This window comes from Oratosquilla oratoria, chromosome 12, assembly GCF_046742065.1.
Source record: "Oratosquilla oratoria isolate Oo_2021 chromosome 12, ASM4674206v1, whole genome shotgun sequence".
In the NCBI taxonomy this organism is placed as follows: Eukaryota; Metazoa; Arthropoda; class Malacostraca; order Stomatopoda; family Squillidae; genus Oratosquilla; species Oratosquilla oratoria.
Window position 1 is genome coordinate 56,340,254 of NC_134788.1, and position 72,089 is coordinate 56,412,342.

At 39.0% G+C, this 72,089-nt stretch overlaps 3 protein-coding genes across 6 annotated transcripts in view; all 3 read left to right on the top strand.

Annotated features, from left to right (window-relative positions):
• The first annotated feature begins 2,661 nt into the window (after positions 1 to 2,661).
• On the top strand, positions 2,662 to 3,608 carry LOC143032069 (uncharacterized). Its single transcript, XM_076196535.1, has one exon. It carries the CDS (start codon positions 2,662 to 2,664, stop codon positions 3,589 to 3,591), a length of 930 nt encoding a protein of 309 aa, XP_076052650.1. The 3' UTR covers positions 3,592 to 3,608.
• Positions 3,609 to 16,813: 13,205 nt separating this feature from the next.
• On the top strand, positions 16,814 to 44,283 carry LOC143031825 (uncharacterized). Of its 4 annotated transcripts, XR_012967040.1 has the most exons (4): positions 16,814 to 17,010; positions 33,724 to 33,789; positions 36,204 to 40,655; positions 41,180 to 44,283. XR_012967040.1 is itself a non-coding variant. In XM_076196151.1 (3 exons), exon 3 carries the CDS (start codon positions 36,518 to 36,520, stop codon positions 37,298 to 37,300), a length of 783 nt encoding a protein of 260 aa, XP_076052266.1. In that variant the 5' UTR covers positions 16,814 to 17,010; positions 33,724 to 33,789; positions 36,204 to 36,517; the 3' UTR covers positions 37,301 to 44,283. The 4 variants fall into 4 exon arrangements, 3 of the variants coding, with proteins under 3 accessions (XP_076052266.1, XP_076052269.1, XP_076052267.1); XM_076196151.1 differs by having other exon boundaries at positions 36,204 to 44,283; XM_076196154.1 differs by lacking the exon at positions 16,814 to 17,010 and adding an exon at positions 17,038 to 17,124 and having other exon boundaries at positions 36,204 to 44,283.
• A 7,328-nt stretch (positions 44,284 to 51,611) lies between these two features.
• LOC143030789 (uncharacterized) overlaps positions 51,612 to 72,089 on the top strand; it is a 64,351-nt gene continuing 43,873 nt past the window's right edge. The window contains exons 1-3 of the mRNA XM_076194006.1: positions 51,612 to 51,783; positions 62,472 to 62,528; positions 72,084 to 72,089. The exon at positions 72,084 to 72,089 is cut by the window's right edge and continues 190 nt beyond it. Coding sequence (XP_076050121.1) covers positions 62,477 to 62,528; positions 72,084 to 72,089 — 58 coding nt within the window. The 5' untranslated portion in view covers positions 51,612 to 51,783; positions 62,472 to 62,476. The remainder of the gene's footprint in view (positions 51,784 to 62,471; positions 62,529 to 72,083) is intronic.

Genomic DNA, 72,089 nt, shown 5'->3' on the forward strand with positions numbered 1-72,089 from the left:
TGATTCACTCTTTAGGTCCATGATTTCTTTCTTTAGCTCTGTAATCTTCCATGAAATATTCCTATAACTCATCTTCCTTTCTATGTCTATAATTTTACCTAGTCTTCTATCACCTCTGGTAAAGCCAGAAAAAGCAGAAGAAAATTCTTCTGCTGGTGCCTCTTCAGGAGACCTATCTTTACTGAGTACAGCTTATTTACATCATGATAGGCAGTAGTTGTTCCATAGACAGTTTCTCTGAGCCATCCCATCTCCCTGAGGAACACTATGTCTGGAACAGGGTTTTCCCACAAATCTTTTATAGAGAGTATTTTGTGTTGTTGGTGTTCATGATTGTGTACAGTGTAATCTTCCATAATGTGTTGTCTAGTATGGGTTGAAGTGTTACACCCCAAACAGTTGTCAGCAATGCTGGCATCCAGCCTCTTGTGGTAAATTATAAGGAGTGGATGGTTGCAGCACTGCAGTCTGGCATGGTGGACTCTGTCCTCTAGTGGGGAGAGAGGATTTGGAGGGATGGATATCAGAGGGTCTAGCAAAAAATTCAGGTAACACATTGCTGCATACCAGATTTTGTTGCTGAAAATATGTGTATTGATTTACTATCTTTAGTATGGGTTATTGATTGGGAATCTGTGTGAGCATGGACTTTTGCAATATGGGCTTCTGTTTTGAGAGTCTGTGATGTTGCTGAGGATACTGTGGAGGGTTTTGCTGGTGATGTAGAAAAGGGTTTTGTTGAAGATGCAATGGAACGCTTTGCTCAAGATGAGGTGGAGGGATTTGGTGATGATACAGTGTGATTTTACAAAATAGAGAACTTATTCTGGACTGTAACACCAGGAGCAGGATTCATATAGGAGTGAGGGATGGGGGAGGGGGACAATTGGTGGTTGAGAAAGGCAGGAAGGTGCCCTAACTGTATTTGATGGAGCGGAGGGAGGAGTCATATGTTTTTGCCGCACCATCCATTTGTCTAAAATGAAGAACTTCCTTGGCACTACCAAGTCTAGCCAGCTGAAGAATGTGTTGTTGAAGACAGTACTCCTTGCATTGTTGAGAATGTATTAAGTGAGCTTCTCTGCTATGGAAACAATGGAGTTCTGATTCACAATCAGGAGTAGGGTGTGAGTCACAGACAGAGCAATGACCACATCGTAGACAATTTGTACAGTTCTTCCTTCCATGGCAAAACTCAACACTGGTAACACTAAAAGACAGTTGATGAAAGCTTTTATTGGGAGAGAAAAAGGACCAATATTTATTCACTCAGGGAGATATGAACCATAAAATGTGAACATGAGCATGCTACTATTTTCTCTTTCTTTTTGTCAATGTGAACATTGTCAGGGCATAATTTTCCTTAGAATTTGTGTATGTCTTGGTTGTAGATATGTGGTTTGCAGGAATTGAATGTTCAGTGTGGTTTGATGGATTTGTAAATTCCATCTGATGGACAAGGTACATGGAGGAACATCATGGCCGGTGTTAAATCCTTTCCTCATCTTTACCATTCATTTTTAGGGAACACTCCAATCTCTCTAGATACTTAGCAGCATGGATATAAAGTTACCTCTATTTTTGTTTTAGTGTGTCACAAACCAGTTAGATGTAGGGGCATAGTGAAATTTCGTAGCACGTTCTTCAGCATCAGGCTGGGACAGTGATCATCCTCACTGTCAACTACATTCCTTGATCAAATGATCTCAGCTATTAGGCCATTGTTTTCATGGAGGGATATGTTTAAATGGTATAAAAACTCATATAATATCCAACTTCAGAATTTACTAAGGTTAATAGGCAGGGACACCTACTAAACTGAGATAATACATCAAATAAAGGTTCCACAAAGAGAACTTATTCAATTTCATTCTATCTGTTTATTTTTCTGACAGCATTATGACACAAGTGTCAACAACTAGTAAGGGAGTCACAGGTTTCTTGGAAGATGACCAGGTTTTGTGTATATAATGCCTCTGTAGGTTGAAAAATTTGAGTCATTCCAGTTGTCATGGGGTGAGTATGCATGTAGCTACTGGATGGTTTTCAGTACATTTCTAATAAAAAAAGTAGAATGCAATATATAATAACAGCTCATCTGTTAGTATTTGTATCTATTTTATGTTATAGCAAGTACAAAGGGTCTGTTTAGGTACAAAGGGACTTGAATATTAAATGGTTTGTGTACACAACATTCACAATCCTATTATAGTGTATTACACAATTTCAAAGAGATGTCAAACATATGATTACTTTTTTTCCAGGAAGAGGGTAACTATCACCATTCCTTTGGAAGAGCTATCCATAGAATCCATGTGTGTGACATGATGAAGAGGATCTGGTGTGACATCTACAGCACAGCTATATGATGAATTATCTTAGATATCACGTGATGATCCACACTGTAGAGAAGTGCTTCTAGTGTAATCTTTGCAATTCTGCTTTCTCACAAAAGCATGATCTCAAATGGTACAAAAGTCACTTCAAAGATCATGTGAGGACCCTCACAGGAATAAGACTTTCCAATGTGACCTGTGCAGTTCTACTTTCTCATAAAAGGGTTCTCTCACACAGTACTGTATATCAGAACCCACACCATAGCCTTTTCAATGTGACCTGCGCAATGCAGCTTTCTTATGAAAGAATCATCTCGAATTTCATATGATCACCCACACAGGAGAGAAGCCATCCCAGGTTGACCTGTTCACACAAAAGTGTTTCCACAAACATCACATGATGACCCACACAGGAGAGAATCCTCTCCAGTGTGACCTGTACAATTCTGGTTTCTCACAAAAGGGTGATCTCACAAAGAAAACAAGGACTCACACAGGAGAGAAGCCTTTCCAGTGTGACCTGTGTGATTCTGCTTTTTCACGAAAGCCACATCTCATACGTCATAAGAGGACCCACACAGGAGAGAAGCCTTTCCAGTGTACCCTGTGTGATTCTTCTTTTTCACGAAAGCAACATCTCATATGTCATAAGAGGACCCACACAGGAGAGAAGCCTTTCCAGTGTGCCTTGTGTGATTCTGCTTTTTCACAACAGGGTGATCTCACAAAGCATATCAGGACCCACACAGGAGAGAAGCCTTTCCAGTGTGACCTGTGTGATTCTGCTTTTTCACGAAAGCAACATCTCGTGCATCATATGAGGACCCACACAGGAGAGAAGCCTTTCCAATGTGCCCTGTGTTATTCTGCTTTCTCACTAAAGGGCGCTCTCACAAGGCATATAAAGACCCACACAGGAGAAAAGGATTTCCAATGTGACCAGTGCAATTCTGCTTTTTCACGAAAACAACTTCTTATACGTCATAAGAGGACCCACACAGGAGAGAAGCCTTTCCAGTGTGACCTGTGTGATTCTGCTTTTTCACAAAAGTATGATCTCACAATGCATATGAGGACTCACACGGGAGAGAAGCCTTTCCAGTGTGCCCTGTGTGATAAAGTTTTCTCACGAAAGAGTACTCTCACACAGCATATTAGGAGCCACACAGGAGAGAAACCTTTCGAGTGTGACCTGTGCAATTCTGCTTTTTCACGAAACGGTGGTCTCACAAGACATATGAGGACCCACACATGAGAAAAGCCTTTCCAGTGTGACCTGTGCATTGCATCTTTTTCACAAAAGGGTCATCTTAAATATCATACAATGACCCACACCGGAGAGAAGCCTTTCCAATGTGACCTGTGTGATTCTGCTTTCGCAAAAAAGAGTGCTCTCACAAAACATATGAGGACCCACACCAGAGAGAAACCTTTCCAGTGTGGCCTGTGCAATGCAACTTTCTCAAGAAAGAATGATCTCACAAACCATATGAGGAGCCACACAGGAGAGGTTTTTTAGTGTGACCTGTGCGGCTTTGCTTTTTCATAAAAGGGTTATATCACACAGCATATGAAGACTCACACAGAAGAGAAACCTTTCCAGTGTGACCTCTTTGATTCTGTTTTTTCACATAAGACTTCTGTCACAAGACATAGGATGGACATTGGAGAGAAGCCATTCCTGTATGACCTTTATGATGAAAAGATCACACTTTTCTGATGTCTTGGATTAAGCCAGCAGAAAGGCAATTACACAATTGATACCTACACACTTAGAATCCAGCATGGCATTCTCTTTGTTTTACCTGTAATGTTAATTGTTCTCCTGGTAAAGACCTGAGCTGTTTGATCATGAGTACCTGAATTATTTTGCAGTCCATGTATGTGGACGACTAATTAGTCGTAGATGGCGCTCTTCAGCTCATCTATTCAAATCCGTTTGCTGACCATGTTGCAGTATAGATTTACTTGTAGCCAGTTGGGTTTGATTTGTAGTACAGTTTGGCCAGTTTACTTCTATTTGCGCCCCAGTTTGCAGTTGCCCCAGTTGCAGTCTAATTTGTAGTTGTCCCAGAACCTCGTTAAATGTGTAGCAGCCATGCAGTGAAGGAAGTCCACATAGTTGTGGCTGTGTGTTACAGCACTTGCATTGTACCACTTCCAGCAGAGGACCATATAGTTGTGGCAGTAACTGTCCCAGTAGAAGACTGTGTAGTCATGGCAGTAGTCATTCCTGAAGTCACAGTGGAACAGCAAATTGACTGTCCAGTGATGACCTTGTAGCTGTTTCGGTTCTGTAGTATCCCAATCAAACAGCCTTAGAGGATTAGTGTTATTTCTTCCAACCCCCTCCCCTTGTTTTTCTCCTTATTCAACAGCTTGGGTCTATCCTTCTAATTATTAATGTTTAATGTTGATATTAGATTCATTAAGAATTTTACCTGGTAGTCTCCCATGACCTCTGTGACGTCTATCTGTGTCCACCTTTTTTTTCCGCACTTTACAAGGGTCCCAGCCATTGGAGGATGGGAGCCTCCGTACCTATGGACCATATGTGGTGGAGGACACTATTTTCACCACAACCTGTGTGATGCAGCTTTCTCAAAAAAGGAGTCACACAAAGCATATGAGGACTCACTCAGGTGTCTCAAATGTCACATGGTGACTCACATTGGTAAGAATCTATTCCAGTGTGATTTGTATGATGAACACTGTTCCTTCTAATCTATGCGCCTCCATGCATGCACACATTTTACAATTAGTGAAATAAAGTAATAAGTATCTTATCAGTTCCCCCCCCTGAAATAGTTCTTGTTGGCCTAATAAATTTGAAAACTTGATACAGTTTCAGTGTTTATTATTTACCTAATATATCAAATTCTGTTTGGAAAAGAGAAAACATCAATAGAGTTTCCCACAAAGACCTACTGTTAAGGAATAACATGAGCAAAGAAAATATAATAAAAAAAAAAAAAATACTAAAAGAGCCTTACACCCCCTTCCCTCCCTCGTACCTTGCACTTCCTGGATGATGGGTCATCCCTGCATCTCGCCCACTGCCTTGGATCAGAAGCAGTGTCATATGACAGCACATCCACAGCAAGTCTGCTTCATTAAATCAGGAATCCCCCCTCTCATCCCCTCATGCAGAAAAGGAAAAAGACAAGGAGAAATTCCTTTGGGCTGTGTCAATTTATTTTTCACACATACCCCATCACCCTCATCCCCCATCCACTCCCCTTCATGCATGACAGCAAAATCTATATATAACCATTCTCCATTCACCCCTATCTTTTGTCCTGTCCTTCCTCAACAGACATTTCCCTGTTTCCCAATGCCCCTTTTACTTCATCCATCTCATCCTAGGTCACCCCTTCACATTCACTCCTTCCACCCCTGCCTTCCACACCTCTTTCACTAATCTTTCTTCACTCATTCTTTCCATGTGTCCAAACCATCCCAATACTTTTTCGTCCGCCCTGTCTCCCAACTCCCTTACCACCCCCGTTCTCCTCCTCACCTCATTTCTCACTCTATCCAGCATGGTAACCCTTTTCATACTTCTCAGCAGGGCTGTAGAGTCGGAACACAAAACCTCCGACTCCGACTCCTCTATTTTTGACACCAACGACTCCGACTCTTCTTCATTTAATTAACTGATTATGGCCTACATATTTCATAAAGCCTATACAACACACATATGCTCCAATCTTGAGTAGACTTATATCATTATAACTGGTTTGTATCAAAGAAGTGAGACCTCTCATTAACGGACATTAATTAGCTGTGTTTGCAATGTTTTTGGTGTTTTTGCTGCTGCTGTTTAGTGCGTGCAATCACTATGCCACCCAAAAAACACTCCAAATCAACGGATTATTCACATCAACGGACACCATTACCCCTCTGTTAGTCCGTTAATGAGAGGTAGTACTGTATATGTTATAGTGTGGCTTTCCTATGTTTGACCTCTTCATTAATACTTTATAAGTGAAGTAGACAAAATTTTTGAAAGGATATTGAAGAAAATTCAGTGAAAAAAAGATAATGTAAGACATCTGGCATAATATATATACAGGGGGTCACCACAATTCGACAGGGATGGGGCGGTCTATCATCGGTCGAACCTGGGTTCTGTCGAATCATGATGGAGTTTTTGCCATAGGAATACATTGTAATTAGGGGGGGATAGGGACCGACCTCCAGCCCAGACCCCCCCCCCAAATATCACTATGACCTCTAAAAAATACTAATTTAGACTTAATCAGTAATATTAAAGGCTTCATTTTTATCTAATTTTGTTTATTAAACACATTAAGGTGCTCTACAGTACATTTTTGGTGGTGGATGTTGTGGCCTGCAAGTCTTCCCACAGTGACAAGGCATGTTCCTGCACGAGCCCCATGCTGATCGGCATCTTGCGTTGTGTCCTGTCCTCTATCCACTTGATCAACATGTCCTCCATCGTGTCGAGACGGGAGTCCCTTGAGCCACGGAGAACAAGGGAAGTCGTGGAAGATGCTGATGCAGCGGCCTGGCGGTACTTGTCCCAGTTCTTCCAAATCGTTGATACTATTGATCTCGGGACACTCATTTCCACTGCAACTGCAGAATGAGCCATACCTGCCTCACACTTTCTTATAAGCTCAAGCTTATCTTTGAAAGGCAGGAAAGTGTGTTTCTTAGGGGTGGAGCCGGAGGTGGATTTGCGCGGCATGGTGGTGGAACAGCGGAGCGTGGCTTGCCTCGACGATGACTGGGGCGAGAGTGAGACAGAGTGGCGGCAAATTCGACCGGATGCGTGGCGCGCGAGATTTGAATGTCGAATTGTCGAGTCTGGCTGTCGAACCTTGAGGGTTGGCTATAAATTAGCTACTGTCGAATTTGCGATAATTCGAATTGCGAACGGTCGAATTGCGGTGACCCCTGTATTTGCATATAAGTGATAAGTACATTTCATAAACAAAAATACTATTCTTTATAACAAAAGTTGAAATATAACCTTTATAAAGAAAATATAATGGAATATTTTTTTTACATATATAATTTTGCAAATACAAAAAAAAAAATGAAAATACGTTATAAAAGAAATTTAGGTAAATTTCTTGAAAGGAAACAGTAAATATAGAGAAAATAAACCTTATTGATACGAGTACGGTACAAGGTCGAGTGTTACAGATGAACATGTATGATACTGAAAGATATATATATCATACATACTTTTTGGGTATCATTATCCTTCATATGTTTTCATACCTTCTTTTACCTTAATGTACTGAAATTATTTACCCAAGTACCTCTTGGTTTAACTACATACTGGTACTGCTATGCGATTATTGCTATGGGCATTACCCTGGTTCTGGATCCGATCTTATCGATACGAGTACTAAACAAGATACAGCTGAACATGCTTAAAACGTGATTTTTTTTTTCAACTTTAAATATCCTTATTTCAATCATTGTTAAAAAGTATAGAGGGTAAAAGGAAGGGGAAAGGAGAGAAGATATAGTATTATTGCGTTAGTCTACAGTTGAAATCATAATTATCCTACTGTTTGGCAACACAGCAGTGGGAGAAACCACCAAACTGATGGAGTGATGGAAACGATGCATATGGAACTTGACAGGAATATTACAGCTCCCGTGACTGTGTCAACAGAAGGTGTAATATTGTTGTGTTCAATTTATTCAAGTTTAGTGGAATGACCACGAAGATAAGACGAGATTTATTACATTTGATAAAGTTAATTTGTTTTTTAATATAATCTACTTATAAAGAGTGTGCACGGCATAATTCTACAGACTAAACGAAGGCATTATAAAGTGTATATTTAACTGGAGTCGGAGTTGGTATATTTTTTCCGACTCCGACTCCAGTGCCGTACTTCTCAGGCACCTCTTTTCAAACACATTCGAACTCCTCCTCTCTTTTTCTCTCATGTTCCATGTTTCTGCCCCCATACAGTGCTGTTGGCACAATCACTTCTTCATACAATCTCTTAACCCATTCAACTCCGATGACAAGATGTCTTGTCATTTGGTCAAATAAAACAAAAAATCATAAAACACCAAAATGTTTGATCAAACACCAGAAAAAATATGACGTCAATCCTCGCTTCGCTCGCAGCGAAGCGAGGACTGACGTCATATTTTTTCTGGTGTTTGATCAAACATTTTGGTGTTTTATGATTTTTTGTTTTATTTGACCAAATGACAAGACATCTTGTCATCGGAGTTGAATGGGTTAATATCCTCTCCCAAATGTGCCTAAATGCAGCCATTTGTCAGTCATGGTTCGTTCTTCCCGTGTGGTGTGGTCATCAAAACATGTGGCCCGTAAAAGCAAAGTGAATGTTGATTCACTTAGCCCAGCACGGTACAAAAGTGACCCATGCAGAGGATCAAACGTTTCCTTTGATGTTCGTTTATTATCTTGTTTGGGTCCACTCTCTACAGATCTGCAAGAATGCCAATGAGGGCCAATATTTCATCTGAGCATGTGTGATCACGTGATCCCTTTGTTTGATTAGCATATTTAGGTGCCAAAATATCGATTCTCTGGTTGGTGTAGGCTACCACATTTTGCGCCATATCTTTTGTGACAAACAGAAAAAAAAAATCCCTAACAGAGATAGCATCCCTAGACTTGACTATTAGTCCTTGTGTGTAAGATAAATCTGGTTGTGTAGCTGTGGTTGTTTGTAAGGTGTCTTAGACCATAGTTTTATCAGATGTGCGAATGTGGTCAACAGACAGGTTGAAGAGGTAGCGGCTAGCATCATCAGTACTGATGGAGGGTATGACAGGGGATGGTGTTGGTTGTGAAGCGTGACGTGTAGACTCTGGTGGTGGTGGGTTGTGAGAAGGAGGAGGTGCAGCTGCGGTTGGTGGAGCATCCTGGGAGGGCTAGTCGCATTCACTCTCATCAGAACTGCGGGGTCGGGGTTCATTCCAGTCGGCTGGTTTATAATCTGGGTCAGAGTCATCACTGGGCTCATCAGTAAGTACAATACGACGCCTCTTGGGTTTTGGGGTGATGTATAGGGCACGTCTAGCAGGCTGTGACAACGGGACGGCTGGAGGCTGAACTACCGCCTCAGTTGGCAACTGCTCATTGTGTGGTGTGATCACTGCACTCACACCACCACTAAGTATGATGTACACTCAATCAATGTCTCTGGCGATTTATGAGGCACAGAAGATGGCAACACAATGGGTGGTGATGCTGCCACATGGTCCCCTATAGGGCCGAGTTGGCCACCTCCCACAGCACCCTCTTCCACAGTCCCAGTAGTGATATCGGCTTCACTTAGGGAGTCTACCGTGTTTTCTCCACCACATTCGAACTCCACAGAGTTCACAAGCAACACCAACTGTTCATCTGTGTAGTGTTTTGTTCATTTCATGGCTTCCAGCACAACCTACAAAAAAAAATGTAGCACTTCATATTGTATCATGTGAGTCATGTTTACGAACGCAGTGTTCATTATGACTTAAAAACAATCTCAAAACTTTTTATAAGTCATCACATAAACAGACATTATGACGTGACTTTTTTCCCCACCAATAATCTAACGTAATAGCACGATATGTGCCATATGGATACACTAAAACTTTCCTAGGCTGTATACAAATGCAGAGCACGGATTTCAGTCTCCTCACACTGGCAGCACATTCATTACCGACGCCGTAAAAATAAAAGTTGCCAAATGTCAATTTATGTGGACACCACAGCCCGCGAAAATATAATTACGCATTACGTGATTCCAAGTGACACATGTCTAGTAATCCAGGGTTAAGAGTTAAGGATGTACATGTTCCAAGGGGAGAGATTGGAGGGATATCAGATAAGAGGAACATATGTTTCGTTTACACTAACACTTAGTAAATTTTTCTTCTGTAGGCCCCATGCCTTGTCCTTCTCTTTAACTATTTTTCCACCATATCTTCTCTGACAAGTTAATAATGTTTCTGGATGAAGTAAGCAAACTGGTCTTAAATCTTCTTGATTTTCTTCTTCACTAATTCTCTACATCGCTTTAGATAAGGTACACCAGAGGACTCCCTCCTGGGATCCTCTTACACCCACCAAGCCAAGTCTGCTCCGACGTCATAAATTAATTCATCCAATAACTTTGAACGTTACAAACAAGTGCCACCCTTTAGGGCGTGACTTTACCTCTATGCACCAATAATTTTTCTCCTCCATCCTTTTCTCCAATCAGAAAGACTGTTTTACTGTCTCAAGCAATACTGTTTACGCAAGCACTTGTGACACAAGCAGAACAGGCTTTGTGTTCACATTCCGTCACATCAGCACCTTTGATCGCCATTCCAACTAATGTTTACAAAATCCAGGTGGCAAGCGAAATATGCAACTCTGTAACTTACAGTCGGCCATTGTTTCATAACAACCGAAAATAAAATCAATATAAAATTTACATATCGTTTCACCTACCCTCTATCTACTTAAATATCTACCTCTATCTACCGGCCTCTTACAAGAAGGTAAGTTGAGAGTGGAGGATAAATGGAGAAAGAGGAAAAATACAGAATGTAGGGAGGTGCTTAGAGTGAACTGCTTAAATAGTAGAAATATTAACATCAAAGAGGAACAAAATCAAAGCAAAAATTGGAAGTAAAAAATCATGTGTAAGGGAAAGGGAGCCATTGTAAATGCCCATACTAGCTTTCTACTTGACTTTACTTGACAACTAGACAACATCAAGTGGGACATCATAGGACTGAGCGAAGTCCGAAATACATACATACATACCAAGGCTTTTCCCCCCTTACTAGGGAGGTAGCCAAAAAGGAAAAGGCATAAAATCACTCCCACCCATTCCACCCCTGAATACACTCCACACCCCTCCACCCTCACTCTTATCTTAGCACCTCCTAGATGACGGGTCATCCCTGCACCTTGTCTACAGCCCTGGGTCAGAAGCAGTGTCGCAAGACACAGCACATCCACAGCAAGGCCGCTTCATTAAATCGGCGATCCCCCCTCTCCGTCCCCCCATGCTTAAAAGGAGAAGACGGGGAGAAGTCCATTCAGGCTGCGTCAAATTTGCTCACACATACTACCTCACCCCCCTCGCCCATTCCACCTCATGCATCACAACATCATCCATATACAACCATTCTCCATTCACCCCTGTCTTCTGTCCTCTCCCGTCCTTCCTCAACAGACATTCCCCTCTTCCCCAAAGCCCCCTTCACCCCACCCATCCACCTCATCCTAGGACGTCCCCTCATGTTCACTCTCTCCACATCTGCCTTCCATATCTCTTTTACTAGTCTTTCTTCACTCTTTCTTTCCATGTGTCCAAACCATCCTAATACTCTTTCATCAACCCTATCTCCCAACTCCCTTTCCACCCCCGTTCTTCTCCTCACCTCCTCATTTCTCACTCTATCTTGCCTAGTAACCCCCATCATACTTCTCAGACACCTCATCTCAAACACATTCAAACTCCGTCTCTCTTCCTCTCTTATGTTCCATGTTTCTGCCCCATACAGTGCTGTTGGCACAATCACTCTTTCATACAGTCTCCTCTTCGCATCCATTCCCAAATGTCTATTCCTCATTACACTCTTTAATCCACCAAGGCATTTACTCGCTTCTCTCAATCTACATTCTACCTCCACCTTCACTCCACCCCCTCCTGCCACATTTGCACCCAAGTATCTAAAACTATCCACTTCCTCCAGTCGCTCTCCCTTAATGCTCACTTCCAGTCTACTGCCACTTTCACCTATTGTACATCTCATCACCTTTTACCCACATTTATCTTTAGCTTTCTTCTATCACATACTCTCCCAAACTCTGTCACCAACTTCCTCAATCCCTCCTCCGATCCTGCCACAAGCGCAGTGTCGTCAGCAAACAACAGGTGGCTCACCTCCCACTTTTCTCCATTTTCTTTAACCATCTCCAATCCCTGATCCACTACCCTTGCATTTACCTCTCGCACTACCCCATCCATGTATAAGTTGAACAGCCAGGGCGACAAAACGCATCCCTGACGAAGTCCCACCTTTACCTCGAACCATTCACTCTCTCCATTTTTAATCCTGACACAAGCTCTACTACTCTCATAAAAACTCTTGATAGCTCCCAGAAGCTTTCCTTCTATCCCATATATCTGCATAACCTCCCACAGTGCCTCTCTTTCTACCCTATCAAAAGCCTTTTACAGATCCATAAAAGCCAAAAAAAACATCCTTCCCCTTTCCTATAGCTTTCTCACATATCTGTCTTACCACAAAAATCTGATCTACATAACCTCTACCCGTCCTAAATCCACACTGTTCCTCACCAATTACTCCCTCTGTTCCTCTCCTAATCCTCTCAATCAAGATCCTCCCATAAGCCTTCCCAACTACACTTAACAAGCTAATTCCTCTGAAACTACTACATTTACACTTGTCCCCCTTTCCCTTGTAAAGTGGAACTATACAGGCACTCCTCCAGTCTCCGTCACTCTACCCTCTCTCCAGCAAACATTAAATAACCTCACCAACCAGTCCACCATCACTGTACCTCCCGTTTTTAGACATTCTGCATGGCATCCATCCAGACCAGGTGCCTTACCTGCTTTCATCATCTTAACATCTGCCTTCACTTCATCCTTCTTTATTTCTCCTCCATTTTCCTCACTCATCACTCCCATTTTCTTATCATTTTCCACTGCAACTATCTTTCCCTCCCTATCCTCCTTCACATTTAGCAACTCCCTAAAATATTCTGCCCATCTTCACCTTATTGCCTTCTCTTCCATTATCATCTCTCCATCTGCACCTTTTACCTTTTCTTCTCTACTTGATTCGCCTCCTCTTCCTCTCTTAATTTCTTTCCAAAACATCTTTTTATTATTTTCAAAAATTTCTGTCATACTCTTACCCCACTTCACATCTGCTCTCCTCTTTGCCTCCTTTACCTTTTGCTTTACTTCTCTTTTCTTTTCTTTGTACCTCTCATAGGACTCCCTTGTCCTATTTTGTAATCAATCTGTGAAAGCTCGCTACTTCTCTTCTACAACCTTCTTTGTTTCCTTATCCCACCACTTACTACCCTTCCTTCTATTTCCTCCTGTCCTTCTTGTTCCACACATCGTCCTTGCACACTTTGTGACTCCCTCCTTGAACCATCCCTTTTCCTCCTCCACTCCTAGTTGTACTCTATCCTTTACTCCCTCCCACTCCTTCTTCAGCTTCTTCTTGTACTCCTTCTCCTTTTCCGAAATAGCGGAAGAAAAGCTGATACAATTACAAAATGGTCACCACCTGCTCTACTATAGAAGTAAGGACAAAGAAAGATCTAGTGGAGTAGGATTCTTGATAAACCGAGAGGTTGCTGGTAACGTAGTCAAATTTAGTAGCTTATCAGACAGGGTAGCTTGGATTATGAATTAGGCTGTGTAAAAGGTACACTCTAAAAATAGTTCAAGTTTATGCACCAACTTCACACAATTCAGACAATGAAATTAAATCCTTCTGTGATTATTTAAGTCAGGTAATGGGTCAAGAAAAGTAAGTACACGTTGGTAATAGGCAACTTTAATGCTAAAGTGGGGAAGAAGATGGGAGATGAATCGTGCGTTGGGAATTTTGGAGTAGATGACAGAAATGACAGAGGTGAGATGTTAGTAAATTTTAATTTTACAGAGAAATACAACATGAAGATAATGAACACTTTCTTCCAAAAGCGTGGACCTGGAGAAGTCCAAATGGAACAACAAAGAAAGAAGTAGACTTTATATTAGGAGATGAGAGCAAGAGCGTTAGAAATGTTACGGTCATAAAGTCAACATAGGTAGTGACCATAGAATGGTAGGTTGCACAGCTAAATTCAGTTTCAGAGCCGAGAGAAATAAACTAGTTTTAAGAAAGAAAATACGCCTTGCAAAAGTTAAGGATGTTAAGAAGGAATTTCAGTTACAAATTAAAAATAGATTCGAAGCTCTAAGAACTAGCGAGGACATCGTCGAAGATATTAATTCGAATTTATTGAATATCATTGGGGAATAGGCAGAGAAAGTGGGAAGTACAAACAGTATTAAAGAAAACAAATACCCCAAAGCTACAAATGACCAAATTAAAAGAAGAAGGACCATCCTCATTAACAAGCTATATAAATCGTTAGTTCGTCCACATTTGGAATATGCTGTTTCCGTATGGTCACCGAATCTCATTAAAGACATTGAGAGACTGGAAAAAGTACAACGGCGAGCCACAAAACTGATTCCAAATATCAAAAATAAATCATACGAAAATCGACTTAAGCACATGAATCTGTTTTCCCTAAAAAAGCGTAGACTCAGAGGTGACTTGATACAGGTCTTTAAGATTTTAAAGGGAATTGACAACATCAAAAGTGACCAAATTTTCACATTGAATGAGAATCAGACAAGAAACAATGGTCTCAAACTGTCCGGAAATAGATTCAATTTGGAAGTAGGTAGAAACAACTTTGCCAACCGTGTAGTTAATGAATGGAATAAACTTCCTGCACAGGTAGTGCAATGTAGTTCAGTTCGAAGCTTTAAGAATCATTTAGATAAATACCTAAGTAAGATGCTGTAATGATTATAATTTATGTTATATTATTTGTTTTTGTTTTGTTATAATTTGTCTGTCTGATTTTCATTTGTTGTTGGTTATATGTCAATTTATAATCATTTACTATTTACCTTTTTGTTTGTTATTCAACTATACCTATGCATTTATTTATGTATTTTATTTGTTATTTTTACATTATTATAGTTTTAATTTATTATCAATATGATTTTTTTTTTCCATCCGACCTAGATATGGATCAAAAGGTCTCCTGTCGGCATGCTCCGCCTTTGTAATCCTTTGTAACAAGATTATCAACATAAGACAGAGATTAGAGAAATAGAGGAAATTATTCGGAAAGGTAAAAGTATTAAAGGGACCGAACGCAGACATGCTTTAGGAAGACAGCAAATTATATGTTTGAAAGATAGAAATAGAGAGATCATTAAATGCAGAGACAGAATGGTAAAAAGAGTAGAAGAATTTTACCAAGAGCTTTACTCGTCAAAGACCGTAGTTGAGTCAGTAAATTCATCTGTAGACGTTAGTAGTGTACCATAAGTTACAAAGGAAGAAATAGATTTTGCTCTAAAGAATATGAAGCGAGGAAAAACACCTTGGGAAGATAGTATATCGATAGATCTTTTGAAAGACGCAGGGAAAGAAGTCCATTGTAAATTAATTCAGTTGTACGCCCAGTGCTTACGTCAAGAAAGCGTTTCTGAATCGTGATATAATATGCTATAGTGATTTTGTTTCATAAAAGAGGAGACCAGAAAGACCTTAGTAATTATCGACCAATTAACTTGCTATCAACTGTATATATTCTCCATGATCCTTACAAATAGACTAAGTCAAGTTTTAGATGGAAACCAACCGAGAGAACAGGCAGGCTTTAGGAGCTTGCTGAAGAAATTTTCAGAAGGTTGAGTTGGGAAGAGAAAGCTTTGAAGATTAATGGCGAATATAAACCACCTAAGATTTGCGGATGATGTTATTCTTATTTCAGAAAGAGCAGAAGACTTGCAAGATATGCTGTGGGATCTGAACTAGAAATCTGAAAGGTTTAAAATTCAATAAAGATAAAACCAAAGTAATGTTCAACACGAAAGTTCAAAGTAAAGAGATTATAATCGATGGTGAGAGTCTTGAAGAAGTTGAGTATAATTATTTAGACCAGATGGTGAAAGTGACAAAAGATAATGATAATGAAATAAAAAGACGCATTACAATTGGCTGGAAAGTGTTTGGCAAGTATAATAAAATCTTGAGAGGCTCTACCTCTTTATGTTTGAAACATAAAGTTTGCAATCATTCTGCCAGCAATGATGTCCGGGTGTGAGACTTGGAAACTGACGAAGGAGATGGAAACAAAGCTGAGGACTGCATAGGGGAGAATGGAAAGATCAATGATGGGAATAACGCCGAAAGACCGAAAGAAAGCAAGTTAGGTGAAAGAGCAGACTAGAGTGGAAGATATTGTGGAGGCGTTAAAAGAGAGGAAGTGGAAATGGGCAAGTAAGTTAGTGCGGACGACTGATGAGCGATGGAGCAGGTATATTACTGGGTAGACGCCGCGAGAAGGTAAGCGTGGAAGACCAGACAGAAGATGGAGAGACAAAATTGAGAAGTTTGCAGGAGTGACGTGGCAAAGGTTGGCGCGGTCATGGAATGCTATACAGGAGGCCTTTGTTCAGCAGTGGACTTAGGATGCCTGATTTGATTGATTGAACAGACTATAAAACACTTCGTTTGTTTATTCTTTCCTTCGTTTATATTCCGACAGCGAGACTGATATGTAAAACATTCCTATCCTGTTTTTGTTTTGTTTCCTTCATTTATACTCTGCCCTGTACCTTCATTTTTTTCGTGCTTTTCATAGTTTGTGTAGTTTCTCCTTTAGAACATCTATTTTTGCTTTCCCGTATAAGAAATTCCCTGCCGTTAGTTCTTTATTGTCACTCTAGCTTTAACTCGTTTTACTGCAGTATTCTTGAAGTACCTGGCAATGTTTATTTACATATGACGTCATAGACAGCCAAGCCTTGAGTTGCACTCTTTCAGCTATTTGAAGAGCTTATATTTGTGGCTAAACTAGTGTGTCCGTCTTGAATTCGTAAGTGAAATCATATAGTGGTAAATTAGCTTAGTGCACGCGTAGTGTGTTTACTTTTGGCATTTGCTACACTTCAATTCCCGTTCGGTAGTGTATTTGGCATTCTGAGCAGGGGTAAGTACTAAGTGTGTGGGTATTTATCAAGATCATGTTTGCCAGCCTGGCACCTGCAATTACATATATAGTCGGTAAGCTGTTATCATTCTGAATATTCTTAACCCCAGATATAGTAGTGGTATCAATAGCTAATTAAGAAAAAGATTAAGATCAGTGGCCATCTTTAACCCATTAAACTCCGATGACAAGATTCCTTGTCATTTGGTCAAATAAAACAAAAAATCATAAAACACCAAAATGTTTGCTCAAACACCAGAAAAATATGACGTCAGTACCAAGGGGATAGGTTAGGTCCGGTCAGGTTTCACTGTTGCAATTCTTACCTGTAGCTCTTATCAATAAGTATTTTAATCCCCCATATACAAGTATCACAAAATAATAGTAATGTTGGTAGCAATTTTTGGAAAATTGAGAGAGGCAAACATATTTTTGGCATATCATAAAGATATTTGTTTGGTACGCGCCAAACCACACGCGGTGCCACCATCGTGGTTGAATGTTTACATTGCCATCTTTTGCGGCCCATTGTAATTTGTTTGGCATAGTTTTAATGCTTGGCGCGTTCAGCACATGCGTATGATATTCAAATTGTCTTGTTCTGCAAGTGTACGCCCAATTCTTCAAAAGTAAACAATTTTTCACCGATTTAAATGCAAATTTGGTTATTAACCTTGGCAAATTAGTTTCAGAGTAAAAATCTAAAGGGAAGGCATCTATTTATAAATATTTTAATGTTATATTCATGTTTTTAGCCTTATTTTTTCTAGGAAATAAGCAACTTAAGATCATTGGAAATTTGCACAGGTAAGCCTAAAGGGGTAATATGTAAGTAGGTACACACAAATCTGTGATTGGCACCATCATTGGGGATGTAATGTTTGTGAATGGTCAACTGGTCCCCAAATCTGCACACCCAGGACAACTGGTCCCCAAAAAATAGGACATCTTGTCCCCAATTTTTTTTTTCAATAATTTTTTTTATTTAAACAATAGTTTTGAGATTTTTAGCAAGAATCAAAATAGCATGATATATTATGTACAACACTTTATTAGATAATACACAGGTAATACACAGGTATTATATATTGCTCAAAATAGCAAGAATCAAAATACCATAATATATTATGTACAACACTTTATTAAATAATACACAGGTACATATTACTCAAAATAGCAAGAATCAAAATACCATAATACAGTATATTATGTGCAACACTTTATTAGATAATACACAGGTATTATATATTACTCAAAGTAGCAAGAATGAAAATACCATGATATATTATGTGCAACACTTTGTTAGATAATACACAGGTCTACACAGGTAATGGCCTAGTCGTCACCAGGTTGTACGGGTTTATATACTGACCTTGCCTAGGTGTTGAGCAGATTCTGTGGTGTGAAAGAGGTGTGACCCAAGCAGTGGGGGTGTGAGAGAGGTGTGATACACACTTTTTGAGCAAACATAGAGCACATCTGAGGTGTGGCCTGAGCAGTGGGGTGTGAAAGAGGTGTGATTAGTACTTTTTGAGCAAACATAGAGCACATTACACCACTGGTGAAGCACAAATGTGTTTTATTGGACTTCACCTTATGTTCAGTAACATAACTAAAAATAAAGTTAACCCATTCAACTCCGATGACAAGATGTCTTGTCATTTGGTCAAATAAAACAAAAAATCATAAAACACCAAAATGTTTGATCAAACACCAGAAAAATATGACGTTAGTCCTCGCTTCGCTGCGAGCGAAGCGAGGACTAACGTCATATTTTTCTGGTGTTTGATCAAACATTTTGGTGTTTTATGATTTTTTGTTTTATTTGACCAAATGACAAGACATCTTGTCATCGGAGTTGAATGGGTTAAAAAAACATCAAAAAACATATATACGAACAATAGAGAACACATTTGGGCAGTTTTTAGGAAATTTATTTTGAGGACGAGTTGACCACCAGGTTTGTCATTCGGGGACCAGTTGTCCTAGGGGAGCAGTATTGGGGACCAGTTGACCGGGGACCAGTTATCCTACAATCGTAATGTTTACACCGACATCTTTTTGCAACCCATTCAAATGGGTACGTGTCGATTTGAATGCTTATAGCGTTCAGTGCATGCGCAGAATTATCAAATTGTTTTGCTGTTCTGCAAGTTTGTGCCAATTTCTTAAAAAAAACTAAACACAAATTTGGCTATTAGCCATTGCAAATTAGTTTTTTGAGTAAAAATTTAAAGATGAGACACCTGTATATGAATATTTTGATGTAATATTCATATTTTTTAGTCTATTTTCTCTTGGAAATGAACATTTTTAAGATCGTTGGTAATGAAACAGCTGTGCCTCAATAATCAATGTGTAGGCATGTTCTCCGATACTTAGTCGTGTATGGTAATGCATGACATGTCGGAGATACTATGCGTAGTAGTCATAGAGGGTGTTGTTCACAAATAATACTTAAATTGATATGGTATGAATTTTAAGATAGACAGGCTATGCTATACCTATTATATAGTCAGCTATAGCTATGATAGCAAGCATATGAAATAACTATTAGTAATAAGGTCAGTATTCCATGTCATGGACCATGTCCATGACCATGAGAAGTCTCAAAACTAGAAGAGGTCTAGAGGTTAAGCTTAAATTTTCCTCTTGGCTTCATGATGATAATAGATATGAGCTGTTGAATTAAGGCTGTTTATTGAGATTGTCATGATTATAGATAACATGATTGAACAAAATAACCCCTTTGAAAGTAAAAAGACTTTATCAATTTTTCTATATCAGTAAATTGGTGTAAAAAAATACATACATACATACATATACCAAGGCTTTTTCCCCCTTTCAAGGGAGGTAGCCAAAAAGGGAAAGGCATAAAAACACTCCCACCCATTTCATCCCTAAATACACTCCACACCCCTCCCACCCTTCCTCTCATCTGAGCACCTCCTGGATGACGGGTCATCCCTGCACCCTGCCCACCGCCCTGGGTCAGAAGCAGTGTCGCAGGACACAGCACATCCACAGCAAGGCCACTTCATTTAATCGGCGACCCCCCTCTCCGTCCCCCCTTGCATATAAGGGGAGGACGGGGAGAAATCCCTTCGGGCTGCGTCAAAACTCACTCACACACACTACCCCACCCCCCCGCCCATTTCTCCCCATGCAGTCACAACATCATCCATATACAACCATTCTCCACTCACCTCTGTCTTCCGTCCTCTCCCTTCCTTCCTCAACAGACATTCCCCTCTTCCCCAAAGCCCCCTTCACCCCATCCATCCACCTCATCCTAGGACGTCCCCTCATGTTCACTCCCTCCACATATGCCTTCCATACCTCTTTTACTAGTCTTTCTTCACTCATTCTTTCCATGTGTCCAAACCATCCTAATATTCTTTCATCAACCCTATCTCCCAAATCCTTTTTCACCCCTGTTCTCCTCCTCACCTCCTCATTTCTCACTCTATCTAGCCTAGTAACCCCCACCATACTTCTCAGACATCTCATCTCAAACACATTCAAACTCCTTCTCTCTTTTTCTCTTATGTTCCACGTTTCTGCCCCATACAGTGCTGTTGGCACAATCACTCCTTCATACAGTCTCCTCTTCGCATCCATTCCCAAATGTCTATTTCTCATTACACTCTTTAAACCACCAAGGCATTTACTCGCTTCTCTCAATCTACATTCTACCTCCACCTTCACTCCACCTTTTCCTGCTACACTTGCACCCAAGTATCTAAAACTATCCACTTCCTCCAGTCGCTCTCCCTTAATGTTCACTTCCAGTCTACTGCCACTTTCACCCCTTGTACATCTCATCACCTTACTTTTACCCACATTTATCTTTAGCTTTCTTCTATCACATACTCTCCCAAACTCTGCCACCAGCTTCCTCAATCCCTCCTCTGACCCTGCCACAAGCGCAGTGTCGTCCGCAAACAACAGCTGGCTCACCTCCCACTTTTCTCCATTTTCTTTAACCATCTCCAATCCCTGACTCACTACCCTAGCATTCACCTCTCGCACCACCCCATCCATGTATAAGTTGAACAGCCAGGGCGACATAACGCATCCTTGACGAAGTCCCACCTTTACTTCAAACCACTCACTCTCTCCATTTCCAATCCTAACACATGCTCTACTACTCACATAAAAACTCTTGACAGCTCCCAAAAGCTTTCCTCCTATCCCATAAATCTGCATAACCTCCCACAGTGCCTTTCTGTCTACCCTATCATAAGCCTTTTCCAGATCCATAAAAGCCCAAAAAACATCCTTCCCCTTTCCTATAGCTTTCTCACATATCTGTCTTACCACAAAGATCTGATCTACACAACCTCTACCCGTCCTAAATCCACACTGTTCCTCACCAATTACTCCCTCTGTTCCTCTCCTAATCCTCTCAATTAAGATTCTCCCATAAGCCTTCCCTACTACACTCAACAGGCTAATCCCTCTGAAATTACTACATTCACACTTGTCCCCTTTTCCCTTGTAAAGAGGAACTATACAGGCACTACTCCAGTCCTCCGGTACTCTACCCTCTCTCCAGCAAACATTAAACAATCTTACCAACCAGTCCACCATCACTGAACCTCCCTTTTTCAGACATTCTGCATGACATCCATCCAGACCAGGTGCCTTACCTGCTTTCATCATCTTTACAACTGCCTTCACCTCATCCTTCCTTATTTCTCCTCTATTCTCCTCACTCATCACTCTCATTTTCTTCGTATTTCCCACTGCAGCTATCTTTCCTTCCTTATCCTCCTTCACATTCAGCAACTCCCTAAAATATTCTGCCCATCTTCCCCTCACTGCCATCTCTTCCATTATCAACTCTCCATCTGCACCTTTTACCTTTTCTTCCCTACTTGATTCGCCTCCTCTTCCTCTCTTAATTTCTTTCCAAAACATCTTTTTATTACTTTCAAAATTTTCTGTCATACTCCTACCCCATTTCACATCTGCTCTCCTCTTTGCCTCCTTTACCTTTTGCTTTACTTCTCTTTTCTTTTCTTTGTACGTCTCATATGACTCCCCTGTCCTCTTTTGTAACCAATCTGTGAATGCTCGCTTCTTCTCTTCTACAACCTTCTTTGTTTCCTCATCCCACCATTCACTACCCTTTCTTCTATTTCCCCCTGTCCTTCTTGTTCCACACACCATCCTTGCACACTTTAAGACTCCCTCCTTGAACCATCCCCATTCCTCCTCCACACCCATCTCTGCTCCATCCTTTACTCCCTCCCACTCCTCCTTCAGCTTCTTCTTGTACTCCTTCTCCTTTTCCTTTTCATTCAAGGAGTTCACTCTAAGAACCTCCCTACCTTTTGTCCCTTTCCTCCTCCATCTATCCTCCACTCTCAACTTACCTTCCACCAAAAAATGATCTGATATTCCCCCACCCTCTCCCCTTAGCACATGTACATCCTTAACTCTTCCTATCATAATCCTATTTACCACTACATAATCCATTAGCGCTCTATCTACCACCCTTCCCTCCACCACCCTCTCCCATGTGTACTTATGCTTGACTTTCTTCCGAAACACTGTATTTGCTATCATCAACTCTCTTTCTAGACACATTTCCACCATCAACTCTCCACTACGATTCTTTCCTGGAACTCCACACTTCCCAACCACTCCATCGATTGGACCATTTCCCACTCTAGCATTAAGGTCTCCCAGTACTATTACATTGACATTTCTTCCTAAACCCTCTATGCACTCATTTAAATCTATCCAAAAGGCCTCCCTTTCTTCCATGCTCTTCTCACTGCCCGGCCCATATGCACTTACAAGGACCCACATCTCCTTTCCCAGTTTCACCTTCATCCACATTATCCTTGAGGAAACCTCCTTCCACTCCACTATCCCTTTACCTATCTCCTCACTTACTAGAATAGCCACCCCTTCCCTCCCTCGCCCTCTCTTCACTCCTGATAACCTCCCACTTACACTCCCAAACATACACACACCCTTCCCTTTCAACTTAGTTTCACTCAAAGCCAACACATCCAACTTTCTTCTCACAAACATACTACCTATCTCTTCCCTTTTACTCTCATCTGTACCACATCCACGCACATTAAAAGACCCAAACCTTAGGGTGCTGGCCCGAGGCCCGCCAGCACCCCTTATGCCTTTTCTTTTTTATTTAGGAATTTGCCCCTTGGGGCTACAGGGAGAAGGATGCCTAGTCCCTCTCCCCGTCCCTTTCTTCTCGCCTCTTACGATCCAAGTGGGAAAACTTGGTGGCAGTATTCTTTTCCCCCACCACAGGGAATTCCCCCAATCAGAAAGAGAATACTCAGAGAAATGGTACAGGACAGCAACAAGGGGTTGGGGGACAGCATAACGGAGGGACAGTCGTAGTATAAAAGTGTCATCATTTCTCTATGAACAGAATTTCTTCTATCATAGACAAAATGATGTGTGGCTCTGGTCCGTAGGGGCGCCCCATATAGACCCTAAAGTATCGACTGCATGCTACTTTGCCACAATAACAAGCAGCCAATACCCCAGACGGGGTAAATTTGTTAGGTCTTAGGATTTTTGCAATACTGACTGGTTAGTGTACCAAGAGGCAATCTAAGGGTAAGGGCTAAGGCACCTATATAATATGCACTTTTTAATGTGATGGTAGAGTTCTTTTTGCATTGATGGAACATGCTACATGAAAGGTGTTAGTAAGAATAGTATAAAAGGAAGGTCCTACATTGTTTTTGACATACTCAGGTGATTTGTTGACCCATGAAACCTTTGCATGCCAAGTTGTATATCAGTTGGGCCAGGGATTTGGATTTTATGGATGATTATCTCTGAATTGACAATAGTTGCCTTGGCAATATTATAGGTGTTAGTAAGAATAGTATAAAAGGAAGGTTCTACATTGTTTTTGACATGCTCAGGTGATTTGTTGACCCATAAAACCTTCACATGCCAAGTTGCATGTCAATTGGGGCAGCGCTTCGGATTTTATTGATCACCTCTAAATTAACATCTTTATAGTTGCCATGAAAAAGCAAATTTGGTATGATAGAGATGTTCCACATTGTTTTTTATATGCTCAGGTAATTTTTTGACCCATAAAACTTTCACTTGCCAAATTGCATGTCAATTGGGACAGCAGTTTGGATTTTATGGATATCTCTAAATTGACAATAGTTGTCATGGCAACAAGATAGGTGTTAGGAAGACTAGTATAAAAGGAAGGTCCTACATTGTTTTTGACATACTCAAGTGATTTGTTGACCCATACAACCTCTGCATGCCAAGTTCCATGTTAAATGGGCCATGGCTTTGGATTTTATTGATGATTATCTCTAAATTGACAATAGTTGCCATGGCAACATGATAGGTGTTAGGAAGACTAGTATAAAAGGAAGGTCTTACATTGTTTTTGACATACTCAAGTGATTTATTGACCCATACAACCTCTGCATGCCAAGTTCCATGTTAAATGGGCCATGGGTTTGGATTTTATTGATGATTATCTCTAAATTGACAATAGTTGCCATGGCAACATGAAAGTTGTAAGAATGATATAAAAGAAAGGTCCTACATTGTTTTGGACTTGTTCAGTTGATTTGTTGACCTATAAAACCTTCACATCCCAAGTTGTATGTGAATTGGGCCAGGAGTTTGGATTTTATTGATGACTATCTCTAAATTGACAATAGTTCCCATGGCAACATGAGATGTGTTAGGAAGAATAGTATAAAAGGAAGGTCCTGCATTTTTTTTACATGCTCAGGTAATTTGTTGACCCATAAAACCTTCACATGCCAAGTTGCATGTCAATTGGGCCAGGGGTTTGGATTTTATGGATGATTATCTCTAAACTGACAATAGTTGCCATGGTAACATGAAAGATGTTAGTAAGAATAGTATAAAAGGAAGGTCCTACATTATTTTTGACATGCTCAGTTGATTTGTTGATCCATATTAGCGTCACATGCCAAATTGTATGTCATTTGGGGCAGCAGTTTGGGTTATACTGACGATCATCTTTAAATTGACATGATAGTTGCCATGAAAAGGCAAATTTGGTATGATGGAAATGTTTCACACTGTTTTTAACATACTCAGGTGATTTGTTGACCTATAAAGCCCAAATATTCCAATTTTCAATAAAATTGGACCAGTGGTTTTGAGTTTATGCATATTTCTTTACCAAAATCTTTACAAATTACCACCCTTAGTTCTTACACTTTGTTATAGTAAAATCTAGCCAAAAAATCAAAATAGAAAAAAGATTTAAAGAATTGTATCTCCCTTATTTTTTAAGCTATTTGAAAAATTTAAAAAGTATTTTGTTTCTAATGAAATTGTCTTTCATATGCAACAAGAATTTAAGGGTTAACATTTTTTTTTTTTTTTTTTGTGCCTGTACCTACTTGGTGGGGGAGTTTTTTTTGTGTGTGTGTTCATTTACCTAATTGTAGTATACAGGAAAAGAGCAATGTTGTTGGCATTTTTGTTTTTCATCCTTTCATTTTCACATTTCACATTGATTAATTCTTTTTTCAGTTCAGTTACCTCATCATTTATTTCTGCATTTTCTTTCTTTAAATCCATCAGATCTTTGTAGGTGTTATTGTACTCATTCTTTAAGTGCATTATTTCTTTCTTTAGCTCTATAATGTCTTCATTCCATTATCTCATCTTCTTTTCTATATCAGTAATTCTACTCGGTCTTCTGTCATATTAAATCCAGAACAAATTTCTTCTTCGTCATACCTTAACCCCTTCACTATGGGCCAAAATCTCGTGGGCAGCATTAGCTGCCAGACATGCGATGTTGCGTCATAATACTCGTGTTATAGAAAATAAAGTTACCGCTGTATTGCTCGTTCTCTTTCACCCGTGAATTTTGACAACCATAGGAGATATGATGAAGCCAGTTTACAGAGTATGGGGGTCACGCCGACATCGGCATCCTCGCATACCCACTTGCTCCTCATGACACCTACATAGGCATCATCGTATCGAAGGGGTTAAAACACCCAATGGTGTTTTGATGTTTTTGCTACACTTCAATATTGTGCCAGTAGAGGGCTCTGCTCTTCCAATGTTTACATTGGGTTCAACCCCATTGCCATTTCCTGGTCTGTTTCGATTCATTTTCTTCAATACTCACTTCTTCTACTATATTAGATCATCATGGGCATCCACAAAAATTCCCCTTCCCATTTAATATAAACTAGGTTTCCTGTTAAATTTATAGTTGAGAAGTTCTGCTGTTTCTTGGGAGCTCTAGTTGAGACATCTTTCCACGGTGACAATCAATGCATGTGTGTGTATTTACCTAGTTGTATCTTACGGAAATGGGAGCTATGTTTGTGGTGTCCCATTTCTGTATCTCACCATGTCTAATTTGTCCTTAAATTCATGTATTGTTTTGGTACACACTATTGTTTTGTCAAGTGTGTTTCATATATCCACCACTCTGTGGGAGCTGTTCTTTTTCAGATCTCTTTTATAACTGTCCTTTTTGAGCTTCTTTCCATGTCCTCTTGTGTTTCTCTTATCCCAATTTAGTGTGCCTTCTCTATCCAGGATTTCTGAACCTTTCATAATTCTGTAGATGGTCAACAAGTCCCCTCTTTCTCTTCTTTGTTTCAGAGTCAGTAATTCTAGTTTTAATAATCTGCCTTCATATGTGTGTGTATTTACCTATGTAGTTGTATCTTATGGGAAAGGGAGCTATGGTTTTAGTGTCCCACCTTTGTATCTAGCAGTGTCTATTTTGCTCTTAAATTCATGTATGGTTTTTGCACACAATGTTGTTTTGTCCAGTTTGTTCCAAGTGTCCACCACTTTGTGTGGATTTTCTTTTTTTCATATCTCATCTATAACTATCCTTTTTTATTTTTTTCCATGTCCTCTTGTGTTTCTCTTGTTCCAATTTAGTAAGTCCACTCTGTCAATTATTTCCGTGCCTTTCGTGATGTTATTTTATATATGGTCAGTAGGTCGCCTCTCTTCTTTGTTCCAAAGTCAGTAATTTCAGTTTAGCTAGTCTCTCTTCATATGACAAGTTTGATAGTGCTGGGGTCATTTTCATGGTTGCTCTCTGGATTCTTTCAATTTTCTTTATATTCTTTTTGGTACTGGATGACCATAATGTTGCAGCATATTCCAGTCTAGGCCTTATTAATGTGGCATATCTTTTTAATTATTTCTTCATCTAAACAGGTAAATGCCACTTTTATTGATCTTAGCAAGTTATAGGATTCTCCGACAATTTTGTTTATTGTTAAGATGGTGAAAGCAGGATTTAGGGAGAAATGTCAGTGTAATAGTACTGGGAGACCTCAATGCTAGGGTAGGAAATGGTCCAATTGATGGAGTGGTTGGGAAGTGTGGAGTTCCAGGAAAGAATTGTAGTGGAGAGTTGATGGTGGAAATGTGTCTAGAGAGTTGATGATAGCAAATACAGTGTTTCGGAAGAAAGTCAAGCATAAGTACACATGGAAGAGGGTGGTGGATGGAAGGGTGGTAGATAGAGCGTTGATGGACTATGTAGTGGTAAATAGGATTATGATAGGAAGAGTTAAGGATGATGAAAGCAGGTAAGGCACCTGGTCTGGATGGATGCCATGCAGAATGTCTAATAAAGGGAGGTACAGTGATGGTGGACTGGCTGGTGAGGTTATTTAATGTTTGCTGGAGAGAGGGTAGAGTGCCGGAGGACTGGAGGAGTGCCTGCATAGTTCCTCTTTACAAGGGAAAAGGGGACAAGTGTGAATGTAGTAGTTTCAGAGGTATTAGCTTGTTAAGTGTAGTTGGGAAGGCATATGGGAGGATCTTGATTGAGAGGATTAGGAGAGGAACAGAGGGAGTAATTGGAGGAACAGTGTGGATTTAGGACAGGTAGAGGTTGTGTAGATCAGATCTTTGTGGTAAGACAGATATGTGAGAAAGTTATAGGAAAGGGGGAGGATGTTTTTTGGGCTTTTATGGATCTGGAAAAGGCTTACAATAGGGTAGACAGAAAGGCACTGTGGGAGGTTATGCAGATATACGGGATAGGAGGAAAGCTTCTGGGAGCTGTCAAGAGTTTTTATGAGAGTAGTAGAGCTTGTGTCAGGATTAGAAATGGAGAGAGTGAGTGGTTCGAGGTAAAGGTGGGACTTCGTCAAGAATGCGTTATGTAACCCTGGCTGTTCAACTTATATATGGATGGGGTAGTGCAAGAGGTAAATGCAAGGGTAGTGGGTCAGGGATTGGAGATGGTTAAAGAAAATGGAGAAAAGTGGGAGGTGAGCCAGCTGTTGTTTGCGGACGACACTGCGCTTGTGGCAGGATCGGAGGAGGGATTGAGGAAGCTGGTGACAGAGTTTGGGAGAGTGGCAGTAGACTGGAAGTGAGCATTAAGGGAGAGCAATTGGAGGAAGTGGATAGTTTTAGATACTTGGGTGCAAATGTGGCAGGAAAAGGTGGAGTGAAGGTGGAGGTAGAATGTAGATTGAAAGAAGTGAGTAAATTCCTTGGTGGATTGAAGAGTGTAATGAGGAATAGACATTTGGGAATGGATGCTAAGAGGAGACTGTATGAAGGAGTGATTGTGCCAACAGCACTGTATGGGGCAGAAACATGGAACATAAGAGAGGAAGAGAGAAGGAGTTTGAATGTGTTTGAGATGAGGTGTCTGAGAAGTATGATGGGGGTTACTAGGCTAGGTAGAGTGAAAAATGAGGAGGTGAGGAGAACAGGGGTGTAAAGGGAGTTGGGAGATAGGGTTGATGAAAGAGTATTAGGATGGTTTGGACACATGGAAAGAATGAGTGAAGAAAGACTAGTAAAAGAGATATGGAAGGGAGATGTGGAGGGAGTGAACATGAGGGGACATCCTAGGATGAGGTGGATGGATGGGGTGAAGGGGGCTTTGGGGAAGAGGTGAATGTCTGTTGAGGAAGGACGGGAGAGGACAGAAGACAGGGGTGAGTGGAGAATGGTTGTATATGGATGATGTTGTGATGCATGAGGTGGAATGGGTGGGGGGTGAGGTAGTATGTGTGAGCAAAATTTGACACAGCCCGAAGGGATTTCTCCCCATCTATTCCTTTTATGCAATGGGGGGTCGCCGACTTAATGAAGCGGCCTTGCTGTTGATGTGCTGTGCCTTGCGACTCTGCTTCTTACCCAGGGCAGTGGACAAGGTGCAGGGATGACCCGTCATCCAGGAGGTGCTAAGATAAGAGTGAGGGTGGAGGGGTGTGGAGTGTATTCAGGGATGGAATGGGTGGGAATGATTTTATGCATTTTCCTTTTTGGCTACCTTCCTAGTAAGGAGGAAAAAGCCTTGGTATATGTATGTATGTATGTTTATCAGAGGACAAGTTGTTTGAGATAATTACTCCCAGGTCTTTTTCAGATCCCACTTTCTTTACTTCCTTAGTTGCAATTGTATATTGTCCTGATATTGTTTTTTTTACTTATTCTGAACTCCATTATGCTATATTTCTTAATGTTGAAGTCCACTTCCCACTTCTGACTCCATTTCCAAACCTTGTTTAGGTCTCTGTAGTGATTTGCAGTCCATATTGGTTTTCACTTTCCTCAACAATTTAGCATCATCTGCAAAGAAGCTCATGTAACATACCACATTTTCATCCATGTCATTCATGTAAATATCAAACATTATTGTAGCCAATACAGATCCCTGTAGAACTCTATTAATCAGCTCCCAACCTGAACACTTTTCTCTGAGCACTACTCTCATTTTTCTACCATGCAGGAAATCCTCCAACCAGTTGAGTAGGTTACCTTGTATCCCTCCTTTGTTTCCCAATTTTTTAAAATAATTTTTTGTGTGGTACTTTGTCAAAGGCTTTTTGTAAGTCTAGGAATGCACAATCAGCCCATCCATCCCTTTCTTGTATTCTATTGGTCTTGAGTAAAAACAGATTGAATTTGTGGTACATGATCTTCCCTGTCTGAATCCAAATTGTCTTGAGTTTATTATATTGTTTTCTTCTAGGTGTTTTACCCATCTATTCTTGATAATTTTCTCACAAATTTTGGCTACAGTGCTTGTTAGGGAGACTGGTCTGTAATTAGTTGGTTCTTCCTTGTTTCCTCCTTTATATATTGGTACAGTGTTGGCATTTTTCCAGTCCTTTGGTATTTTTTCTTCTTTGAATGAGCATCTTATTATGTTGTATATTTTGTCTATCAGTTCTTCTTTGCATTCTTTTAGTATCCAGTTTGCAATTCTGTCAGGGTTGTGTGATTTCCTAACATCGAGGTTCATTAATTGCTCCATTATTTCTTTTTGTGTTATTATTTCCTTCATGGGAGGAGATCGCACTTCATTTCCTTTGTCCCAATGCTGTACTTTTTCTCTAGTGAAAACCGACTTGAAGTGATTGTTCATGACTTCAACCATTTCTAGATCTTCTTTGTATTCTGTATCTCCTTGGTATAGTTTCACCATTTCCTTTTTATTTTTTAGTTTACCATTCACATATCTATAGTATAGTTTGGGTTGATCTTTAGACTTTTCTATGATGTCTTTTTCATAGTTTCTTTTATCCTCTCTGTGCACTTTTACATATTTATTTCTATAGTTTATGTATATTTACCATTTTCCAGGTTTTTTATTTTTTCTCCATCTTTTCCAAGCTTTTTCTCTTCTATCTTTTGCCTCACTGCATCTTCTGTTGAACCTGCATTTAACATACACCTTCTCTTGTTTCTGTCTTGGTATGTACCTATTCCCTCCTTCATTATAGATTTCCATCAAGATAGCCCATTTCTCCTCCACTTTTGTCTCTTCAATGTAGATGTTTTCCCAATTTGCATTGTAAAAGAATTTCTTAAATTTTGCAAAGTCCATTTTATTGTACATCAATCTTCCTTTCCTGTACTTTTCATTTCTCTCCATATATATATCTCCACCTTTAGTTCAGCCTCTATTAGTATGTGGTCACTCTTTCCAAATGGTGTCTTGTATTGAATCTTATCCACATTTCTTCATTACTTCTGTATCTGGTATTTTCATTGACTCATTGTGTCATTGTATGTTCCATGGTCATGTCCAGTAATACATTTCCCCAGAGGTCCTCTCTACCCTTCACTGTCATATCCTAACAGATTTCTTTGTAGTTAAAATTCCCCATAAGTACCAAGGTACCTCCATCCTTTAGTATTTTGTTAAATGAATGCCTTGTATCATCTAAAATTTCTAATGCTCGCCATCTTTCCAAAAACCCGTTTTTGGGGGCACATCACAAGTTTTTTTTTTTTTTTTTTTTTTTTTTTTCCCTCTCTTATTCATCACTGGAACAACTAATGTATTGTTTTTGGAATTATTAAGTACTACACAAGTAATCTCTGTACAGGACCCTCACATAGAGTGGGGTTATATGAATAGGGGTGATAATTCAAGCCTAGACTTGCTGGCCACAAGTCTGACAAAATAATGATAAAAAAAAAGAGTTCAAAGTATTCTGAATACTTTATTGTAATAAATTATTTTTGTGTTAGAATCAACAAAATATGAAATAATTTTTACTCTTTAATTTTCATTTAATTATATGGCACACACAGCAAGTGCCTTTTTTTATTATGTATACCAGTATCTTATAATCATGTTGCATAAATTAAGGTCATAGGCAGTGAGGAGTGGTGCAGGTGGGAAGTGGTGATGGGGTGACATCACTGAGAACGTTGACCTAGGCAGCACTTAACCCCTTCCATACGGTGACACCTATGTAAGCGTCGTGAGGAGCAAGTGGGTACGCGAGGCTGCCATATCGGCGTCTTGATTATATTTATTGTAGTTGTACCTGCAAGACCCCCATACTCTGTAAACTGGCTTCATCATATTTTCTATGATTATCAAAATTCACGGGTGAAAGAGAATGAGCAATACAGGGGTTACTTTATTTTTTTATAATGCAAGTATTATAACGCAACATTGCATGTCTGGCAGCTGATGCTGCCTGCGAGATTTTGGCCCAGAGTGAAGGGGTTAAGCATGTAAGGGCTCTGTCTCTGTTGTGGTGAAGTATTAGTTTCAATCGCATGTAAGTAGATGGCGATCTACCTAACTTTGGTTACATTGGATAACAAGATCAGAATTTTTTACAAAATGATGGTATATAATGTACTCTGTTCATTCATGTCACTCATATTCTTATTGTAAATCATATACAGGGTGTTTGGGATAAAGTTGACACTTTTTTTGTAAAGGAAAGAAAAATGTCATATCTTGGCCAAAAATTGATGTACTGTATTCTCAAAATTCAAAGTGCATCTCTTAGAGGATCTTTTGCCAAATACAGCTCACTCAAAGAAGCCACCCTGAGCCTCCACCACAGCCTCCAGGCAGGACCTGAACCTGCAGCATGCAGCCTTCACGGTGTCCTTCAAGAGACACCTGAACACCAGTTTGATCCTGGCAATCAGCTCATCCTTGGTGTTGCAGGTGGTATAATTGGTGTCTTTTTCAACTGTGCCCCACACATAATAGTCCATGGGGTTGCAATCAGGCAACTTGGGGGGCCAGATGTTGGGACTGGTGAAGTTGTAGAAGTTCTCAGACAGCCACTTCTGGGTTTTTGTGGAGGTGTGACATGGAGCTGAGTCCTGCTGCCACACATATGGTCTTCCCACACCCACCCTCTCCACCCATCACTTGATAGCAGTGGAGAGCAGCTCAATATAGCCATCTGAAGTGAGTCTGAGTCCCTCTTCAAAGATGTCGGGTGGCATGATATGGCCTTTGCTGGAAACACACCCAAAGATTATCACAGTTTGAAGGAACTTGGTCTTCATGAAGCGTGGAACTTTGTGCAGACTGTAGGCTAGCCACCTATTGTTCTGCACATTGTGCAAAGGGTCCTGGTAGAAGTTCTTCTCATCTGAGGAGAACCAGAGCATCCCCGGTTCCACTGGGTGTTTGGCATTGTTGAGGAGTTTCTTGGCTTTCATAAGGCAGTTCTCTTGGGCCTTGATGGTGAGTAGTTGGCCCTTGCACCTCTTGTATGAAGAGTAGCAAAGATCCTCATTTAGTGCTTTCTTCATAGTCACCACTCTGATACCCATCTCTCTCGCCAAGGTCCACATTGCCTTGCCTGGATCTTACTGTACCTTTTTTTGCAGCTTCTCAACGAATTTCACTGTGTGGACAGAGTCTGAGTGCCCGCTAGGATCCTTCCTGCTAGCCACTGCTTCCACATCTCTGTTGCAATTCTCCAGCTCACATCTCATGGCCTTCACAGTATTCAAGGAGCACTGAGCTGCAGCTAAGATTTCCAAATTTTTTAATCCGGCATGAATCATCATGATGCAGGTCACTCTCTTCCAATATTCCAGTGCTTTCCAGTCATTCATGCTCTCTAGCTCTCACACCCACCAATACTACACAGAATCAGCTATCCGATCCACTTTACTGCTATTAAATCCTTCAAATGGTTCTGAAATGACAGAAGATAAAATGATTATCAAATTTATCCTGAACACCCTGTAATGTGTTGATCATGATCTAAAACTTGAATGTATTATTTTGTAAAAGAACTTCAAAATGATCATGAGCCATTTTGTAACATATGTGTAATTGTGTATTTTTTTCTTCAGATTGCAAGAAACTAGATGGCAGTCAGATTTATCAATGGAAAAGAATTACTACCAAATTGGAACAAGGTAATAAGGAGATAATCTTTCATCTTTCAAGATTTCTTATATGAAAAGTTTAGAACCCCCCCAAGTAAATGGAGTATTTTCTTTCTTCATCAGTTGAATAATTACATTCAAACTCATAAAGAGTTGCAGCCTCTTAAATGTGTACACACACTGAAAGTTTATTTTTCCAGTAATATTTTCATACAGTAATTTTGGTATATGTAAGAAGCCCCATGTTAATAGTCGATTTTTTTATTTTTTTTTTTATGTTTTATTTAACATGACTCATATGTACTGTCTGGAATATATAGGTAACAATTTGTGTAAGTTTTGTCTTTATTCACCTTGATATTTCCAGACCAGTAATTTGAGGCAACATTTGATTCACAAAGGTGAGAAGCTGGTGACAGAGTTTGGGAGAGTGTGTGATAGAAGAAAGCTGAAGATAAATGTGGGTAAAAGGTGATGAGATGTACAAGGGGTGAAAGCGGCAGTAATCTGGAAGTGAGCATTAAGGGAGAGCAACTGGAGGAAGTGGATAGTTTTAGATTTTGGGTGCAAATGTGGCAGGAAGGGGTGGAGTGAAGGTGGAGGTGGAATGTAGATTGAGAGAAGCGAGTAAATGCCTTGGTGGATTAAAAAGTGTAATGAGGAATAGAAATTTGGGAATGGATGCTAAGAGGAGACTGTATGAAGGAGTGATTGTGCCAACAGCACTGTATGGAGCAGAAACATGGAACTTAAGAGAGGAAGAGAGAAGGAACTTGAATGTGTTTTTTTGATGAGGTGTCTGAGAAGTATGATGGGGGTTACTAGGCTAGATAGAGTGAGAAATGAGGAGGTGAGGAGGAGAACAGGGTTGGAAAGGGAGCTGGGAGATAGGGTTGATGAAAGAGTATTAGGATGGTTTGGACACATGGAAAGAATGAGTGAAGGAAGACTAGTAAAGGAGGTATGGAAGGCAGATGTGGAAGGAGTGAACATGAGGGGACGTCCTAGGATGAGATGGATGGATGGGGTGAAGGGGGCTTTGGGGAAGAGGGGAATGTCTGTTGAGGAAGGACGGGAGAGGACAGAAGACAGGGGTGAATGGAGAATGGTTGTATATGGAAAATGTTGTGATGCATGAGGTGGATTGGACGGGGGAATGGGGGGTGAGGTAGTGTGTGTGAGCAAAAATTTTGACGCAGCCCGAAGGGATTTCTCCCCGTCCTCTCCTTTATATGGGGGGACGGAGAGGGGGGGTCGCCGATTTAATGAAGCGGCCTTGCTGTGGATGTGCTGTGTCCTGCGACACTGCTTCTGACCCAGGGCAGTGGACAGGGTGCAGGGATGACCCGTCATCTAGGAGGTGCTAAGATGGGAGGGAGGGTGGAGGGGTGTGGAGTGTTTTCGGGGATGGAATGGGTGGGAATGATTTTATGCCTTTTCCTTTTTGGCTACCTCCCTTGTAAGGGGGAAAAAGCCTTGGTATATGTATGTATGAGAAGCTACACCAGTGTGTTGTTAGTATTTCTTTTCTGATAGGTGGTATGTAAATGTCCAAACTCCTGCAGGGAAAAACATAAAGAAAAATATGTAACATGTGAACCTTCATCATTACCTTTAGTAAATTAGAAATTCCAATGAGAATTTATGTGGACTAGAATTTCATACATGTACTCTTTGTGAAGTTTCCTTTTCCAAATCTGATCATTTGGAAATTCACATAAGAACTCGCATGGAGTAGAAACCTCATGAATGTACTCTGTAAACGTTTATTTTCCCATTGGTTCTAAAACAGTATAAGAAAACATAGTGTTTTGGAAACTTAATAGAAATACTCTTTATAAAGATTTATTTTCTAAGTGTCATACGTAGTCATATAAAGAATCACAGTCTCGTTGATTTTTTCTTTTATAAAGCATAATTTTTCCACATTTGGACTATGGAAATCCCATATAAAAGTTACATTGAAAAGCTTTGTGAATATATGCTTTGTAAAACTTTGTTTTCCTTGTGTGATCTAAAAAAAACATGAGAATTCCCATGAAGAAGCACCATAAGTATTCTATAATGCCTCATTTTCCCAATCTGATATTGCAGAAAGCTATATGAGAACTATACAGATATTGTAATGTTTGTGAAGTGTTGATTTCAATGTTTTTCTGGGAAAAAAGATCAATCATACAGAGGTGAAACCTTTAGATTTAATAGTTATAAAGCTTCACTTTCTCATTCTGGTGATCTTAATCTTCCCATGAGAAGTTTGAAAAGGGAAATTCTCATAAATGTATATTTTTTGAAGAGTCATTTTAATATCAACGGCTACAGGAGAAGCCTGATATATGTTTTTATTGTAAAGCTTCATTTTCATAGTTTAGTTTGAATATCCATGTGAGAATTGACATAGGGAAATATTTATAAATGTACTAATTATGATAATTTTGTACCAGGTACACACTCTGAATGGCCATACAAGAAATCATACAGGAGAAGTATTGTGTGTAAATAGCCTTGACTGGGTATGGTAATCTGAAAAGTTATACAAGAATCCACTGAGGTTATAATAAGCCCTATAAAAGCACCTTTTCGTCTTTTATGAACATGATACTCAAAAAGTCACAGGAAAGTTGTATGTATTCATTGTGAAGCTTAATTTTCTTTGTCTTGTGCTCTGAAAAAAACATACAAGAACTCATGTAGAGGAATAGCCTGGTGAATGCACTGTAAAAGTTAATATCCTTGGTCAGGTGCTCTGAAAAGCAATATGAAAACTCAGACAGAAGATAAGGCTCATAAGTGTGCTCATTGCGAGGTTTCATTTTCTCAGTTGAGTGCTTTGAAAAGCCACTTGAGAACTCACAGCAGAGAAGAGCGGCCATATGAATGTACTGTTTGTAAAGCTTCATTCCCACGATTTAGCAAGTTGAACATCCATACGAGAATTCACACAGGAGAGAAGCCTTTCAAATGCCGCCTGTGTGAGGCTTCCTTTACTCAACCGTATTCTCTGAAAAGTCACATGCGAACGCATACGGGCGAGAGGCCTCACAGGTGCGGTCTTTGCGGAGCCTCATTTTCCGAGACCGGCACTCTGAGGAGCCACGTGAGAACCCACACTGGCGAGAAGCCTCACAAATGCGCTCTCTGTGACTCGACATTCTCCGAGCCGGGCACCTTGAAAAGACACATGAGAACTCACACTGGAGAGAGGCCGTACAGGTGCACTCTTTGCGAGTCTTCGTTTGCTCTGTCCGGCGCTCTGAAGAGCCACATGAGAACCCACACCGGGGAGAAGCCTCACGAATGTTCAGTTTGCAAAGCCTCCTTTTCTCGGGTGGACACTCTGAAGAGCCACATGAGAACACACACAGGGGAGAGACCGTTCGAGTGCAATGTTTGCGTCGCTTCCTTCTCTCGATCGGATATTCTGGAACGACACAAAAGGACCCACACGGGGGAAAAGCCGCACAGGTGCTCGCTTTGCGAGTCTTCATTTTCTTTGTCCAGCAATCTCAAAAGACATTTGAAAACCCACACAAATGAATAAGCTGTTCTTTACATAAACCAGAAAATTAACCCCAAATAGATAGAGTCGGCAGTCAGTTGTCCTTGGGTCCTCCCATAGATGTTTAAGGAAGGTATATTGGACTTAGTTCTGTGTCGTATTAGTATAGATCTGTTTTTATGCCACCAGCTGGTAGAAAGAAGAGAGCAGTTGTCAGCTTTCCCTTTGTGGAAAAAGTGGAGAGTTGAAGCTGGTAAAGAGACCTTATGCTTCATTTAACGACTGCCAATTCCTCAGAACTGTGCCTCCAAATAGAGGTGAGGATAATGATGGATAAGTAGTGGGGAAATGATCATCTCTGATGCCTATCCAACAGGCTCCTATTGTTTGTTCCTCACAGAGAGAGAGAAAAAAAACAAACAATAAAATTGCATGTGAATATTTTATAATGGGTTTGAATGACAAAGTGTAACAACAGGAGACCTTTTAGTCTATAGTGAGGTTGAATGTTGAGGAAAAATCAACAAAATCCAAACAGAAAATGAACAATCATAGTAACAAATCAACAGATATTGTATCATATAATGTATAACAGTAGTGTGAGATTGTCCACAAGGATACAAGTGCAGTAAAGCAAAGATGATGATATCCATCCAATAGAAATAAATGTGTCCTTTCAATTTTAGTACCTACACAGCTCCCATGGCTCCTCCCTCCAGTATGCCCCTAGATTGCTTTAACCACACATGAGAAGCTGAATAACATTTGCTATTATCTGGCTAGTCTTTCCCAATTATCCTCTCATTCACCTGTCAATAACATCATCACAGGTAGCTCCCACTCTAGTCATGGAGTTGGTTATGCAACATCCCCACACATACATAATCTGTATTCACCTCCTATCCTTTATTTCAATGTTTACTGACAAATATTTTGCTATTCTGACCACCTTACACCTTTTTCACAACTCCCCTCCCCCCCATCACCCACACACCAACCTGTGACTCACAAATGGCATTGGAAATCCTCTCCACCCTCTGTTTTCACAACCTATTCTTAAAAAATAATATTCCTTTCAGCACTGAATTTGAATTTAGCCATGCAACATGTCATTCTCAGGTCCATACTTTTATATACTTTATTGTAACGGTAGTATTGCTAATGCTGTTGCTATTAATTACCAATATAAATTCTGTGTCCTTCATTGTGTTTCCATTTGAAGTGCTTCAAGTCCATATACAACCTATACACATTCAGAAGATAGTGTTATTTTTGTTGTTCTCTGCAAAATTAACTAACAACTTGCTGCTTGTCATTTCTCCAACCTACTTCAGACGTCCCAATGATTCACTGGTTATGTTCTTTCCAGCATTCACATTGAAGTCTAACCATCCATGTGGGTTTGTTTATCTGTATATTTATTTATCTGTTATCCATTACCTGACATGATTATAGAAGGACTAAGTTTCGTCATATAAACTTGATGCAAAAACACACTCCCTGCTATCGTATATGATACATGTACAGAAAGTCTACCATCAGTTCACCAAATGGAAAGTTCACTATAGGGAAAATTGACCACAAGGAAAGTTCACTGCAAAGCGTTTTGTAAAGGATATGATGATAAAAAAAAAAATATATATATTAAGTATTTTCAAAACAATAATCCCAATCTTTTATTCTTTTAAGTCTGCAAGCTTGAATTTTTTGTACAATGCACTGCAAAAAATGGAAAAAATATCCCCTCTGATTAGTGTTGGGAAAAATGTGTTTGCATGCTTCGATCACATGCAACGAAATTTAATGAACTATAATGAATTTAATGGAATACAATATCCAATAACCATAGCCCATTTCACGCACTACGTATTACACATTTGAGAGAGCTCCACCATCTATTCTCATTTCGCCTCCTGTTTTACTTAGCTTTGTATGACATTTGGTCACAAGGGTAATGACTCCCAGTTTCTTCCCAATCAACAGCCTTTTTTTTTCAGTTACAGCACTGCTTTTAACTTGGCGGGTTCACTTAATAGTTTCCTATTTGCACGTGTGACCACTTATCCCTTCACATGAGATACTTGGTCCACCACTCTGGTGGTTGTTTCTCAACTTACTTTTTTTGTGTTTATCATGTTACCCTTTATGTGTTCTCATGTTACCTTTTTGTTTCACTTTTATTATATGTTATTGTTTTTGTCTCATTCTAAGTGTATTTCTCTGTACAGTCACTATCCGAGTTATGACGTATGCAAGTTACGACCACCCGTACTTGCGACCACATCTCGCAGATGCCTATTATGAGTTTACTGTATATGTCTGACAGCACAGCGCGTAAGATAGTTGTGGCAGCCCGGCATCGCATACGACAGCTATGGCAAAGATGGAAAAGTTGCTATACACGTGGTTGGAAGATAATAGGCAAAGATATGCGAAAGTGATGTTGCAAGCAGTGTAAATTAAGGCTACAAGTTAATTTCGTATGTTGAAAGAACGTGCAGGTGAAGAATAGGCTCCACATGAATTCATAGTGAGTGCTGGGTGGTTTCGTCGCTTTCAAGAGCGTTACCAGTTCACCACGTGTTACCAAGCTGGTGCTAATGTTGTGAAAACAAGCTCGGTAACAGTTAGCAGTGTTATAAAAAGCCGAAATAAAAGTAGGAAAAATGTTCGTCAAACAGGTGTTTACTGTGTGCCATGTTTAGGTTGTAAAAAGGTCTACATTGATTAAAGTTTCCGTGGTATTGATAAAAGAATATCGGAACATAAATATGATATGAAAATTTACAATGTGAATAATGCCATTGTTAGACATAGATACGATACAGGCCACAATGCTGACGGGAATAATTCTAAGATTATTAAATATGAAAACCATACTATGAAACGTAGATGTTTTGAATCTGCTTTTATATCTCTCACTGATAATATAAATCAAAACAATGAATTAAAAAAAAAAAAAAAACCTTTAGCAGTTTTAATAACAAAGTAACAAGCAATTAATGCAAATTGTGTTTACACCAGTTTCATGTTCGTTTCTCCCCGTAAGCTCGGGTTATTTAAGGAGTCAGATATTTGTCCACAATGTTATTTCTGAAGAAGCCCTGCTGAGCGGAACATTAAATACATTGGATCCCATACTCAGAGTTTGGCTTCTCTCTTACAGTGCTGCTGCAGTCGTTGCTGCTTTTACTCAATGCTGTATACAAAGATAAATGTACTGTACCTATATCTCACACTTAAGATTAATTAAAATGGATGAGAATGATAGATCTTAAAATATACATATATTCAGAGTACATATAACAATTGAAGAGTTAAGAAAAATTATTAAAAGGAAACTACAATTTAAAAACCTTAAAAATTTGGTAAGCAAGGTTATATTTAATACGTGTGTGTGTGTGTGTGTGTGTGTATTTACCTAGTTGCATTTACCCAGTTGTAATATACGGGAGGGGAGCTATGCTTGTGGTGACCCGTCTTTGTATCTCTCCGCATCAAGTTTTATCTTAAAATCTTGTATAGTGTTAGCACATACTGTTTTGTTGTCTAATTTGTTCCATGTATTTATCGCTCTGTGTGGGAAACTGTTCCTTTTCAAGTTTTTTCTATAATTATCCTTTTTCAATTTTTTTCCGTGTCCTCTTGTTTTACCATTGTCCCACACTAATAGGTCGTTCCTGTCTAAAACTTCCATTCCTTTCATTATTCTGTAGATAGTTAGCAAATCTCCTCTTTATCCTCTTTGTTCCAGAGTTGGTAGGTTCAATTTGGATAGTCTTTGCTCATATGTTAGTTCGGCGAGTGTCGGTGCTAGTTTTGTTGTCGCTCTTTGTAATCTTTCTAGTTTCTTAATATTCTTTTTGGTACTGGGTGTCCAAAGTGAAGCTGCATACTCGAGTTTTGGTATCATTAGTGTAGTTAGTATTTTCCTTATCATTTCTTTGTCTGTATAGGTAAATGACACTTTGATTGCTCTCAATAAGTTATAGGTTTCTCCAAACATCTTGTTTATATGCTTATCTGGTTTCATGTCCTTTCCAATCATCACTCCAAGATCTTTTTCATAGTTTGTTTTATTTATTTTTTCTTCCCCAATTCTGTAATCTTTTGATATTCTGTTTTTACTCTTTCCATTATGCTGCATTTCTTAATATTGAATTTTACTTCCCACTTTTGAGTCCAGTTCCATATTGTGTCCAGATCTTGTTGCAATGAGTTGCAGTCCTCTTCCGTTTTTACCTTCTTAAGTAATTTTGCATCATCTGCAAAAAAAATTATATAGCACTCCACGCCTTCATTCATGTCATTAATGTGTACAGCAAACATGATCAGGGCCAGTACTAATCCTTGCGGGACCCCACTTTTTCTTCTTCCCAGTTGGAGAATTTTTCTCTAATTACAACTCTCATTTTCCTCCCAATCAGGAAGTCTTTCATCCATTCCAATAATTTTCCTCTGATGCCACCTTTTGACTCTACCTTATTTATTAGTTTCCTATGAGGTACCTTATCGAATGCCTTTTGTAGGTCCAGAAAAGCACAGTCTGCCCATCCATCTCTTTCTTGTATTGTGTCTACTAATCTTGAGTAAAAGCAAATCAGATTTGTTGTACAGGATCTCCCTTGTCTAAATCCAAATTGATTTGGGTTCAGTATAGATTTTTCTTCCAGGTACTTAACCCATCTGTTTTTGATCACTCTTTCACAAATTTTTGCTATTGTGCTTGTTAGTGAGACTGGTCTGTAGTTAGATGGATCTTCCTTATCACCTCCCTTGTAAGTTAGTACAATGTTTGCTTTTTTCCAGTCCAATGGTACTTTTCCTTCTTTAAGTGATGATTTAATTATATCATATATTTTGTCAGTTAATTCTTCCATGCATTCTTTCAGTATCCAGTTTGCTATTCCGTCTGGGCCATGTGATTTTCTGACATCTAGGGTTTTAATTTGATCACTGATTTCTTTTTGTGTTATGTTTATTTCTTTCATTGCTGGGGATAATTCTCTCACTCTAACTTCACTGTTAGGCGAGTTTTCTATTGTGAATACTGATCTGAAGTGATTGTTCATTATTTCAGCCATTTCCAGTTCTTCTGTAAATTCCTTTTTATCTTGGCACAGTTTTTCTATTTCTTGTTTGTTTTTCAGTTTTCCATTTACATATTTGTAAAATAGTTTGGGTTCTTCTTTACATTTGTCTTATCTTTTTTTCATAATTTCTCTTTTTATCTCTGCGTATTTTTACATATTCGTTTCTTAGTTTGATGTATGTTGGCATTTGCTTTGTTTCTTATCTCTTTCCATTTTTTCCAAGCTTTGTCTCTTTTTTCCTTTGCTTTACTACATCTTTTGTTGTACCAGTTCTTTATGTATGCCTTTTCCATTTTTTGTGGTACAAATTTGTCCACTCCTTCATTATAAATTTCTTTTAGTATGTTCCATTTTTCTTCTATCCCTGTATCTTTGTTTTGGAATTTTTCCCAGTTTGCATTGCGAAAGAATGTTTTAAGTTTCTCAAAGTTTGTTTTGTTATACATAGGTCTTCCTATTCTATGTTTAACATGTTTGCTTTGGTCTGTTTGTTCTTTCAATTCCATTTCTATTAGTACATGGTCACTTTTTCCTATCGGAGTTTTGTAAATAATATTATCGATTATCTCAGGTTCTGTTGTAAGTATTAAGTCCAATATTGAGGGTTCTTCATTTCCTCTATATCTATTATTTTCTCTAATCCACTGGGTCATTGTGTATTCAATGGTCAAGTCAAGGAGTACATTGCCCCAGTGTTCCTCTCCCCCTTTCACTGTCATATCTTCCCAGCATATTTCTTTTGAATTAAAGTCACCCATAATTACTGTATTTCCTCCATCCTTCAGTGTTTCAATTAGTTCTTCCTTTGTATCATCTAGTAACTTGGCGTGATCCCTCTCTGACCAGGCTTGTGTCTTAGGAGGTACATATACCACTGCAAATTTTCTTTTCTTCATTTTTTTACCTTTGACTTGTACTATAATTGATTCTACATTATTTTATTCTTCGGATATTTTTGTTACAGTTAAATCTTTCTTGGCCAAAATTAGAACTCCTCCGCCCTGTTTGTTCTTTCTATTCTTTGTCCAACAGTTATATTCACCTTGTCCCACAGTGTGGGGTGTTAGTATGAACTTTAATTTGGTTTCTACAATTCCCATTATGTCTGGTTTTTCTAATACTAGATAATCATTTAATTTGTTTATTCCCGAGATTATTCCGTCTATATTTGTGTAACCTATTTTTAGTTTCCTTTCTCCTCCTCCCCTTCTGTCTTCTTTGTTTCCATTTTCTCTATGTACTTTTTCCTCAGCCTCATGTCTATCACTCTCCAAAAAAACTCCTCCTTTTCTTTTTCAGTTCTATTCTCATTCCTTTCATTTGCCTCATTCCTAAGTTCCTTTTCTTTCTCTTTTTCTTCCTCACTCATTTCTTTTTTTATCCATATATTTTTGTACTGTTCACTACTTGCTAGTCTCATTGTTCTAGTTAAAATTTCTTCTACACTTGATTGCGATCTAAGTTTTACTTTTAATGGTGTATATAGCTTATCTTTAGAGTACCTGCCCATTCTATGAGTTTCCTCGATTTCTCAGTCCCAGCCTAACTCATCTGTTTGTAACTCCTTTAGTATTTCTTTGACAATCTCTTTTTCTTCCTTTTCCCTCTGGTATCTTGGTACATTGTGCTTTTCTTTAATGCCATAGACTACTATACATCTTTTACTATCCACTGTGTCCCTAACTAGGTTGCTTTTCTCTTTAATAACCTGAATTACAGTTTCTTTTGTATTATCTTTTACTTGTTGTTCCATTATTTTCTTTAAAGATATTTCCTGACTTTCCTTCTCAATTTTACACTGGTTTATGATTTCCTGTAGGTCATTCTCCTTAATTTTTTCTTCCACCTTTTCAGTCACTTCTTTCATTTGACTTTTAATTTCTCATTTCAGAGCCTCGTTCCTACTATTATCCTCACTTTTCAACCTCTCATTATCACCCTTAAGGGACTGTAGGGCGCGAAAACACGAAAAATTCTGGAAAATTAACGAATTTTAGGTAAACATTTCAAAAGATTCTCTATGATGGTGGTAACACTTTGGCCAAATATTACAGCTCAATTCCGTTTCTTTTCTTATATATAAAATAAAATAGATAAATTTTTGGCAACCTCTGGCAACCCCATTGCATGAAAAAACATTCTGTATATTGAAATGAAGTCAAAATTTTGATACCCAGTTCTGTTTTGTTTACTATAATTAATATATATGGAGATATCTGGCAACTTGCCCAACACTAATCGTCAATCACCACAAGGATCTCAGTATCTCTTCAAAGCTAAAGGAGAAAGGATGTCGCCCTGTCGCGTATCTGTTAGCTACCAGTCATGCATGCGATTGTATTATCTTTTTTTTTTTACCAACAGGTATTCAAAAGATTCTCTATGATGGCTGTAACACTTCGACCAAATATTACAGCTCAATTCCATTTCTATTCTTATATATAAAATGAAATAGATAAATTATTGGCAATATCTGGCAACCCCATTGCATGAAAAAACATTCTGTATATTGAAATAAAGTCAAATTTTCGATAGCCAGTTCAGTTTTGTTTAAAGTTTTAAACGGAAACGTAAAAAAAATAGACAATGTCACGAGTGAGTACGCGGCCGGAGGATTTTAAATGCCGGTGCGCTCCTTTAAACTTTAAATGCCTCTCCTGAAAAGTTTATGTTTTTTATATTTAAATAACCATATCTCTGTTTCTTTTTGTCCGATTTCATTCATTCTTTCGAATTTGTAAAGAGAAAGAGTAATTCTTTAATTTGATAAGAAAAAACAAAGGAAACTGTAACTTAATTTTTTTGTTTAATTTATCATAGCAGATTTTCACTGAAGTTTCTACTATTCAAAATAAAAAAATAATAAAAAAAAATAAAAGAGAGTAGGAAAAAATCTAACTTAATGAAGCTGTTCCCAAGACTCTAATCTTTCATTTCCTATATAGTAGGCTGATTTCCTATGCCTATGGATACTTCAATGATTACAGATACTATCATAAAAAAAATTAAAAAAATTAACTACATGTAATATATACATGTTACTAAAACAATTTAGTATGCAATAATACTCTTTCCGATAGAGTAAGTATACATAAGTTCACCAAAGAAATTGAACAACTTTTATGACACGTTCACCTATAAGCACTTCCCACAGTCCCTTAAGCTGTTTTAATTCCTTTTTCAACTCATCTATCTCCCTATTGTTTTCCTCGTTGGCTTTCCTTAGGTTTGATACTTCCTGGTACATTATCTTACATTCGCTTTTAAGTTCTAATAGTTCATGTACGATATCACTTAGATCTCTACTCCTCATTATGTTTCTGTATGTGGGTTCTCTATCCATCTCTATTCTTAATAATCCATTTCCTTCCCTTTCAAACCCAGAAAATCTACTTACATCTAATTTTTGGTATTCTCTTGGTGTTGAAGCGAAGAATGATTTTTTTCTCACTACTCCAGGCTTCTTTTAGTTGCGTCCCTGGATTTAGGGGTTTCCATTTTTAAGAACAATATAAAAAAAATTAAGAAAGAAAGTAACAGAGATACAAATTCGACCTACATTGTTTCACCACGATTGCACAGCTTACCACTCCTCGTATAAACAACAAGGCCGCCGCTGATCGTTTCTTGTTTATATTTTCGCTCGTAAGCCAGCGCTCTGAAAATACGTGTTGCTCCGACCGTGTCCGACCGATGAATGTGTGTGTGTGTATACAGGTATAGTATATACATACAGTACATATATACGTATATATACTGAAATACAGTACAGTATTAAAACATTAAAAAAGTAAGAAAAAGATATAAAAATGAAGCTAAAAAGCATAAAATTGATAAATAAACAGTAAACAACTTGTATATAATAGTATTCAACATAAAAGGGTACTTAATAACGCAACAGATTGATATGTATCCTCGTGTTGGCCATTTTGCATGGGATCCGACTTACGACCAATCCGACTTACGACTGGTTGGTCAGAACCGATCTAGGTTGTAACCCAGATAGTGACTGTATACGTATATGAAAAAAGGGGAACAGATTCTCTTGTATGCAACTAGAATTAAAAACAACAGCATTCTGATAGTTAATAATCTTCTTCCTTGTATCCTCCAGTTTTCTGACAATGAACTGGTCATTTGGGAGTTGAGCAAAGGCTATTTTACCAAAATCATCCATATATTAATCAACATTTCTTCTACGATGAGACATCATCAAGAATAAAGTCTGGAATATACAAGAAGTACAAAAATGAACATAAAAACTTAATCATTTACAAAGACATTACATGACGGGAGCAATTATCACAAAAATCAAATGACACTAGAATGTACTGGTGTCAATGCTTATACATTGGTGAAGACCTGAAATCTCGTGCTAATTCTGTCAGATTTAACCATTGCTGAAGGAGGGGAGGGAGAGGGGGGCTGGTTTACTGATGCACAAGAGAGAGAGGGAGGATGTAGGGGGTGAGGAAAGGGTTGGTCTACCTAATGCACTGGTGGTGGAGGCAGGGTATACCTGACTTACATGTAGCCATATACCGTATATATTTTTTTTCCAATATATGTTGCTTCCAAAAGTTTTAGTCTGTACGTGTCCCTATCATTAGCAATTATTTTCATGCAGTTAACTAAGTCTTCCTGGCTTACTACACTGTTATGATAATGCTGGAAATGATGTTTGATAGCTCCATCTTGTAGGTGAATAGAGACACGTCTACTGAGGCTGCACCTCATATGTCCAATATTGGTGGATTTGTAAGGTGCACAGTCCTCGATAGAACATAGAAATTCATACATTGCATTGGTTTTAGAGGTAGCCTCAGTATTACATAAATTATTTTTCTTAACCATAGACCTAGTTTTTGGGTTGTAATAAATTACTGCATGGATTTGTTTGTCTTAGTGATATCTTTTAACACTTTTTCATCTTTTAGACCTCTGTAAAAATGTTATGATAATAAATGTTGATAGAGGTAATGGAGTTGGATAGTACAAATGTAATTCCATGTGATTTACTGGGCACTTTAATCTAGTTCATGGAGGTCAAAGAGGAGTTTGGCTACCTTATAGAAATAGAGCAATATTGAGTTACTGTCTTTGTGGTTCTGAATAGAGGAGTACTTCTTGTCGGGGTGGGAGTATGTTGTTGGAAAGAAGTGTCAATAAAAAGAAGTTACAGTCTTCCCATACTGTGCAGTGCTGATTTCAGTTGAAAAACTTCAGTCATGGTTTTGAGGGGGCTTCTTGTATTATTACTTCAGCATTTATGTGATGTCATTAGTGAGAAAGGTGTAACTCATTATTAATGCTGTTGATAGATATAAGGTAGCTTTTATGTTTATAGGACAGTCTGCTACTGTTAAGAATGATTGATGAAACATCAGGAAGAATTTGTACAAACCATAATAATTATTACTACTGTATGCAAATAAAATTATTATGATGTAGTGTTCTTTCAATGTTATTCCTGTTCTATAGAATGATAGAATTCAGTTGTCAATTTCATGTCTATCTTAGGAGATAGTGCAAGGATGTATATACATTAACCATTGATACTTTTGAGAGTTGCTCATAACTATCTCAATTTCATCTCAAAGATACATGTAAATTTGATTCTGTTGGGCTAGAATTTTTTTTTCTTTTACTGTTGAGAAAATTTGCAAGAAAGATAGGTACATTCAGCAATCATGAGAGGGAACAAATATATGAAGAGACAGTAGTGGTCATTATGAAAGAGTGAGCTTTGGCCCTATTCTAGAAACCAGGTAGTCCCATGGAGCCATACCACAAAGTAGAAGTGGGGAAATTTGAACTTCTTTCATAGGTTGTTTGGCCGGTGATACCTTTTTTCTGATCCCTCTGTCCTTTGACTTGACACCACCACAGGAGGAAGGTGGAGCTCTTTAGCAGATGCAGCCACCACATTGACATGTACCATTTACAGTGCTACCCAAAACAAACCCCTTCCAGATAGAAGACAAAAAAATATTTTTACTTAAAGAATTACAGGCTAAAACAGTGACCCTAGCTTCCTTCTGCTGGATATCATCACAATGGAACCAACACAGAATCACCCTGGCAAAAGACATTACTTGTGTAAGCTGAATCCACACATAAGATGCAGCAGAACACCTGCTAATACTTCAGACTCCTTCAGTCACTTCAATGAGTAACTTATGGGCTGAACCTCTGGCTGTTGCCATTCTCTTGGAGGCTGCAGGTCTTATGAAAGAGGTAACCAAGACAACAGATTAATTAGTAAAGGTACTTATAAAGATCAACCAGATTGACAGCATACTTCAAGAAATTATATTTTAAATAGATTGCAATCCAGAGTTAGTTAAAGAGTAATGTCAGGACTAATATATATGTGATTTTTTTTTTTTTTTATGGGATCAAAATCCAGTCAAAAGAGGACCAACCCCTGGAGTTGAAAGTAACCACAAGTGTTAGATACCAAACCCTGGGAAATATCATGCTGTAATAATGAAATGCCACCACCTGATATGGTACTTCTAATAGGGGCATTCACTTGCAGCATTCATGCATTGCTCTATGTCAGTGTCTTTCCTACACACAGTAGTCTTGTGTCAGTCATTAGCCTACAACCCAAGATCCCCTATGTTAATGTCCATGTGAATTCCCAAAATGGCCAGTATGTCACGACCCACTTATGAGCCAGGTTAATCATGACACGAAAAACAAAAAAGTTAAGGATGTGCACAGGTGAGACGAGTGACAGAGTTCAGGCAGAATAATAAAACTGTTAAGATTAATCATTTGCAATGATAAAATAAACACAACACAATTGGACATAGAATAAGAACAATAGCAATATACACAAATAATAAAAAGATAATCTTATACATGTTTCATGAATCATAAATGGGAATATAAACAATTACCGAGTAACTAGGTGTGCACTTGTATACAGCATGTAAGAGCAGATGGCGAATTGAAGTCTTGATTATGGTGTAGACAAGCTTTGATTCTGGTTGCCAGAAGTCTCACCAACATAAAGCTGTCTGGTCTGCTCTACAAGTCTGAGGAAAGGCTGATGCATAACTTATGGCAGGGGAATCTTCTGGCAGTCGGGAACACGTAGGGGATTTGTTGATGTTTCGCAGTCGAGAAATAACAGATTGTCGAGTCGCACTCAGTCCAACAGCAGTCAGGAGATGTCTGAAACAATTCAGGAAAACGGAAGGCTTTACACTTCGCATAGAGATTGCCAAATTACGGGTTCAGTACGTGTGGTCCAACGTACTTGTTTAGTTGAATTGTCGCAATCAACAAATGTAGAAAAAATATGATGTAGATTCTGATGAGCTGTGGGTATCTGCTTCTTTTCTTTCCTTCTTTCTCTGGTTCTCCCTCCGTTCTGGTTCTATCTGCTTCTCTTCTTTGGTCCTCTTTTGGTAGTCTCTTTTTCTCTTTCTGCCCGGCCTTTATATAGTGTGGGAATCAGTGCTTACGTTTACGGAATGCCGAAACATAACTAAAGTAGGTAGTTTAAACACCTCCAACTAATGGAAACGAAGAACATTTTTTCATGCCGAATTATGTATATATATATATATATATATATATATATATTTTCTGAACTGGGCATCATGACAGAACGTATTTCAAATGCGCCAGAACGTATTTCGAAATGCGCCCCAACAGACTGGTATTGCGCAATGTTTTACACATGAAATATAATTTATAACATACATTAATGATAATACACAACACATATTCATGCAAGGCGTGCCTTAGAAATACAAACAGGAGGCTTTATTCACACAAGGGTGTGACACAGCACAGCCACGAGATTCTATTCATGCCAAGGACGTGACAGGTACAAGGCCACTTTGTATAGGAAAGACAGGACAATGCATGAATGCTGTAAAGATGCATTTACTGTGTGTGTCGTGTAATTAAGTGAAAAACAAATACTGTAGTTTTTTTTCACAAAAAAATCCTCAAACTGCAGTGTGGTTGTCATAATGAAAAAAAACATATATTCTAACGCAGAATCGTCAACTACGGTATAATTTTCAGGGCTTAAGTGACCTTAATTATCATTATTTTGTCAGCCTTGTGGGCGGCAACTCCAGGCTAGAACTGCCGCCTCCGAGCATTTGCCCCCCCCCCTCCCCTATGTGGGGGCCCTGCCTATATTACTATTACCCATAGCTCCACCGAGAAAGTGGCCTCAACAATATGGCGCCAAGCTTAACACGTAGGTATTTCCGGGAGGAAAACTATTAGATTTTCCCTGCAGGATGTCGGTAACTTATCATTTCCACCAACCATGGTGACGGTGCACTGGGTGTCTCGAAAGCCTCATAAGGGTCTAGAAACGCAATGAAGAAATGAGAAAATTTTTGAATAAATAGATTAATGAATAGAATAATTAGATGAATAAAATTGACGGGGAAATAAAATTAACGAACAAATATTTATTTTGTCAGGAGGGTTGGATCGGGGAAAGGGATGTGGTTCCCAGGATATTTGTCAATGTGCGTTCAAGCAAGCGTTCATTTTCAACATGTCACTGTGGGTTCGAATAACTATATATAGGGAGTAGCATGATAAGAAAAATGTTGGATGGTCACGGTTCTTAGGGATTTTAGTATATCTTATTCCACCCTCTCTCGCTGTAGTTTATTGTGTATCTTCGTCGTCTTTTATTTTTATACATTCAAGGAATACTTTCATCTGTCATGAGGTGTTGTGCCATCCCTTTGTAAAATAATCATCATCATCATCATCATCATCATCATCATCATCATCATCATCATCATCATCATCATCATCATCATCATCATCATCATCATCATCATCATCATCATCATCATCATCATCATCATCATCATCATCATCATCATCATCATCATCATCATCATCATCATCATCAGAATTATCATTATCGTATCACTTGCCTTGGTGTGTTGTTTACTTGTAGATTTGTATTTTCGTTGTATATCAAATGTAAAGTATATCCTCTATACCACGAACTTGTCGTCAATGAAGCAATCTTGAAATGTTTCTCATTTGTTAGGTTTGAGATATTTTGGCACCATTTCTGTACCCCCTGGCCGACTAGAATTGCTTGCAAATTTATCTGATTTGGAGGCCTTTTCTAGCTTTAGAATAATATAAAGCCTCATTCCCTCGGCTAAAATTGTCTAACATAATTTCATGTACTGATGTATTATTCTGGTGTGTTATTCTTAATACAGCATTTGCTTTATACAGCTGATGTAAAGACATGGAGCAAACGAAAGAATACGCAGTATGGGGAGCGGATGTACTCTCAGTTGTCCGTTGTCCTTTGTGCAAGAAGGGGGTGTCCAAGTGGCCGAGAAGATTTTGTCATCATCGTCGTCGTCGTCGTCGTCACCGGCGTCGATCACTTGGAGTTTCCTGTACATCTTAGGAGTAAGTACTAAACTTAGCTTCCTAACCATGTCCATAGTATATATATATATATGTATATATATATATATATATATATGTATATATATATATTTATATATATATGTATATAGATATATATGTATATATATGTATATATATGTATATATTTATATATATATTAGATGCGACGGAAATCTTGGCGTTCGTTATCATTTTCTGAAGAATTTCAGTTCATCTAAAGAGGCGTTTCTCATCCTTAAGGAATGCATCATTGAACACGCCCTACGCTCTTTAAAATCTCCGACTGTGCACAAAAGAAATACCTTTTAGAATCCCAAGAGGACACATGTATGTACAGACAAATGGCGTGGCAATGAGATCCTCTCTTGGGGTCTTCTTCGTCAGGTTCTTCATGGGAACAATAGAAGAAAAGGTCTTGTCTGAAAAGAAGCCTAGTATCTACTGTAGTCATATAGACGACATCTTGTTCAAGTTCAGTAGCGCTGATGAATTAGAAGACATCCGCCAGGGACTCGTGGAAGAATCAGGCCTCGTTTTCATCACCGAAATTAGCTTCAACGGCTCGCTTCCTTTCCGAGATGTACAAGTCTCCCAATGTGACTCTGGATACAAAACCAGTGTCTATGTGAAATCAACCAACAATGGACGGTGTTTAATATGCGTATGTCAGGAGGGCGCTCACCCACTGTTCAGACTGGACATCTGTTCACCACGAACTTGAACGGACCCCCCAAGTTCTTGTAAACGACGGTTTCCCTAACTACATTGCTGAGAGATCTATCAAGGATGAAGTCGATCGACCGTTGGTACTTTGGACTTGACCCCGACACCGACGCCCCAAACAAGACACCCACAAAACTGTTTTACAAAAGCCACATAACATCGGCGTATAAAACTGAAGAAAGAGTTAGGAAGACTATCATCCGCCGCAACGTAAACCCAATACGCGAGGATAAATGTCTTCATTTTATCATCTTTTACCAGTCCAAGACGTCGTCCAACCTTTTATTAAGAAACAACCTCTTCCCTCCGCCCAGAATCCCTCTAGAGGAGAAACGTCATCTACATGCATACATGTCAACACGAGGACAGTGGAACTCGTACTTCTTGTGTGGGAATGTGTCGACTACTCGCCTCTCCAGACGCCTCATTTGCCACCTACAAGCAGGATCCCTCAAGAACCACCTTAACCCACACGACCATGGGATCCCCCCGACGAGAGAACTACTTGTGAAAGGCACCATAATCATGGACCTGGATGACGATGCCTATCGCCTTTCCTTATTGCAAGTCCATTATATAAAAGATTTATCACACTCAATCAACATCCAGAGTGCTGATCTCCTGACCTTTCCTCTAGTAGAGTTATCTCGTCACTCGTCCGATAAGGCTCCCCACGGAGCGCCATATACTTAGTTGCTCAGTAGTATCATATTGACCTTTCCCAGTGTTTTTTTTTTTTTATAACCCATGTAACAAGATTTATTCAGTTGAAAATGTAACAAGAGTTACGAAACGTCCTGCTAGTAAATCACAGAGTTGACATTATTCGTCTCCGTGCCCTACACTTTCGGAGAATTCCTGTATTCCTTAACCCATTCAACTCCGATGACAAGATGTCTTGTCATTTGGTCAAATAAAACAAAAAATCATAAAACACCAAAATGTTTGATCAAACACCAGAAAAATATGACGTCAATCCTCGCTTCGCTCGCAGCGAAGCGCGAGCGAAGCGAGGACTGACGTCATATTTTTCTGGTGTTTGATCAAACATTTTGGTGTTTTATGATTTTTTGTTTTATTTGACCAAATGACAAGACATCTTGTCTTCGGAGTTGAATGGGTTACGCTTCTCGAGAAGAATTGAAAGTCTTCAGAAAAAGATCATCAACGCCGAGATTTCCGTCGCATTTAATACTACATGCATTAGGGAGATGTTGCTGCCAAAATACACAAATATTATATATATATATGTATATGTATATATATATACACATTTTAACAACCACAATGCACTTTAATTCTAAGCCATCAAAGGCCAGCATGCTTGAAATTGAAATGTGGTACTGCCCAGGACTCGAACCGGGCATCCTCATGACAAGTGCGACAGTGACTTTCCAACTCGGCCATCAAGCATGCCACGAAGCGTGGACTCTGGGATGGCTATGTTGGGAGTACTGTCGTCATGGTAAACACGGTCAATAATGTAGTTGATAATGCGCTCAATTGGAATGTTTGTGAATAGCTTTTCTACGTCCAACGAAGCTATGATACCATTAGCACTATCGTATAATCATCTATTTATCTGTACACATATATACGGGGGGGGGGGGCTTTCTGTGATAGGGCAAATACACAGGCTCAAATTCTGTGCATATATGTGAGTATAACCATGCATAGGGATTTCGACCTCTGGGCAGAGTGATTCAGTAGTGAGATTCACAAACGGATGTCAATATTGGTTGTTGGACTGTTCTCTTATCTACTTCAAATATCACAGGATGTCTCCTTGTTCGTATACTCGCGAGGTGTGTGTGTGTGTGTGTACGTGTGTGTGTGTGTGTGTACGTGTGTGTGTGTACGTGTGTGTGTGTACGTGTGTGTGCGTGCGTGCGTATGTATTTACCTAATTGTGTTTACCTAAGTATATAGAAAAGGAGAAATGTCCGTTGGGTTTCGTCTCCTATTCTCTAATTTTCTTTTGTCATGTTTAGCTTCAAATTCATGTACAGTTCTAACTTAATCTATAGCCTTGATTTCCACTGATCATGTACACATTTGACCCCGCACGTGTGTGTGCGTGTGTATGATTCACCATGGACTTGGATCACGTGCTGAACTCGTGATCAACAGCTATTTCCCTTCCGAAAGAGAGTTCAGAGCTCATATATGACCGATTAATGGTTAATGCTGTGACCTTACACGCACGCACACACACACACACACACACACACACACACACACACACACACACACACACACACACACACACACACACACACACACACACACACACACACACACACACACACACACACACACACACACACACAACTCCCCGCCCACGAGAATTGGAGTAACGACTCGCAGCGCAGCGATACCGAAATCATTTCAGCCCTGGGTGGAATTCGAACTCGGACCGCCGTGGTGATGGCCAGGAACTCTACCACTGCGCCATTGAGTCGCGCGCGCGCGCGCGTGTGTGTGTGTGTGTTTATTCACTTGGTTTTTGGATCACGTGTTGGGCTCGTGATCGACAGCTATTTCCTTCCTGGAAGAGAGCTCAGAGCTCGTAGGTCCGATCTATGGGTAATGTTATGACCTTGCACACACACACACACACCCAACTCCCCGCCCACGAGAGTCAGAGTAACGACCCGAAGCGCAGCGGTACCGAAATAATTTCGGCCCTGGGAAGGATTCGAACCAAGAACTGCGGGCCGCTATGGTGGCAGTTCAGCGCTCTACCAACTACGCCACCGAGTCGTGTGTGTGTGTGTGTGTGTGTGTGTGTGTGTGTGTGTGTGTGTGTGTGTTTGTGTGTATTCACCTAGTTGTAGTAAACAGGATAAGCGACATTTTCTTGGAAGGGTCCCGTCTCTGACCTTACGCTGTTCTTTGTCTCTGGATTCATAATCATGTAGAGGAAATTGTACTTTTTATTAATGTCGTTCAACTCCGATGACAAGATGTCTTGTCATTTGGTCAAATAAAACAAAAAATCATAAAACACCAAAATGTTTGATCAAACACCAGAAAAATATGACGTCAATCCTCGCTTCGCTCGCAGCGAAGCGAGGAGTGACGTCATATTTTTCTGGTGTTTGATCAAACATTTTGGTGTTTTATGATTTTTTGTTTTATTTGACCAAATGACAAGACATCTTGTCATCGGAGTTGAATGGGTTAATGTCGTTCAAACGTCCAGTTCCTTTTAATCTCATCTATTGGTGAATGTGTGTGTGTGTGTGTGTGTGTGTGTGTGTGTGTGTGTGTGTGTGTGTGTGTGTGTGTGTGTGTGTGATTCATCATGGTCTTGGTCTTTTGGATCATGTGTTGGATTCGTGATTGACAGCTATTACCCTCCCGAAAGAGAGCTCATATATGACCGATCTATGGGTAATGTTGTGACCTTACACACACACACACACACACACACACACACACACACACACACACACACACACACACACACACACACACACACACACACACAACTCCCCGCCCAAGAGAGTTGGAGTAACAACCCGCATTGCAGCGATACTGAAATTATTTCAGTCCTGGGCGGGATTCGATCTCGGACTTCCGTAGTGGTAGCCGGAAACTACAAACCTACCAACCGCGCCACAAGTTTTATGTGTGTGTGTGTGTGTGTGTGTGTGTGTGTGTGTGTGTGTGTGTGTGTGTGTGTGCATGTGTGTGTGTGTGCGCGCGCGCGCGCGTGTGTGTGTGTGTGTGTATGTATGTGTGTATACATATATACATACACACATACACATACATACACACATACAAATACATACACATACATACACATACAAACACACATGCACATACATACACACATACACATACACACATACACATACAAACACACATACACATACAAACATACATACACACATACACATATATACATACACATACATACACATGCGTACACATATACATACATACACACACATACATACACAAACACACATGCACATACATACACACATACACATACACACATACACATACAAACACACATACACATACAAACATACATACACACATACACATATATACATACACATACATACACATACATACACATGCGTACACATATACATACATACACACACATACATACACATACACATACATACACATACATACACATACATGCACATACATATACATACATATACACGCACATACACATACATATACACATATATACATACATATATATACACATGCACACAAATACACACACATACACACACATACATACACATACACATACATACACGTACACATATACATATACATACATATACACACACATACACATACACATACATATACACATATATACATACATACATATAGACACACATGCACACACATACACACACATACATACACGTACATACACATACATACACATACATACACATACACATACATATACATATATATACACATACATACACACATACACACACATACACACACACACATAGGCACACAACATACACACACACACACATACACATACACATACACACATATACACATATGCGTAGGTGTGTATATGTGCATGTGCGTATATGCGTATGTGTGTATATGCGTATGTGTGTATATGCGTATGTGTGCATATGCGTATGTGTGTATATGCGTGAATGCGTATGTGTGTATATGCGTAAATGCGTATGTGTGTATATGCGTGCGTTTATAAGTGGGTGTATATGCGTAAATACGTATATGCGTAAATGCCTATATACGTAAATGCGTATATGCGTATATACATATATGTGTATATGCCTATATATGCACATATACATATATAGGCATATACATATATACACAATTACACATACGCACTTACGCATTTACGCATATACACATATACGCATTTACGCATATACGTATTTACGCATTTACATGTATATATATGTGTATATATACACACGCATATACGCATTTACGCATATACACATACGCATTTACGCATATACGTATTTACGCATTTACATGTGTATATATGTGTATATGTATATATGTATATACGTATATGCGTATGTATGTATATGTGTTTATGCGTATGTGTGTATATGCGTATGTATATGCGTATATGTACATATGTATATGCGTATATATGTATGTGTTTATGCGTATGTATGTATATGCGTATGTGTGTATATGCGTATATAATGCGTATGTGTGTATATGCGTATGTATATGCGTATATGTACATATGTATATGCGTATATGCGTATATATGTATGTGTTTATGCGTATGTATGTATATGCGTATGTGTGTATATGCGTATATAATGCGTATGTGTGTATATGTATATGTGTATGTATTGCAAATACAGTGTTTCGCAAGAAAGTCAAGCATAAGTACACATGGGAGAGGGTGGTGGAGGGAAGGGTGGTAGATAGAGCGCTAATGGATTTTGTAGTGGTAAATAGGATTATGATAGGAAGAGTTAAGGATGTACATGTGCTAAGGGGAGAGGGTGGGGGAATATCAGATAATTCTTTGGTGGAAGGTAAGTTGAGAGTGGAGGATAGGTGGAGAAAGAGGAAAGGGACAAAAGGTAGGGAGGTTCTTAGAGTGAACTCTTTGAATGAAAAAGAAAATGAGAAGGAGTAAGGAAAGAAGCTGAAGGAGGAGTGGGATGGAGTAAAGGATAGAGTAGAGTTGGGTGTGGAGGAGGAATGGGGATGGTTCAAGGAGAGAGTCATAAAGTGTGCAAGGATGGTGTGTGGAACAAGAAGGACAGGGGGAAATAGAAGAAAGGGTAGTGAATGGTGGGATGAGGAAAGAAAGAAGGTTGTAGAAGAGAAGAAGCGAGCTTTCACAGATTGGTTACAAAATAGGACAAGGGAGTCATATGAGACGTACAAAGAAAAGAAAAGAGAAGTAAAGCAAAAGGTAAAGGTTGCAAAGAGGAGAGCAGATGTGAAATGGGGTAAGAGTATGAGAGAAAATTTTGAAAGTAATAATAAGATGTTTTGGAAAGAAATTAAGAGAGGAAGATGAGGCGAATCAAGTAGAGAAGAAAAGGTTAAAGGTGCAGATGGAGAGATGATAATGGAAGAGAAGGCAGTAAGGGGAAGATGGGCAGAATATTTTAGAGAGTTGCTAAATGTGAAGGGGGATAGGGAAGGAAAGATAGCTGCAGTGGGAAATGCGAAGAAAATGAGTGATGAGTGAGGAGAATGGAGGAGAAATAAGGAAGGATGAGGTGAAGGCAGTTGTTAAGATGATGAAAGCAGGTAAGGCACCTGGTCTGGATGGATGCCATGCAGAATGTCTGAAAAAGGGAGGTACCGTGATGGTGGACTGGTTGGTGAGGTTATTTAATGTTTGCTGGAGAGAGAGTAGAGTGCCGGAGGACTGGAGGAGTACCTGTATAATTCCTCTTTACAAGGGAAAAGGGGACAAGTGTGAATGTAGTAGTTTCAGAGGGATTAGCTTGTTGAGTGTAGTTGGGAAGGCTGGGAGGATCTTGATTGAGAGGATTAGGAGAGGAACAGGAGTAATTGGTGAGGAATAGTGTAGATTTAGGACAGGTAGAGGTTGTGTAGATCAGACCCTTGTGGTAAGACAGATATGTGAGAAAGCTATAGGAAAGGGGAAGGATGTTTTCTGGGCTTTTATGGATCTGGAAAAGGCTTACGATAGGGTAGACAGAAAGGCACTGTGGGATTTATGCAGATATACGGGATAGGAGGAAAGCTTTTGGGAGCTATCAAGAGTTTTTATGAGAGTAGTAGAGCTTGTGTCAGGATTGGAAATGGAGAGAGTGAGTGGTTTGAGGTAAAGGTGGGACTGCGTCAAGGATGTGTTATGTCGCCCTGGCTGTTCAACTTATACATGGATGGGGTGGTGCGAGAGGTAAATGCAAGGGTAGTGGGAAAGGGATTGGAGATGGTTAAAGAAAATGGAGAAAAGTGGGAGGTGAGCCAGCTGTTGTTTGCGGACGACACTGCGCTTGTGGCAGGATCGGAGGAGGGACCGAGGAAGTTGGTGGCAGGGTTTAGGAGAGTATGTGATAGAAAAAAGCTAAAGATAAATGTGGGTAAAAGTAAGGTGATGAGATGTACAAGGGGTGAAAGTGGCAGTAGACTGGAAGTGAGCATTAAGGGAGAGCGACTGGAGGAAGTGGATAGTTTTAGATACTTGGGTGCAAATGTGGCAGGAAAAGGTGGAGTGAAGGTGGAGGTAGAATGTAGATTGAGAGAAGCGAGTAAATGCCTTGGTGGATTAAAGAGTGTAATGAGGAATAGACATTTGGGAATGGATGCGAAGAGGAGACTGTATGAAAGAGTGCTTGTGCCAACACCACTATATGGGGCAGAAACATGGAACATAAGAGAAGAAGAGAGAAGGAGTTTGAATGTGTTTGAGATGAGGTGTCTGAGAAGTATGATGGGGGTTACTAGGCTAGATAGAGTGAGAAACGAGGAGGTGAGGAGGAGAACAGGGGTGGAAAAGGAGCTGGGAGATAGGGTTGATGAAAGAATATTAGGATGGTTTGGACACATGGAAAGAATGAGTGAAGAAAGACTAGTAAAAGAGGTATGGAAGGCAGATGTGGAGGGAGTGAACATGAGGGGACGTCCTAGGATGAGGTGGATGGATGGGGTGAAGGGGGGTTTGGGGAGGAGGGGAATGTTTGTTGAGGAAGGACGGGAGAGGACAGAAGACAGGAATGAATGGAGAATTGTTGTATATGGATGATGTTGTGATTGCATGAGGTGGAATGGGCGGGGGTGGGCGGGGGTGGGTGGGGGTGAGGTAGTATGTGTGAGCAAAATTTGACGCAGCCCGAAGGGATTTCTCCCCGTCCTCTCCTTTTTTGCAAGGGGGGGGCGGAGAGGGGTGGGTCGCCGATTTAATGAAGCGGCCTTGCTGTGGATGTGCTGTGTCTTGCGTTACTGCCTCTGATCCAGGGCAGTGGACAAGGTGCAGGGATGACCCGTCATCCAGGAAGTGCTCAGATAAGAGGGAGGGTGGAGGGGTGTGGAGTGTATTCAGGGATGAAATGGGTGAGAATGATTTTATGCCTTTCCCTTTTTGGCTACCTCCCTTGTAAGGGGGAAGAAGCCTTGGTATATATATGTATACATGTATGTGTGTATATGCGTATGTGTGTATGTGCGTATATGCATGTGTGTATGCGTGTGTGTATATGCGTGTGTATATGCGTATATGTGTGTATGCGTGTGTGTACATGCGTGTGTATATGCGTATGTGTGTATATGCGTGTGTGTTTATGCGTATGCGTGTATATGCGTATGTGTGTATGTGCGTATGTGTGTATATGCGTGTGTGTGTATATGCGTAAATGCGTATATATGTATATGCCTATATATGTATATGCCTATATATACATATATAGGCATATTCATATAGGCATATACATGAATATGCATATACATATATACGCATATATGCATTTACGCATATACGCACATACATATGTATATGCGTATGTATGTATGTATATATGCATATGTATATAGATATAAACTTGAATCCTACATGATGTTTATGCATCCAATAAGTTATTTTAAAATTCTAGATTTACATACAATATACAAATGATGAGCTTAAGAGATATATAGCAAATATAGAATATATGTATTTATCCAAACATATATCTACGAGTATATGCATATGTTGGAGATGCGCGGCAGGAGATTGTTTTTCGGTCGTTGTGCAAACTACGACAAGCTGAGGGGAGTTTGCAGGAGTGACGTGGCAGAGGTTGGCGCGGTCGTGTGAATCATGGGATGCTATGAATGAGGCCTTTAATTGTTCAGCTGTTGACTCAGGATGGCTGATTTGATTGATTAATGTGACCAAACTTGGATTTTTGCTTATTGTTTCTTTAACCCATTAAACTCCGATGACAAGATGTCTTGTCATTTGGTCAAATAAAAAAAAAAATCATAATAAAACAACAAAATGTTTGATCATCAAACATTTTGTTGTTTTATTATGATTTTTTATTTTTTTATTTGACCAAATGACAAGACATCTTGTCATCGGAGTTTAATGGGTTAATAAGGACTGGACCATTTGTAATTTTCCTATGAAGTCTCATATATACCCCAGTTTCCACAGTAGTACTGCAGTTTGTAAAGTTCCTTGCCAAAGGCGTTATTCAGTATAACTTTTCACCTACAAGTGTAGGCTAGACATATGGGAAAAAACTGGCTGAAAATATAATTTAAGCCAGCACCACAAACGAATTTATTATTATCATTTATGAACGGAGGCAAGGAAACTGGACACTGAGCACGGCTCCGACTTTGTATACTATAACTAGGTAAATACAATCCACCCATCTCTCTCTTTTATACAGAATATTCGCCACCCTTGAGAAAAAGCTTAAGAAATTGCCAAGAGTTGTGTTAATGCATGTATGTATTTTACTTACATAATGGTAATATGCATAGAAGGAGCTACATTTATAAGGTCCTGTCTTTTTCTCCATCATAATTAGTTTTGAATTAGCTTTTGGTTTTAGCTTGGGCATCTTGTCTGAAAATGACATATTCCAGCAGCTTTGGCAAAGTAAACACCGTTTGAGGTGAATGTGTTGTGTCTTGTTGTAATGCTTTTGATCAGGGGAGTAAGCCAGGGACGGGGAGGCGAGGTATAAAGGGACAACATATGGGTGTATGTCATGAAAGGGTCACCCCATTTTCAAAGGGGAAAGGGACTTAGGTATGTGAATGTATCGTTACTGTGCCCCATGAATATCGACCAGAAAATATGAAGTACCATTATCTGTGAGAGGGGTAAGCACAGTTAGATGTAAAGTCTTCCCACAGTTAATTGAGACTGTTTGGCTTATCAAAAATAATGATAATGATAGATAAAAAAAAAAAAACGATTACAGTTAACTGACAGATTTAAATATAAAAGCTAAAATTTGTATTTATCTAATTTTCAGGGTAGATGGGCACCATGGATTACCTCCTGAGATGTGGCTTGTCAAGGATTACAATAAGTAAGGAGTGTTTTTATTTATTCTTGTTATTATTTAAGGTTTGCGGGGCTGTCACCCATTCGGGCCTCAGCCTTGCAGCAGTCCAGAACAGTTCATACATGAAACAGGTGGTGGTGTCTACATGATATCACTGTTAGGAGTAGCGATATTCAGAGGAGATCAGGAAGGACACCCCTCAACCTCAGGTTGACCGGATTGTGGACAACTGCCCAGGATGTAACACTTCACCCCATACCATTCAACACGTCATGGAAGACTACACTATACACAATCATGCGCGCCAACAACACAACATACACTCCGTAAAGGATTTGTGGGAAAACCCCGTTTTGGCCGTGGCATTCCTTGGGGAGACGGGAGGACTGCTCGGACAGACAGTCTAGGGAACAACAACAAGAACAACCAGAGGCGGCGTCAGGTGGAGGATGTGTCCCCAAGAAGCTGAGGGTTACCTCTCGGAGGTAACCCTCACCTTCTTGGGGACACATCCTCCACCTGACGCCGCCTCAGGTTGTTCTTGTTGTTGTTGTTGTTGTTCTTCCCTAGACTGTCTGTCTGTCCGAGCAGTCCCGTCTCCCTCCCCAAGGAATGCCACGGCCAAAACGGGGTTTTCCCACAAATCCTTTACGGAGTGTATGTTGTGTTGTTTGCGCGCATGATTGTGTATAATGCAGTCTTCCATGACGTGTTGAATAGTGAGATGCCGTGCCGCCCTGCTGAAGTGAGTGAGTGGCGGGCTAAGAACTGGGTGAAGAGTGGCTGTGGCTCTGCATTTTAGCAGGTAGTAGTAGTAGTAGTGGGGGGAACTGTTTCTCTGCGGCCGGCCCCACAAAGTTTGCAGCATTCATAACTGTCTCTCCCCACGTGGAATACTTGCCACACACAACAACACCCAAGGCAGATCCTGTGGAAGATAGATTCTACCCTTTTACCAGGTACAAGGCAGGTGGGCTGCCTTGTACCTAGTGAGTGACAAGGTAGTATCACAGCGCTGATTCTGAAGCGTTGCTGCTCTGGCCAGCCCTGGCCATCAATATGGCTTCCTTGATGCTAACTCCCTTGATCTATGTGATCGTGGGTGCCAGGGACTGTGTGGCTTTGCTGAACCACGTCGCTGCCTTGGCAGCAGTATTCGCAATAGTGTTCCCTAGGATCCCAACATGACTGGGGATCCAGTGAAACTTTGAAGACCTCTCATCCCAGTGCAAGAGATTTAGCGAGAACTGGATTGACTTTGTTAAGTAGACGTCATTCGTTATCTTCCCTGACCGGATGACGTCAACAATACTTGTACTTATCAAATTGTGTTTTTCTTCTTCTTCATCTGTGCTGGTAGTCTCTTGCTACATACCTTCAACATGAATGAAGACTAACCTTAGAGTTGTATTCATGATAGGGCATTGTGCCCTGATGGCGCCACCCTCTTGGATGAAGCAAATCTCATAAGTGGTGTAATAGGCAGTGTTCTGGTGCCCTTTGCTCAAACAGGATGTCTTATTCCATTTGATGGATCAATACAGACTCAATGCCTCTTTTGAAAATCGGACATTACCAAGACTGGACACACTGGAATTCGCTTCCGAGAAGATCATCCCTGCCCTCAAGTGAGTGAGGACGTCCCTGCGTGTAGGCAGGTTGTTTTTGACTACCTTGGAGGCAGCGTTTTCTACACTGTCGTGTAGAATGGGAGTGTTGCCATACCGGGGCATACATTTTTCTCGGGCGTGTGCAGACTTTCATAGCAAGATATACTTGTCAAACTTTGACAAAATGTTGGTTCTAGTTTTTTTTTTTTTTTTTGTTCTTGAATGTATATAAGGCCCCCATGCCCTAACATATTCAGTAAGATATAAAAATTCCTTTTTTTATATATATATTATCGCTAAAAGAAAGCTGAAACTTTAGCGTACAGTTTTTTTTTTCTTCGCCGTAAAAACGTATCTTTTATGGTACAATATTTTATAAGTAACACAATTACCAATAAGAGTCATATTTTGATGTACCATTTATTATATGATAACTAGTTCTATGATTTTTAAACAAAAGTTTGAGTTTTTGAATGTTTGAACAACCCACTGATATGTAGAAAAAAATTCCTCGTGTCCTTGGGGTGAGGTAGTATGTGTGAGCAAAATTTGACACAGCCCGAAGGGATTTCTCCCCGTCTTCTCCTTTTATGCATGGGTGGACGGAGAGGGGGGGGGTTGCCGATTTAATAAAGCTGCCTTGCTGTGGATGTGTTGTGTCTTGTGACACTGCTTCTGACCCAGGGCAGTGGACAAGGTGCAGGGATGACCCGTCATCCAGGAGGTGCTCAGATGAGAGGGAGGGTGGAGGGGTGTGGAGTGTATTCAGGGATGGAATGGATTGGAATGATTTTATGCCTTTTCCTTTTTGGCTACCTCCCTTGTAAGGGGTAAAAAGCCTTGGTATATGTACGTATGTAGTATTTATCAAGAATAGTTAAAACATTTAATGACAGAACTATTGAAAATGACAAATTAGTATAAACTAAACTTAAAACTATAAATTGGTTTACTTAAAATTAGAAAGCTAGATTATGGGCTATTGCCCGCAAATCATCAACGACGTTGCTATATGAAGGACATCTTTCTACAATGTTTTTTATCCGTTCAGAAGAGTCACGATATTTCTTTCTTTGTGGTTGAGATGAAGTACCAGCCAAGTAATAATCGACTTTGACTTCATTATAATTTTGTTCTTTCTTCAGGCAGTCGAAAAACCTCCCAATATTAGGGTGGTGTCCAGCAACCTGTGTCTCAAATGTCCTATGCCATCCTTCAAGTGAATTATTTGTTTTTTGCTAAAGAATGTGAAAGGGTTTTCGTAAACATCACCAATTATAATGAAAACATGGAAAATGAGAACTACTGATGAATGGGACCTTTCGCAGTCAGGCTCGTAGATTCCTATTAGCGCTAGAATTTTCAATTGTCTCGGAATTCACAAGGCAAAGGGGTGACTCAGCTAATTTGGAAACCAATATTAAAAAAAAAAAGATACGCCATAAATTGCTGCATAAATGTATTCAAAATTAAAAACATGACTCATAATGTTACAATTTTTACTTACTTGTGTGTGATAAGGCTTTGTTAATTTGATTATAAGGTAAAACTAAAAATAGGTTATTATTTTTTAATTATTTTTACTGAAGTAACTATGAGCAGTAAAAATAAGAGGATATTGATTTCGGTTTGTGCATTTTATCCGAGTGTTGAAAAATAATGGATATCACTGTCACGTCCTGTATATGAAGATAATGGAATAAAAACAACAGTGGTGGCGGACGTACGAAGTTAACAAAATTTTTGTAAAAAAAAAAAAAAAAAAAAAAATAGCCTCTTAGATCTGCTGGGAGCTATTTTCAAACAGATATGACTAATTATACGTGTGCCGTGGCAATCTGCACGTCAGATTCAAGAAAAAATAAGAGGGAGACAAAGTTTATCGTATCGAAAAAAATAAGTTTTCGATCCAAAATTATATTTCCGATACATTACATGGATTTCCCTAATGATTGGTGCATTCAAATGAAAGTATATATCAGTATACGTCCATTGAAGTCGGTAGAAAATGACAAATTGCTTGGCTTGATACAATTATAGGCTGTTTTACGAATATCATCTGTGATTATAAATAGAGGCTCAAACAATGCTATATGCCGTTTGCAATCATGAAATTAATTGACTTGTATTTCAAACACAATAATGTACAACGATACTTCTCTGTAAGCTTATAAAACTTGCCCAAAAAAAGTATTTATTTTCCGGCAAGAATTACAAAATCTGGCGGTCTCTGGTATCAACTTGCTCACTGCGAAAGGTCACATAGTGTTTAGTAATGAATTAACAAGAAAAATATCGACACCAATTGTAATGATAGAAATAATGATGTAAAAAATGAAAACAACTGATGAATAAAAATATAGATAAATCTCAACAACAATGATAATATCACCAATTATAGCGAAAACATAGAAAATGAGAATTACTGATGTTGGGTCGATATATTGTCGTCAGGTTATCCGGGACTGACTGAACCGTCCGCGACTGTCTGAACTGTCTGTGGGAGGTTCTGCTCACGTCTAGTACATTCTCTGGGTCTCCATTCCTTAACCCATTAAACTCCGATGACAAGATGTCTTGTCATTTGGTCAAATAAAACAAAAAATCATAAAACACCAAAATGTTTGATCAAACACCAGAAAAATATGACGTCAGTCCTCGCTTCGCTCGCGCGTCATATTTTTCTGGTGTTTGATCAAACATTTTGGTGTTTTATGATTTTTTGTTTTATTTGACCAAATGACAAGACATCTTGTCATCGGAGTTTAAGTCAGTCCCAGATAACCTGACGACAATATATCGACCCTACATCAGTAATTCCCATTTTCAATGTTTTCATTATAATTGGTGATGTTTACGAAAACCTTTTTACATTCTTTACAAAAACCAAATAATTCGCTCGAAGGATGGCATAGGACATTTGAGACACAGGTTATTGGACACCACCCTAATATTTGGAGTTTTTTTTCGACTGCCTGAAGAAAGAACAAAACTATAATAAAGTCAAAGTCGATCATTACTTGGCTGTTACTTCATCTCAACCACAAAGAAATAAAATATCGCGACTCTTCTGAACGGATAAAAAACATTGTAGAAAGATGTCCATCATATGGCAACCAATATATAGTTTTAAGTTTAGTTTATACTAATTTGTCATTTTCAATAGTTCTATCATTAGAGAATTTGAACTATTCTTAATAAATACGAAAAGATATTCTACCTTGTTTTTGTAGTATCTTAAATAAAGTCTATGAAAGAAAATATTTCATTATCAAAGATAAAAGTATGCTAAATCAAGAATGAAAACACAAACTAGTTATATATTTCAAATTGGAATATTTTTCTTTTTCTTTTTTGATGAATTGTGTAGATTGATGAATTGAGCGTGTGGATGAATTGTTGTCGGTGAATTCGCCTTGACCCAAAATTACCTTTGGAGATAATAGATAATGTCAGAATATGCATTTCACTGATTATTCGGTCACGTGTGCCTTTTATATTAGTGGCACTTGACCAATCATGACTAAAAGAGGTTGTTTGAAGATGAATGTTGTTTTAAAGAAAATCTAACTCGGCAATAAAGATCGATATTTCTCAAATCACTCGACCCATTATGGCCGCCAGGCATGATTTTCTTCTTAACATAGCAATGAAGATAAAACAACTTAAACAACAGTCACTCATACCAGTTCAATTGCAATTAAATTAATCAAAGGACTATTAATGAAAGCACAGTGAACTGCGATTGCCTTATTGCAGTTGATAATGGAATCACACAAAACAAAATTTAACGTTTATTTCTATGGACATTATTCTATCGAAGACATATTCAATGATTGAACGGAGACACATCAATGATTGAATGATTTATTCCAGTTGGTGGTGAAATGACACAAAGTTTTATGTTTATTTGATAATCTATTTTATATGTAAAGTTCTTTTCACATTTATTTATACATATATTTGAATATACAAGTATTGGTACAAATGGATCATATCAGAAAAAATCAATATGTAATATTACAAATTAGACCTTCAACATATTAATCCTGAATGGATCGGCCCTCACGTTGATAAATGATGCGCGATATCCGTTTATTCGTTGATCTAACTGACTTCCTTGGTTTAGATGGCTCATGTCCAGCAATGAGCTGCGAGAGGACAGTTTCTATGTGGGCTTGTTCATCTTGTAGACGATTTATAAACTCGCAGATACTTGGGTGAGCCTTGCCAACGACTACTTGAAAGCGCCGATGCCATACTTCAAGGTGGTTTGTCGTTTTCGGTTCTTCTTTCTGGATTACACGGTAATAATTATACACTCCATACCCCCGCCGGTGGAAAACGGCTTTGTCCATGATCCACGACGCAGAGAAATGGCGAGGCAGGATGTACTGGTTTCGTCGACTGGTACTTATAGTATCCGATGCATATTTTTCTGGTGTGTGTAATTTATGAAAGGGTCACATTCAGGAGGCATATCTGAAATAAGCTCATGAAAGGCTCTTGAGATGGGGGAACGAAAGCCAAAGATATCCACAAACCTCTTCTGGAAGATGGCTGGAGAGTTCTTGGCATATTATCCGCGACGTCCCTTCCAAAGTTTCTTTGGCGATGCGCCTAATACTGGACATCGATTGCTGGACCTCAAAACCTTGCAGGATTTGGTCCCCATGTATATTGTGAGCTTTTGTAGTTACTATCACATCATCAACAGATACACCTTTTCCCGAACAGGCACGGTCCTCGCAGCGCCAGTATATTTTTTCCTTAACACACTTGTTTTTTGTATAAAGAAAATCTTCGTATGAATTTTTATTTCCTCCTTTTTGAGCAACGAAGACTTCTGCCATGTTTTCTTTGTATTGTATTCGAATGAATGTAGTTCAAGAATTGATTTTGAAATTAGAATATTTACTTTATGTACAGTCAAGAAAGTTTCTTCCTCCTTTTTGAGCAACGAAGACTTTTAATTCTGCCATGTTTTCTTTGTATTGTATTGTGTCATTTCGACATTCTGTCGTTTCGATGTTCTGTCTTTCGACATTGTGTCGTGCACCGGTCCTGGGTCTACGACATAATCACATCGATATCTGAAGTTTCGACATTTTGTCGCAGTCGACATTCTGTCGTTTCGACATTGTGGCGTGCACCGGGATGCAGTGTTGCCGCAAATCCGGGTGAGCATATCCGGAATGGACTACATGGCAACTTTAGGATTGCCAGATAGCAAAATTCATCCTCCGTTTATTATGATTGGGTAAACCTTAGCCAATAGAATGTCGATAATAAGGGCTTGCCTGGGAGTGACTTTGTCTTTTGTAATACATCTGTCCTCACAATTCTCTTCTAACCAGTGTCACAGTATTTCTTGAACAAAATAACCCAGTGTCTCACGAACACTCTTTGATTAAACACAGAAAAGAAACACTAATAATGTCTCATACAGTTTTCTTAGCCATAGAGTAGATCATAATAGAAAACGACATTTCAAATGGATAACTTATTTGTTTTAGTGGCATATGTTTCTCTCTTCAATAATGATTTTGAGAAAAAACCATAGCGCTTGTCAAAGTTACGTAGTGAACAGTACGTATAAGCCTGTAATGTAACAGCCTTAAACATTCCTCTTCGTCGAGATGTAGCTTTGATATATATTTTTAACTCTATTATCAGACTATCTGTTCTTAGGAATTAGGCAACAGCATATGCATGCATGCTTTCCCCTTGCCTTGCCCTGCAATCGTCACTTATGAGCATATAAACAGTTAGAAGTCGGTATAAATCAGTTTGTGCTCACAGACTTAGATATTATATCTTATTATCTTCATTTTCTTCATCACTTTTCTCTCTAACGTAATGAAAAATGATAATAATATTGTCTGGCACTGTATGGTTAAACTTAAGCGTGATTTTCATCACTGCCGTCGTTACTTATGAACAAATCCTCGCTTTCCACATATGTATTAGATTCTTCATTTCCTTCATCATGTTCTGAATCATTTTCATCACTTACTTCGCTGTCATCGTCACTGTTGTGTACATCATCACTTTCTGTGTCATCAGATTCATCAAAGAATGTAGTGAGTTCCTTTGGAAAGCTCGAGTTCGCATAAAATCTGGCCCGAAAGTGGTCTTCCTGTGCGAGTGGCTCAAGCATTACACCTCTGTAAACTTTACTGACAACATAAATAAACACAAAATGCAATGGTAATGGTGTGGATATATTAAAAAATACACGTATATATTCTCTTTATATTTATTCAAGCTTTACTTTTTTAGAAATTGACGAGAAACTAATTTATCCGGAATTTCCGATTCAAAAGAGCATCGCCGGATGTTTGACGTAATCACGTCCGACTGGTGTTCCCGCCATGCAGCTAGCAGACGAATTCCGGATTTGCGGCAACACTGCCGGGATGGTATTACTTATGGAGTCAGGTATCCCTCACTAAGCTAGAACTCAGCACAAACACTACAAAGCAGTTAATGAGAACACCCAATTTTTTTATTTTTTTAATTATTATTGTTATTATTATTATTATTATTATTATTATTATTATTATTATTATTATTATTATTATTATTATTATTATTATTATTATTGTTATTATTGTTATTATTGTTATTATTGTTATTATTGTTATTATTGTTATTTATTATTATTAATAATATTATTATTAATATTATTATTATTAATAATATTATTATTATTATTTTTATTATTATTATTATTATTATTATTATTATTATTATTATTATTATTATTATTATCATTGTTATCATTGTTATTGTTTTTATTACTATTATTTCTATTATCATTATTGGCATTAACATTTTATCATCATCATCATCATCATCATCATCATCATCATCATCATCATCATCATCATCATCATCATCATCATCATCATCATCATCATCATCATCATCATCATTATTATTATTTAACATAAATTAGATGTGATGTTACTTGCCTCAAACAACCATGAATAAAAGAAATATCCAATAGTAAAATTGAATGACCAATCCCTTCCTTTGGACACAAGCCAACCTGTGTCTAATTTCTTATACTCACATGCCCTTATAGTGAAAATAAACATAAACATGCTAAGGTCAGTAGCAAGCACAGATTTTAATCAAAAGAAAAAAAAATAGTTACAGTCTGCAGGCAGTAAATAAGAACCTTACTTGACTACACTTGCCCAACATATCTCATTGCTACCAAGGAATCATTGATAACTTCTAAACCACACAAAATAATGTATTTAGACTAACAATAGGGTGCTCTGAAACCATCCCCACAGAATATCTACATACAAAAACCAAAATCCTCCCTACAGAACAGCATATGAAAATGATAGACACTCAGCACAACTACAACCACTTGAAAGAAGGCAGATTATACTACACAAACATCTACCGTTTACCACAGTCATAAAAAAATCATACTCAGATCACAGAACAAGCACTCAAATACTGACCACCAAATTCCCTACTCTAACAAACTTACCTAGACAGCTATACAAAGAAATCCCTCCTGTATTAAATCACACTAGCATGACTGTGTTCAGGTTATCATCTAGCTTTAAAACAATGTCAATGCAGCAAAGGTCTGGATACAGAAGCAAATTATTCTACGTACAATCACCACATAGAAGACTTTGAAGACATTCTACATTAACCTACTCTAGCCTTAATAGACAACAAACAATATCTCTTCATCAAGTGATTTGTGGGACAATCATGTGTCTATTGCCTGTTACTGGGAGCTGTGGGTCTCCTGAAAGAGAGACCTGAAGCCATGGATTAATTGATGTATTTCCAGATTAAACTGATCTTTTATTTATATCTGCCGAGGTTCAATATGTTGCGAATAAATTACCAAATTAGATTCATATGGCATTGGTTCCATATTGATTATTATACTTTCAGCTTTCTTTTGTCTGACATGGTATTTACATTACAGTAATCC

What these genes read in the sequence shown, in the direction of transcription:
- LOC143031825 (XM_076196151.1), top strand. Translation starts at nt 36,518, where the DNA reads ATGAAAACTCAGACAGAAGATAAGGCTCATAAGTGTGCTCATTGCGAG.
- LOC143032069 (XM_076196535.1), top strand. Translation starts at nt 2,662, where the DNA reads ATGATCACCCACACAGGAGAGAAGCCATCCCAGGTTGACCTGTTCACA.